The sequence below is a fragment of the Phyllobates terribilis genome, unplaced genomic scaffold (genome assembly GCF_046119375.1).
Source record: "Phyllobates terribilis strain yellow unplaced genomic scaffold, ASM4611937v1 Scaffold_238__1_contigs__length_3037890, whole genome shotgun sequence".
NCBI classification, from domain to species: domain Eukaryota; kingdom Metazoa; phylum Chordata; class Amphibia; order Anura; family Dendrobatidae; genus Phyllobates; species Phyllobates terribilis.
Window position 1 is genome coordinate 557,937 of NW_027362998.1, and position 72,089 is coordinate 630,025.

The window sequence follows — 72,089 nt, forward strand, 5'->3', positions numbered from 1 at the left end:
ACACATATTTTGTAAAATCTAGTTTTTGCACCGCCATATTTTGGCCGACAGAGTCATGTGACGGCTTGTTTTTGCGGGACAAGTTGACGTTTTTATTGGTGCCATTTTCAGGCATGTGACATTTTTTGATCGCTTTCTATTCCAGCTTTTGGGAGGCAGTATAAACAAAAACCAACAATTCAGGAATTGTGTTTTTTTTTACATTTTTTTATTCTACTCCGCGTGTGGTAAAATTGATGAGGTAGCTTTATTCTTTGGGTCTGTATGTTTACAGCGGTACCACATTTATATAGTTTTTTATGTTTTGGCGCTTTTACACAATAAAAGCTATTTTATAGAAAAAAATATTTTTTTGCATCGCTTTATTCTGAGAGCTATAACTTTGATTTTTCGGATGATGGAGCTGTATGGCAGCTTGTTTTTTGCGGGACGAGATGACGTTTTCAGCAGTACCATTTTTATTTATATTCATCTTTTTAATCGCGTGTTATTCCATTTTTTGTTTGGCGGCATGATGATAAAGCATTGTTTTTTGCTTTTTTTTTTTTACCGTGTTCACTAAAGGGGTTAACTAGTGGAACAGTTTTATAGGCCAGGTCGTTATGGACGCGGCGATACCAAATATGTGTACTTTTATTGTTTGTTTGGCTTTTTTTCATAATAATATTTATTGATGGGTACATTATATTTTTATTTTTAGTGGATTATTTTTATTTTTTAAATATTTTTACAATTTATTTTTTTATTTTTGTTTTTCACTTTCTGGGAGTTTTTTTACTTTGTCCCACTATGGGACTTTCACTTTTTTTTATTCTGATCGCCTGCATGGCACAGGAATGGAGCACCATCCCTGTGCCATGCAGGCAGTCAGCGTGGACAGGGAGAAGATAGTTTGGAGATGCACTGCGCATGTCCAAACAATCTTCCTGCTGTCTGGTGACCCGGATGTTGTCATGACGACATCGAGTCGACATGGCAACACCCGGGAAGCCCCGGCAGACAGCGCTGGAGGCCGGAAGAGGTGAGTATACCGATCACCTCCCCTTGCCACCGCAATGCTGCGATAGACTTCGATCGCAGCATTGCGGGGGTTAATGTGCTGGGAGCGGTGCGGGACCGCTCCCTGCACATAGCACCGGGTGTCAGCTGTGACAATCAGCTAACACCCGGCGGCGATCGCGCCCGCACAGCCTGTGAGCGCGCGCGATCGTGATGACGTACTAATACGGGTCAGGCTCTTAAAGCCCAGGGCACAGACGCGTATTAGTACGTCATGTGCTTTAAAGTGGTTAAACCAAAGTGTGTATCGACTTACTTTAGAGTGCACCTTCTCCCCTAACTCATCTAATCATCAGGCGTATCTGACGTTTCCTTTTGTCGGATATGCCATTCAGCTCCCACACTAGAAGCTCTCCTTTGGTAATCATCACGAGCTCTATTTGGAGCACCAGAAAAACCGCGTTCGAAAACCACTAAGCACACACTCATTATTTCTCCCCACCTACTGGTTAACATTATATTCTCTTTTTTAATAATTAATTTTCTAATATCACATAGAATTGTGGCAAATATTGTTGGATACTAACTATAAACCATTGGGATATATTGGGATATCATTTCCCCATTTTTTTCCTTTCATAGGGAACTAATTTTGCAGCTCAATTCTCATCAAACTCTTGGGTGGCATACAGCACTGTTAAACCACATTCATACTCCAATAAATCAATTGAGCACCAGTTCGCACCTCATTTAGGAATACATACATACAATTTTTTTTTTTTTTTACTCAAATGGTATGAACATTTCTTTTTCAGTTGTTTTTATTAATATACGATATTATGTTTTAATGCAATTAATATATTCAATATTTTTCTGTCTTTAATACTTCAACCGACCTCTTTTTCATGGACTTACATATGAAATTGACACATCATGTGTCCCTGTTTGGTGTTTTTTTTTCTCCAAAAAGACCGCATATAAAACAGCTCAAGTTATACATGTTACCTATTAGGTTATGTCCTGAGGAAAAAGTTGTGTATGACTTTGAAACGCGTTGACTTTTAACCTATACATTTCATTAAGAACACATTTGCGTCCTGGAATCTTCATCAGCAGCGCAGATCAAACACATTTTGCCTGGAACCACAATTGTTTCATGTGAGACTGTCCAATGCCCCTATTTGTATGCTAATTTGTGAAAGGTCTGCTGATTACGGATTGTATCAGTCCCCGGAGGTGAACTAGTCTGCATCATTTGAGAGGATGATTAAGCAGTCTAATTAAACAATTGAACAATGAGAGAACAGCCATGACTATCTCCCAACAATCATACAAGACAATGCCCTGAAATGGGTCTGAGGGTTATAAAAAGGGGCTTACTCCTGTCACCGGTGTGATTCTACAGGACTTCAGCCTGGGGACCATCTTTCCAGTTGGTGGATTACAAAACTGCTCCACTGCCCAATACTGACCTCATGAATTAGTTTAGATGACCCAGTTTGGGACAATTCGGTCTCCTAGCTTGGTTAGTTTCCTAAGCTTGCCGCTACTTCCTCTCTGTGGGTGTCTGCCAAAAGAGGGGTGCTGCTGGTTGTAGCAGTTGGCCCTGGTTGCCCCGAAATCATGGAGGTTCAAATCCACGGCAAGCCAGTCAAAGGGAAAGACTGTCACTTCCACTATTACTATGTAATATATGTTGTTAAATGTTGGTGACCCAATAAAGTCTTATCGGAGTGTGATACCCCTACCCTGTGTTGTCTGAGTAGTGTTCTGCCCATCGGGAAGGAGTACGGGCGTTCAGTGGGATGAGTTCCGGCCTGTGTAGTCTTTCAAAAAGAAATCCAGGCCAGCGGATGAAAGCACCCAATGACTCTCGTGACTCTAATAAAGTATTGTAGAATAGCAAAGTAATAAATCTTTTGTTAGTGTTTCTCTGCACCATGTGTTTTATTCACATATAGCTTCATAGCAAGAATATTTATAGGACACATACAGTACAGACCAAAAGTTTGGACACACCTTCTCATTTAAAGATTTTTCTATATTTTCATGACTATGAAAATTGTACATTCACACTGAAGGCATCAAAACTATGAATTAACACATGTGGAATTATATACTTAACAAAAAAGTGTGAAACCACTGAAAATATGTCTTATATTCTAGGTTCTTCAAAGTAGCCACCTTTTGCTTTGATGACTGCTTGGCACACTCTTGGCATTCTCTTGATGAGCTTCAAGAGGTAGTCACCGGAAATGGTCTTCCAACAATCTTGAAGGAGTTCCCAGAGATGCTTAGCACTTGTTGGCCCTTTTGCCTTCACTCTGCGGTCCAGCTCACTCCAAACCATCTCGATTGGGTTCAGGTCTGGTGACTGTGGAGGCCAGGTCATCTGGCGTAGCACCCCATCACTCTCCTTCTAGGTCAAATAGCTCTTACACAGCCTGGAGGTGTTTGGGGTCATTGTCCTGTTGAAAAATAAATTATGGTCCAACTAAACGCAAACCGGATGGAATAGTATGCCGCTGCAAGATGCTGTGGTAGCCATGCTGGTTCAGTATGCCTTCAATTTTGAATAAATTCCCAACAGTGTCACCAGCAAAGCACCCCCACACCATAACACCTCCTCCTCCATGCTTCACGGTGGGAACCAGGCATGTAGAGACCATCCGTTCATCTTTTCTGCATCGCACAAAGACACGGTGGTTGGAACCAAAGATCTCAAATTTGGACTCATCAGACCAAAGCACAGATTTCCACTGGTCTAATGTCCATTCCTTGTGTTCTTAAGCCCAAACAAGTCTCTTTTGCTTGTTGCCTGTCCTTAGCAGTGGTTTCCTAGCAGCTATTTTACCATGAAGGACTGCTGCACAAAATTTCCTCTTAAGAGTTGTTGAAGAGATGTGTCTGTTGCTAGAACTCTGTGTGGCATTGACCTGGTCTCTGATCTGAGCTGCTGTTAACCTGCGATTTCTGAGGCTGGTGACTTGGATAAACTTATCCTCAGAAGCAGAGGTGACTCTTGGTCTTCCTTTCCTGGGGCGGTCCTCATGTGACCCAGTTTCTTTGTAGCGCTTGATGGTTTTTGCAACTGCACTTGGGGACACTTTCAAAGTTTTCCCAATTTTTCAGACTGACTGACCTTCATTTCTTAAAGTAATAATGGCCATTCGTTTTTCTTTACTTAGCTGCTTTTTTCTTGCCATAATACAAATTCTAACAGTCTATTCAGTAGGACTATCAGCTGTGTATCCACCAGACTTCTGCACAACACAACTGATGGTCCCAAACCCATTTATAAGGCAAGAAATCCCACTTATTAAACCTGATAGGGCACACCTGTGAAGTGAAAACCATTTCCGGTGACTACCTCTTGAAGCTCAATTTGCTTGAATAATTAGCGGACGCCATGTTGCCGTGTTTTTTTTTTTCATTTTTACTAATCAATTTGTGAAGCACCTAGGGGTTCCAAGTGCTCACTATGCATCTAGATAGGTGCCTTGGGGGCTCTAGTTTCCAAAATGGGGTCACTTGTGGGGGAGCTCCAACGTTTGGGCACACAGGGACTCTCCAAATGCAACATGGTATCCGCTAACAAATTGTCGGCTCAAATTGTTAGCGGACACCATGTTGTGTTTGGAGAGCCCCTGTGTGCCCAAACATTGGAGCTCCCCCACAAGTGACCCCATTTTGGAAACTAGACCCCCTAAGGCACCTATCTAGATGCATAGTGAGCACTTGGAACCCCCAGGTGCTTCACAAATTGATTTGTAAAAATGAAAAAGTGAAAAAAAAACACTTTTTCATTTTTATGAATCAATTTGTGTCGCGTTTGGAGAGCCCGTGATGTGCCTAAACAGTGGAGCTCCCCCACAAGTGACCCCATTTTGGAAACTATACCCCTCAAGGATTTTATTAAGGTGTATAGTGAACATTTTGAACCCAGAGGTACGACACAGAATTTGATAACATTAGGTCATCATATTGAATAAGTTGTCATTAGTCTTGAGCGCAAGTGCTCGCTACTTGAGTTTGCATCGGGTACTCAGGTATGCACCATGTACAGCGTGTGCTCGAGTGACATGCTAGAGTCCCTGCTCCGCATGTTTCACGGTTATTAGACACCCAAAAAAAAAACATGCGGGGATCGCTCGTGCATGGCAGGCAATCCCCGTAAAGTTTTTTTGGCCTCAGAGCATATGGGGCGGAGACTCGAGCATGTCACTCAAATACCCACGATACTCAATGCATACTAGAGCACCCGATGCAAACTCAAGTAGCGAGCACTTGCGCTCAACACTAGTCGCCATATCGTCATCTTTTTTTCTTACTTTTGAAAAAAATCCCAACCCCATCACAACCCTAACCCCAAACCCAGCCCTAACCCTAGCCCAACCCTAACCCGAGAGTTTATTTTTGACGCCGTTCCTCGTGCGGTATAAGTGATTAGACGACTTTATTCTTCGGGTCGGTGTGATTACAGCAATACCAGAATCTTATGGGGTTTTTATGACTGACAGCTGTCACACACTAAAAGACGCATTTTTTGTAAAATCTAGTTTTTGCATCGCCATATTTTGAGAGCTATAATTATTCCTGATATTGGCAGACAGTCATGTGACGGCTCGTTTTTTGCGGGATGAGTTGACATTGTTATTGGTGCCATTTTCAGGCACATGACATTTTTTGATCGCTTTCTATTCCGATTTTTGGGAGGCAGAATAAACAAAAACCAACAATTCAGGAATTGTTTTTTTTTTTTTTAAATTCTGTTCTGCGTGTGGTAAAATTGATAAGGCAGCTTTATTCTTCGGGTCAGTACGTTTACAGCGGTACCACATTTATATAGTTTTTCTATGTTTTGCACTTTTACATAATAAAAGCATTTTTATAGAAAAAATTATTTTTTAGCATAGCTTTATTCTGAGAGCTATAACTTTTTTATTTTTCGGCTGATGGAGCTGTATGTCGGTTTGTTTTTTTGCGGGACGAGATGACGTTTTCAGCAGTACTATTTTTATTTATAGTTGTCTTTTTGATCGCGTGTTATTCCATTTTTTGTTTGGCGGTATGGTGATAAAGCATTGTTTTTTGCTTCGTTTTTTTAAATTTTTTTTTACCGTGTTCACTGAAGGGGTTAACTAGTGGGACTAGTAGGTCAGGTTGTTCCATACGCGGCGATACCAAATATGTGTACTTTTATTGTTTTTTTTATAATAATATTTATTGATGGGTACATTATATTTTTATTTTTGGTGGATTATTATTATTTTTTTTTTTTTTTTTTCACTTTCTGAAAGTTTATATACTTTATTACTTTGTCCCACTATGGGACTTTCACTTTTTTTCTCTGATCGCCTGCATGGCACAGGAATGCAGCACCATCCCTGTGCCATGCAGGCTGTCAGCGCTGGACAGGGAGAAGATTGTTTGGAGATGCACTGCGCATGTCCAAACAATCTTCCTGCTTGTCTGGTGACCCGGATGTTGTCATGACGACATCGGGTCATCATGGCAACACCCGGGAAGCCGCGTCAGACAGCGCTGGAGGCCGGAAGAGGAGGTGAGTATCTGCGATCACCTCCCCTTGCCCCCGCAATGCTGCGATCGACTTCGATCGCAGCATCGCGGGGGTTAATGTGCTGGGAGCGGTGCAGGATCGCTCCCTGCACATAGTATCGGGTGTCAGCTGTGACAATCAGCTGACACCCGGCGGCGATCGCGCCCGAACAGCCTGTGTGCGCGCGCGATCGCCATGACGTACTAATACGGGTCTGGCTCTTAAGTCCCAGGGCACAGACGCGTATTAGTACGTCATATGTTGTTAAGGGGTTAAGGTCTGAAACCTTGGTCAAAGTTATCTAAGCACACAAATCTCAAAGGATGCCTAAAAACTTTTGCACCGTCCCATTTTCCTTTTTGTAATTTTTAAAATGTAAAAAATGACAATATATTTTTTTCTTTTGTCTAAAATACAAAGGAAATGTGTCATATTTAACTTTAGGCATTTCAGAGATCATTTACTCTTCAACTCGCTTAACTGTTCTCAATGACAGTAATTTTGACCAGGGGTTCCCAAACTTTTACATGCCACTGTATGAACACATATATATACAGCTTTACTAAATATGCACATTTGCATACACATACACTGTATATACATGACCCCATTTTGTAGTTCCTTCAAGGTCATGTGATTGATTCCATGATCTGAAAGGTCTTTGAGCTATTCGGGTGGAAGGTTCTTCAGCTGCTCACACAGAACGTGCAGCCTCTGTGCAGGTCCCGGTGGCTTCCTTTCCTGCTCAGCACCAATCAGTTAGAAAAGTGTGGAGCTGCAGGAGAGAGAGCAGTTCTTTCAGTGATCAGGAAGGACACTGTCATATTATTCTCCTCTGTCACAGGAATCTGACTCCAGTCTACAAGACGCACTCACTTATTAGCAAGATTATTTTCTTGCTAAAAGTGTGTGTCTTATAGTCCAAAAATACAGTCAGTTTTAAATATACAACTGTCTGCTATCTGTTTTTGTACAGTTTGTCAATAACATATATAGTTTCTCTCCCATCGGAGTTGTTTTGGATGGTCAACAAAATAGGATTTTCCAGAAAATCACTTTTCACACTCTAGGTATGATAATGACTAATCTCTATGTGGGATTTTTTGATGTTTAAATGGGTTCTCCACTACTTTCACAACCCCTTCTCATTCCTAATGTTTGATCCTGCTAAAATAAAAACAAATTACACAAACTTCCCAATCCAGCGCTGTCAGCATTTGCATTTCCGAGGCTCAAGTGAGGTTGTTGAGAGCCTTGCACCCAATCAGTGCTGGTGTAACTGTCCCCACCTTCGAACAAATTGAACATTAAGAGGAAGTCGGAGAGCAGCTGCAGCCCTGGCTTCCTGTTGGTGTTCAACAAATCCGAAAGCGGCGACAGTGAAGCTGATTGAAGGCAGGGCTTGTGTGATTTAACGACCTCACATGAGCCCCGGGAATGCGAATCTCAACACTACTAGAATGGTGCTGACATGGAAAGTTATTATGAGTGTTTTTATTTTAACGAGGTCAAACATGAGGAATGACGAGAGACTGTCCTAGTAATGGACAACTCCTTTAAGATACAATTTTCAGTTAAAACAATTCCAACATTCTGAACATGAAAGGGGCTTCACCCCTGTGTGACTTCTCTGATGTTTATTATGAGTTGATTTCTGTGTAAAACATTTCACACCTTAAGAACATGAAAAAGGCTTCTCCCCTGTGTGAATTCTTTGGTGATTAAAAAGAGATGATTTCTTCAAAAAACATTTTCCACATTCTGAACAGGAAAAAGGCCTCACCCCTGTGTCAGTTCTATGGTGCTTAACCAAATCTGATTTGTGACTAAAACATTTCCCACATTCTGAACAGAAAAAAGGCTTCTCTCCTGTGTGGGTTCTCTGGTGAATTACAAAATTTGATTTCTGGCTAAAACATTTCCCACATTCTAAACATGAATAAGGCTTCTCCCCTGTGTGAGTTCGCTGATGCTTAACAAAATCTGATTTACCGTTAAAACATTTCCCACATTCTGAACAGGAAAAAGGCTGCTGCCCTGTGTGAGTTCTCTGGTGCTTAACCAAATCTGATTTCTGGTTAAAACATTTTCCACATTCTGAACACGAAAAAGGCTTCTGCCCTGTGTGAGTTCGCTGGTGCTTAACAAGACCTGATTGATCGTAAAAACATTTCTCACATTCTGAACATGGAAAAGGCTTCTGCCCTGTGTGAGTTCGCTGGTGCTTAACAAGACCTGATTGATCGTAAAAACATTTCCTCACATTCTGAACATGGAAAAGGCTTCTGCCCTGTGTGAGTTCACTGGTGCTTAACAAAATATGATTTATTGTACAAACATTTCCCACATTCTGAACATGAAAAAGGCTTCTGCCCTGTGTGAGTTCGCTGGTGCTTAACAAAATATGATTTATCGTTAAAACATTTCCCACATTCTGAACAGAAAAAAGGCTTCTCCCCTGTGTGAGTTCTCAGGTGCTTAGCAAAATCTGATTTGCGGTTAAAACATTTTCCACATTCTGAACAGGAAAAAGGCTTCTCCCCTGTGTGAGTTCGCTGGTGCTTAACCAAATCTGATTTCTGGTTAAAACATTTTCCACATTCTGAACACGAAAAAGGCTTCTCCCCTGTGTGAGTTCGCTGGTGCTTAACAAGACCTGATTGATCGTAAAAACATTTCTCACATTCTGAACATGGAAAAGGCTTCTGCCCTGTGTGAGTTCGCTGGTGCTTAACAAGACCTGATTGATCGTAAAAACATTTCTCACATTCTGAACATGGAAAAGGCTTCTCCCCTGTGTGAGTTCGCTGGTGCTTAACAAGACCTGATTGATCGTAAAAACATTTCTCACATTCTGAACATGGAAAAGGCTTCTGCCCTGTGTGAGTTCGCTGGTGCTTAACAAAATATGATTTATCGTAAAAACATTTCCCACATTCTGAACATGAAAAAGGCTTCTGCCCTGTGTGAGTTCGCTGGTGCTTAACAAAATATGATTTATCGTTAAAACATTTCCCACATTCTGAACAGAAAAAAGGCTTCTCCCCTGTGTGAGTTCTCAGGTGCTTAGCAAAATCTGATTTGCGGTTAAAACATTTCCCACATTCTGAACATGAAAAAGGCTTCTGCCCTGTGTGAGTTCTCTGGTGCTTAACCAAATCTGATTTCTGGTTAAAACATTTTCCACATTCTGAACACGAAAAAGGCTTCTCCCCTGTGTGAGTTCGCTGGTGCTTAACAAGACCTGATTGATCGTAAAAACATTTCTCACATTCTGAACATGGAAAAGGCTTCTGCCCTGTGTGAGTTCGCTGGTGCTTAACAAGACCTGATTGATCGTAAAAACATTTCTCACATTCTGAACATGGAAAAGGCTTCTGCCCTGTGTGAGTTCGCTGGTGCTTAACAAGACCTGATTGATCGTAAAAACATTTCTCACATTCTGAACATGGAAAAGGCTTCTGCCCTGTGTGAGTTCGCTGGTGCTTAACAAAATATGATTTATCGTAAAAACATTTCCCACATTCTGAACATGAAAAAGGCTTCTCCCCTGTGTGAGTTCTCAGGTGCTTAGCAAAATCTGATTTGCGGTTAAAACATTTTCCACATTCTGAACAGGAAAAAGGCTTCTCCCCTGTGTGAGTTCGCTGGTGCTTAACCAAATCTGATTTCTGGTTAAAACATTTTCCACATTCTGAACACGAAAAAGGCTTCTCCCCTGTGTGAGTTCGCTGGTGCTTAACAAGACCTGATTGATCGTAAAAACATTTCTCACATTCTGAACATGGAAAAGGCTTCTGCCCTGTGTGAGTTCGCTGGTGCTTAACAAGACCTGATTGATCGTAAAAACATTTCTCACATTCTGAACATGGAAAAGGCTTCTCCCCTGTGTGAGTTCGCTGGTGCTTAACAAGACCTGATTGATCGTAAAAACATTTCTCACATTCTGAACATGGAAAAGGCTTCTGCCCTGTGTGAGTTCGCTGGTGCTTAACAAAATATGATTTATCGTAAAAACATTTCCCACATTCTGAACATGAAAAAGGCTTCTGCCCTGTGTGAGTTCGCTGGTGCTTAACAAAATATGATTTATCGTTAAAACATTTCCCACATTCTGAACAGAAAAAAGGCTTCTCCCCTGTGTGAGTTCTCAGGTGCTTAGCAAAATCTGATTTGCGGTTAAAACATTTCCCACATTCTGAACATGAAAAAGGCTTCTGCCCTGTGTGAGTTCTCTGGTGCTTAACCAAATCTGATTTCTGGTTAAAACATTTTCCACATTCTGAACACGAAAAAGGCTTCTCCCCTGTGTGAGTTCGCTGGTGCTTAACAAGACCTGATTGATCGTAAAAACATTTCTCACATTCTGAACATGGAAAAGGCTTCTGCCCTGTGTGAGTTCGCTGGTGCTTAACAAGACCTGATTGATCGTAAAAACATTTCTCACATTCTGAACATGGAAAAGGCTTCTGCCCTGTGTGAGTTCGCTGGTGCTTAACAAGACCTGATTGATCGTAAAAACATTTCTCACATTCTGAACATGGAAAAGGCTTCTGCCCTGTGTGAGTTCGCTGGTGCTTAACAAAATATGATTTATCGTAAAAACATTTCCCACATTCTGAACATGAAAAAGGCTTCTGCCCTGTGTGAGTTCGCTGGTGCTTAACAAAATATGATTTATCGTTAAAACATTTCCCACATTCTGAACAGAAAAAAGGCTTCTCCCCTGTGTGAGTTCTCAGGTGCTTAGCAAAATCTGATTTGTGGTTAAAACATTTCCCACATTCTGAACATGAAAAAGGCTTCTGCCCTGTGTGAGTTCGCTGGTGCTTAACAAAATATGCTTTATCGTTAAAACGTTTCCCACATTCTGAACATGAATAAGGCTTCTCACCTGTGTGAATACTCTCATGCCTAACAAAATCTGATTTCTGGCTAAAACATTTTTCACATTCTGAACATGAATAAGGCTTCTCACCTGTGTGAATACTCTCATGCCTAAAAAGATTTGATTTCTGGCTAAAACATTTCCCACATTCTGAACAGGAAAAAGGCTGCTGCCCTGTGTGAGTTATTTGGTGCTTAACAAAATTTGATTTGTGGCTAAAACACTTCCCACATTCTGAACATGAATAAGGCTTCTCACCTGTGTGAATACTCTCATGCCTAATTAGATCTGATATCTGTTTAAAACATTTCCCACATTTGCAGCAAGAAAATCCTTTTTTTGCTTTATGAATTTTTTGATGTTTAAGAAAACACTTTTCCAGGGGAAAATTATTCCCATGTTCTGAATGTGAAAATGGCTTCTTTGCTTTACGAGCAATTTGATTTTTAATGCCTTTTTGTGACTTTGATTTTCCTTAGTAGTTGGTAATGAATCAGAAGATAGGACCCGTTTCAAAGGACCAGATGACAGATCTTTGCTGTGAGGGGATGATGGTATATCTGGAGTAATGGCATTCACTTCAATTGTATCCTGTGGGATCTCAAAAACATCTGATTGAAAAATTGAAGATACCAGCTGTCCCTCTGATCTCCTGGTACAGTCATCTGCCAAGAATAAAACGAATTATTATTTTTGAACAAAATATATCCTTGAATTTTATATTTTTTGAACATTTCTACTTAAACTCGCTGTAAAAATAGCAAGTTATGTAAAAATATGGAATTATTCACCAAGACAATGACAGTTCACTGTCTAATAAGAAACTGTGAAGACCCGGGCATAATACTACTCAGAGAACGCAGGGTGAGAGTAAACAGTGTGGCAATACTTTATTGAACCACCAAACGGACAATAAACACATAGAACTACTACTACAACTACTACTACTACTACTACTACTACTACTACTACTACTACTACTACTACTACTAGAACTACTAGAACTACAACTACTACTACTAGAACTACTACTACGTCTGGCAGTCAAAAACTGTGACTATAGACAATAACACATTTACTGAAATGATCAAACTCAACAGTCTTCATTAGTGATGGGCAAGCACTAAAATGCTCGGTTGCTCGGGTTGAGCACATTGGAATACTCGGATGCTCGACCCGAGCGATGAGTCCAATGTAAGTCTATGGGAAACTCGAGCATTTTTCAGGCGGCTCCCCCGACTGTCAAAAGAGGGCCTAAGAATTGCTCAAATCGATGGGAAAAGTGCTCAAATGACATGGGAACAGCATGGGGAAGACCCCTGGAAGCATTTCTGACTCCCAGGTTACTTCTGTCAACAACGTTGTCAGAGGTATTAAGCCACTTTTACAGACTCACAATAAAACATACAAAAACAAAATGGATTTTCCTGGGAAATATGTTAGGGAACATCCTTTCCAGGGTAATGACTTGTATATAAAGCAAGATAAATAACCAAAAACAAAAATACTTCAAATATTTGGGCATCGCTACCTGCAATCTCCACTTGCCCCGCTTCAAGTGGACCGGGCGAGAGGCCCGAATCTATAAATGGAAAAGTGAACCGCTCTTCGGAGTGTCCAAATGTGGGATCAGTTGTCTCCGGGCACTCGGCATGGTGGGAGGAAGGAGGATCAGTGTGAGGAATATGCGGTCCAGACTCACGGCTACTGAGTCTTGACCATGTGGAAGACAGCGTGGTGGTGGTGGCTAAGTGACTGGAAGCATTATCCGCTATCCAACCAACAACCTTTTGACACTGCTCTGGGTTCAATAGTGGTGTGCTGCGGTCCCCTAGGAATTGGGACAGGAAGGTCTGGTAACAAGATGTGGGTGTTTGTTGTGGCACAATTTCAGCTTGCCCACGGCCTTGGCCTCTGCATGCACCATCACCCTTACGTCCAGTTCCCCGTCCCTTGCCACGCGCCTTGTCCATTTTAAATGGAGGACAATATCTTCCACGCTCACTACATATGGCTGAATTTGGAGCGAAGTTATATGTAATCCGTGTGACAGAGAAAACACAGTTTTAAATACCTGGCCTGTAGGTAACTATTTTGAACAGCAAACCGGTGTCAAAAACTTTGCTGACACACTGAAAAAAAAATTTGAATGGAGGCCAAAAATGGCAGTATTTTCAGCGCAATTATATGTGATACGTGTCACAGACAAACCACAGTTTTAAATAGCTGGATTTTTAGCACTGTAATATGGAAAGGATTTGGCTGTATTCTGCAGTGCCAACAAGCAAACGGCGCAGAAAAATGGATTAAGATCCCCCCCAAAAAATTATTCCTGGCCCCTGAGACCTGGGTCTATTTCTAGAAATATCTAATAGCAGCAGAAGTCAGAACTGGAATGGAGCCTCTTGTGCTATAAGCACTGCAGTCTGCTATATACACTGCCTGCCTGATATCTCTGCAGATGGATTAGTCCTCAGAAGGACTGTTTGTTAAGATGGATATGTGTAATGTACTTTTTTTCTCCCTACACTACACTACACTGATATAGACCTGATGACGCCGTACAGCCAGCTAATCAGTGTAATGCCACAACCAACATGGCTGCGGCATTACAGTGAGTGGCAGGCAATGCCTGCATGTTGTTTCGCGCTCTAAAGAGCACCAAACATGCAGGGAGGGGACCCAAGCATCCGCCCGAGCATCTCGCAAGTACTCGGCGAGCTCTGAGCATCTCGAGTACTGAGATGCTCGGGCGAGTACTGAGTACTTGCGAATATGCTCGCTCATCACTAGTCTTCATCGGTAAAAAATAAGTAATTAGTGGTGAAACCTCTCTGGAAAGAGTAGAGGGCTCGGTGGAACTTGGTAATCTAAACTATCATAAGGGACAATATTCTATCAGATGAGTTTCAAGAAGAAATATTAGACATTTAAAGAGAACTTTTTATAATAGTGCAGAGCTGAGGAGTCTTAAATTTAGCTTAGAGATATATCATGGCACAGGTGTAATGTTTTTTGCATAGTTAATCGTGATCCTGTTTGAAGTTAGTTGGATTTAAAAGAAATTGAAAACTCAGGATAAAGGGAAACTCTGCTGTTATTATACAGAAATTCACACTTGGCCCTCACGGAAAGACTGGACCTGGTCTTGTAGGGGCCATATGAGGACATTCAGCAGCACAGAAGGGAGAGAAGGTAGATTCATCCTATAAGATATCAGGATTCTAGAAAGCCAACAGCATCATTACCCTTCACTTTCTCTGAAAAGCCCATCATAATTTTTCTTCAAGTGATTTTCTAACTTTTGTCAGCACATTCTACATACGCTGTCATTTGGCTTTGTAAATTACAGATCTGGGCGGGTAACGGTCAGTGTCTTCTGATCCCAGAGTGCAGGTGGATCTTCCAGGTTGTAAGTTCTATAGAAAAGGGCTTTCAATACCAAAAGTCATTTGAAAATTTTTGGGTGGAAGAGAATGTTGTGGTCCAGAGGTAAAATGGTGAACAGACGATTGTGATACAGCCGGACTACACCACCGATAAAGCAGCCACAGCCGGTGACTGAGAATAATCGGTGACTTCTCTACATTTAGTGGTCACTACTCACCTGGGTGGTCATATGTAGGAATCTCGTCTTTACACCGCTCCTCACCCCTCACATATGTCTCTGTAGTATTAATAAGGGTCAGATCTTCACCCTGAAACAAATATTGTAAAAGTCACAGACAGATGGAGAAGTCCCATCTATGATCAGCTCTAATCCTGCCATCTCCACCGTTCTCATTACACAAGTATAAAACATATAATACTGGTGGATAAAACAAGACTGAGCACAAGACCTTCACAGCCGTCTACACATCATAGTGGAGATCTCATGACACCACCTCTTCATCTACCTGAAGATCCTGAGGAACATTGGGATCTTCTTGTTTACAGTCCTGTGGAAGAAGAGGACGGGGACATCTCTCTGGTGTTGTCCTCTTACTGGATAGATCTGGAGGAAACACATACAGGGACTGAATTCATTCTTTACATACAGATAATTATAGGCCATGTGTATTTAGTCCTGTCTATTACCTGGTGATGTGAGGGGCTGGGGAACCTCCATCATGACGTCCTTGTACAGATCTTTGTGTCCTTCTAAATACTCCCACTCCTCCATGGAGAAATAGACAGCGACATCCTGACACCTCATAGGAACCTGACACATACAATGATACAGTCATCCCCCTGATCCTTTCATAGCGTTACTGTATAATGTCCCAGTATTCCCAGCAGTGTCACCTCTCCAGTCAGCAGCTCAATCATCTTGTAGGCGAGTTCTAGGATCTTCTGGTCATTGATGTCCTCATGTATCAGGGGGTGAGGTGGCGGCCCCGTGATTGGGCTCAGGGGTCTTCCCCATCCCTCAGACACAGGGTCCTGACAGCGCTCACTAGAGGTCTTCTTCACGACTGTGTAATCCTGGTTATGGAGAGACACATTAATAAATCTCCCTCCAGACATTTCCAGAGTCCTCACCTCTCCAGTTCTGTCCATCTGTTATTCCCATAGATAAGAATGATGTAATGTGACGTCATCAGAATCTCTCACCTCTCCAGTAAGCTGGAAGAGGATCTCTAGGGTGAGGTGGAATATCCTCTCCGCCATCTTGTCTCTGTCCATATCCATAGTTGATGGGTAAATCAGGAAAATTCTTTTATCCAGAAGATCTTCACTGAGAGGATCCGATATTGTAGAGACCTGAATGAGAAGAAGATGAGAAGATGTAACATCATAAAAATCCTGTGTAATAATACAATTACTGGAGACAATGAGGAGATTTATTATTTTACAGTATTTAGTTTCCTTCTTTACATCTAGTAATAAAACCTATATATTTTAGGCCACAGACAACAAGCAGTTTCTTCCTTGGAGTCTGTAGCTGAACACGTTTCTCATAGACTCGTCTTCCATTACACTGGTATCCACTATAATCGGCATTAGTAATACTGCAGGATATATTCATTACACATGACTTGAGAAATAACTACTTCATGATGAGGACGACATCTTTAACCCCTTTACAGCCTGTGACGTATTAGTATGCACCAGGCTGTCACCCCCTGTTCAGCTGACCTGTGCCTGCAACAGCCGCGGGTGGAATCGCGATCCACCCGCGGCTGTTAACATGTTAAATGCCGCTGTCAATCTCTGACAGCGGCATTTAACATCACCGCGCCGGAAGCGCATCACTTACCCCGCCCATCGGTGACCCCGTCACGTGATCGCGGGTCACCGATGCGTGGGCATGACAACCCTGGGTCTGCAGCAGACCCCAGTGGTTGTCATATGCTGATCGCTATGAGCGCCACTTAGTGGTCGGCGCTCATAGCACAGGACCATTTCTGTTACATAGAGGTGATCTGTTCATCACCTCTGTGTAGCAGAGGCGATCAGACAAGTGCTGCTTCTAGTCTCCTATGGAGACTATAGAAGGAAGCAAAAAGTGAAAAAGAAAAAAAAATAGAGTTTAAATCACCCCCCTTTCGCCCCATTCAAAATAAAATAATAATAATAAAAAAAAACACATACACATATTTGGTATCACCACGTTCACAATCGCCCGATCTATCAATATAAAAAAAGAATTAATCCGATCGGTAAACGGCATAACGAGAAAAAATTTCAAAACGCCAGAATTAAGTTTTTTGGTTGCCGCAACATTGCAATAAAATGCAATAACGGACGATCAAAACATCGGATCTACCCCAAAATGGTATCAATAAAAACTTCAGCTCGGCACGCAAAAATAAGCCCTCACCCGGCCCCAGATCCCAAAAAATGGATATGCTACAGGTCTTAGAATATGGCGCCATTTTTTTTTTTTTTTTTAGCAAACTTTGGAATTTTTTTCACGACTTAAATAAAAAAGAACCTATATATGTTTGATGTCAACGAACTCGTAATGACCTGGAGAATAAGAATGGCCGGTCCGTTTTAGCATTCAGTGAACGTGGTAAAAAAAAACAACAAAAAAAAAAAATCTGTGGTATTGCACTTTTCACAATTTGCAATTTCACTGCACAATTTTTTTCCCGTTTTCCCGTACACGATATGGTAAAACCAGTAATGTCGTTCAAAAGTACAACTCGTCCCACAAAAAATAAGCCCTCACACAGCCATATTGACCAAAAAGTAAAAACGCTATGGCTCTGGGAACAAGGGGAGCAAAAAAGGAAAATGCAAAAATGGAAAATCCCAGGGTTGCGAAGGGGTTAACTTTGGTTCTAGAAACATATTTGGCCAGAGTCCGTCACTGACTACATCACCACCGGTCGTCTATATGAATGTTTCCCGTCTTCCCCAGACTGTAATCTTCTATCAAGTTAGATCTCATGTCTGATTCACACAAAGAAGTTTGAGGCTTTTATAAAAGCTTTTTTGTTTGCACAAACACCACAGGCAGAAATTATTTGACCCCAAAGTATCCATTTACATTGTTTTATAGGGTTTATTTATGGCCTTAGAAGAAAAACACCAGAAAAAAAGAAGAAATTAAGATGTTTCAAAAGAAAACTGGCACTAAAATAATTGCAAAAAGAAAAAAAAGCATAAGACACATTTTCTTATTTTTAAAACAATTTTAAACATTTGTTTTAAGAGAAATTGGGCACAGAACATAGATGACACGGCAGGGATGGCACAGGTGCGGCTGCAACAAGAAAAACCCTGCCAGTTTAACCACTTGTTGCCGTCAAAAGCAAACATGGCATCTCAGAAGGCTTGATAGAGTTCGGCTAAATGCCCCATTTCCCCGAAATACTTGATATTATGGGGCTGCCTAGTTATTCTGATACTTAAATGCCTAATAATGGTGTCTGGGCCTGCAATGTACGAAAGTCTATTAGGCCAGGCCAGAGGAAACATCCAACAAATTACCTTTTAACATCCCCATACACATTATGGGGATGTTAAAAGACCATTACCTCTTACTATAGACTCTCTCTTCTCTTGGCATCACAGACTTGGTCCTATCCTGGATCTCTTCATACCTAACAGACAGGACATTCAACGTCTCCCACTCACACACCACCTCCTCATCTCACCCTCTATCTGTCGGTGTCCCCCAAGGTTCAGTTCTAGGACCCCTGCTCTTCTCCATCTACACCTTTGGCCTGGGACAGCTCATAGAGTCTCACAGCTTTCAGTATCACCTCTATGCTGATGACACACAGATCTACCTCTCTGGACCCGATACCTCCTCCTTACTAACCAGAATCCCACAATGTCTGTCCGCTATTTCATCCTTCTTCTCCGCCAGATTTCTAAAGCTTAACATGGAAAAACTGAATTCATCATCTTTCCCCCACCTCACTCAACGCCCCATCTGACCTATCCATCAAAGTTAATGACTGCCCATACATCTGTGACCTAGTCTCCCGGTACTTACCTGTGCGAAACCTCTGATCCTCACAAGATCTCCTTCTCTACTCCCCTCTTATCTCCTCCTCCCACAATCATATACATGATTTCTCCCGTGCATCCCACCTACTATGGAACTCTCTACCCCAACATATCAGACTCTCGCCTACCGTGGAAACCTTCAAAAGGAACCTGACGACCCACCTCTTCCGACAAGCATACAATCTGCAGTAACCAACGCTCCACCATACCGCTGCACGACCAGCTCTACCCCCACCCCTCCCTTGTAGATTGTGAGCCCTCGCAGGCAGGGTTCGCTCTCCTCCTGTACCAGTCGCTGATTCGCTTTGTTCAAGATTATTTTAAGTGTATTTGCTATGTATACCCCTTTTCACATGCAAAGCGCCATGGAATAAATGGTGCTATAATAATAGATAATAATTAGATTAAAGTTGCATGAAAGCACTGATTTCGGGGGTTTGGTGGACTTGATAATGTATTTGGGGGCCTCCCGACAGATGATGTCAGGGCAGAGAAGAATCTGGCATCCTGAATTTCAGAGGCTAATCTGTTTGTTATTCCTGTAGATAATCCTCTGCTAGAAGAGTCTGGAGGTGGCACTCTCATATAGACCGCAGGAAAGCTGGAATAATTGTGTGTATGGGGGAGTCGGAAGAGATAACCGTCTGCCAAATGACCGTTCAGCCAACACTTATCATGTGTATGGGGCTGTTAGTATTACACTGACAGGCAGTGATAATACACGGCACTACAGTAGTACAGTGCATCATCTGAGCAATCAGAGGCTTGTATGTTGTATGATCGAACTAATAAAAATTGTTTCAAAAAGTTTAAAGAAAGGTTTAACGTGAAAAATAATATCATTGTTTTTGCAACAAGAAATATCCGTCACTATGAGGAAAACAGACTCACTGCACAATGTCAGTTAAGTCACGTCCTTAACCACTTTATTACCCTATACACAGTGGCATAGGTAGAAATCACAGGTTCCACAGCAATAGCTGTAATTGGGCCCATCAATCTGAAAAGGAAAAAAAAAAGTATGTATGTATGTATGTGTATATATATATATATATATATATATATATATATATATATATATATATTATATATATATACACACACACATACACACAACCACACTCATTTAAAGATTTTTCTGTATTTTCATGACCATAAAAATTGGACATTCACACTGAAGGCATCAAAACTATGAATTAACACATGTGGAATTATATACTTAACAAAAAAGTGTGAAACAACTGAAAATATGTCTTATATTCTAGGTTCTTCAAAGTAGCCACCTTTTGCTTTGATGACTGCTTTGCTCACTCTTGGCATTCTCTTGATGAGCTTCAAGAGGTAGTCACCGGAAATGGTTTTCACTTCACAGGTGTGCCCTGTCAGGTTTAATAAGTGGGATTTCTTGCCTTATAAATGAGGTTGGGACCATCAGTTGTGTTGTGCAGAAGTCTGGTGGATACACAGCTGATAGTCCTACTGAATAGACTGTTAGAATTTGTATTATAGCAACAAAAAAGCAGCTAAGTAAAGAAAAACAAGTGGCCATCATTACTTTAAGAAATTAAGGTCAGTCAGTGCAAAAAATTGGGCAAACTTTGAAAGTGTCCCCAAGTGCAGTTGCAAAAACCATCAAGCGCTACAAAGAAACTGGCTCACATGAGGACCGCCCCAGGAAAGGAAGACCAAGAGTCACCTCTGCTTCTGAGGATAAGTTTATCCGAGTCACCAGCCTCAGAAATCGCAGGTTAACAGCAGCTCAGATTAGAGACCAGGTCAATGCCACACAGAGTTCTAGCAGCAGACACATCTCTTCAACAACTGTTAAGAGGAGACTTTGTGCAGCAGGCCTTCATGGTAAAATAGCTGCTGGGAAACCACTGCTAAGGACAGGCAACAAGCAGAAGAGACTTGTTTGGGCTAAAGAACACAAGGAATGGACAGTAGACCAGTGGAAATCTGTGCTTTGGTCTGATGAGTCCAAATTTGAGATCTTTGGTTCCAACCACTGTGTCTTTGTGCGATGCAGAAAAGGTGAACGGATGGACTCTACATGCCTGGTTCCCACTGTGAAGCATGGAGGAGGTGTGATGGTGCTTTGCTGGTGACACTGTTGGGGATTTATTCAAAATTGAAGGCATACTGAACCAGCATGGCTACCACAGCATCTTGCAGCAGCATGCTATTCCATCCGGTTTGCGTTTAGTTGGACCATCATTTATTTTTCAACAGGACAATGACCCCAAACACACCTCCAGGCTGTGTAAGGGCTATTTGACCAAGAAGGAGAGTGATGGGGTGCTATGCCAGATGACCTGGCCTCCACAGTCACCAGACCTGAACCCAATCGAGATGGTTTGGGGTGAGCTGGACCGCAGAGTGAAGGCAAAAGGGCGAACAAGAGCTAAGCATCTCTGGGAACTCCTTCAAGATTGTTGGAAGACCATTTCCGGTGACTACCTCTTGAAGCTCATCAAGAGAATGCCAAAAGCAGTCATCAAAGCAAAAGGGGCTACTTTGAAGAACATAGAATATAAGATATATTTTCAGTTGTTTCAGACTTTTTTGTTAAGTATATACTTCCACTTACTGGTGGCTGTCCCTCGAAAGCCCTAGTTAACCCTGATATATAGATATAAAAATACACTGATACATTAAATAGGACCAGATATGCCTCATGGTATATACACGTGCTTCTCACTAAATTAGAATATCATCAAAAAGTTAATTTAATTCAGTTTTTCAATACAAAAAGTGAAACTCATACAGTGGGTACGGAAAGTATTTAGACCCCTTTAAATTTTTCACTCTTCGTTTCATTGCAGCCATTTGGTAAATTCTAAAAAGTTCATTTTTTTTCTCATTAAAGTACACTCTGCACCCCATCTTGACTGAAAAAAAAACAGAAATGTAGAAATTTTTACAAATTTATTAAAAAAGAAAAACTGAAATATTACATGGTCATAACTATTCAGACCCTTTGCTCAGACACTCCTATTTAAGCCACATGCTGTCCATTTCCTTGTGATCCTCCTTCAGATGGTTCTACTCCTTCACTGGAGTCAAGCTGTGTTTAATTAAACTGATAGGACTTGATTTGGAAAGGCGCACACCTGTCTATATAAGACCCCACAGCTAACAGTGCATGTTAGACCAAATGAGAATCATGAGCTCAAAAGGAACTGTCCAAGGAGCTCAGAGACAGAATTGTGACAAGGCACAGATCTGGCCAAGGTTACAAAAGAATTTCTGCATTACTCAAGGTTCCTAAGAGCACAGTGGCCTCTGTAATCCTTAAATGGAAGAAGTTTGGGACCACCAGAAGTCTTCCTAGACCTGGCCGTCCAGCCAAACTGAGCAATCGTGGGAGAAGAGCCTTGGTGAGAGAGGTAAAGAAGAACCCCAAGATCACTGTGGCTGAGCTCCAGAGATGCAGTAGGGAGATGGGAGAAAGTTCCACAAAGTTAACTATCACTGCAGCCCTCCACCAGTAAGGGCTTTATGGCAGAGTGGCCCAACGGAAGCCTCTCCTCAGTGCAAGACACATGAAAGCCCTTATAGAGTTTGCTCAAAAACATATGAAGGACTCCCAGACTATGAGAAATAAGATTCTCTGGTCTGATAAGACAAAGATAGAACTTTTTGGTGATAATTCTAAGCGGTATGTGTGGAGAAAACCAGACACTGCTCATCACCTGCCCAATACAATCCCAACAATGAAACATGGTGGTGGCAGCATCATGCTATGGGGATATTTTTCAGCTGCAGGGACAGGACGACTGGTTGCAATTGAAGGAAACATGAATGCGGCCAAGTACAGAGATATCTTGGATGAAAACCTCTTCCAGAGTGCTCTGGACCTCAGACTTGGCCGAAGGTTCACCTTCCAACAAGACAATGACCCTAAGCACACAGCTAAAATAACAAAGGAGTGGCCTAAGAACATTTTGACTGGCCCAGTCAGAGCCCTGACCTAAACCCAATTGAGCATCTCTGGAGAGACCTGAAAATGGCTGTCCACCAATGTTCACCATCCAACCTGACGGAACTGGAGAGGATCTGCAAGGAAGAATGGCAGAGGATCCCCAAATCCAGGTGTGAAAAACTTGTTGCATCATTCCCAAGAAGACTCATGGCTGTACTAGCTTAAAAGAGTGCTTCTACTCAATACTGAGCAAAGGGTCTGAATACTTATGACCATGTGATATTTCAGTTTTTCTTTTTTAATAAATTTGCAAAAATTTCTACATTTGTTTTTTTTTCAGTCAAGATGGGGTGCAGAGTGGACTTTAATGAGAAAAAAAATGAACTTTTTAGAATTTACCAAATAGCTGCAATGAAACAAAGAGTGAAAAATTTAAAGGGGTCTGAATACTTTCCGTACCCACTGTATATTATATAGAGTTATTACAAACGGAGTGATCTATTTCAAGTGTTTATTTCTGTTAATGTTGCTGATTATGGATTACAGCCAACGAAAACACAAAAGTCATTATCTCAGTAAATTAAAATAATTAACAAAAAACACCTGCAAAGGCTTCCTAAGTGTTTAAAAAGGTCCCTTAGTCTATTTCATTAGGCCCCACAATCATGGGCAAGACTGCTGACGTGACAGATGTCCAGAAGGCAGACATTGACACACTCCACAAGTAGGGTAAGCCACAAAAGAAAAGGTCATTCCTAAAGAAGCTGGCTGTTCACAGAGTGCTGTATCCAAGCATATTAATGGAAAGTTGAGTTGAAGGAAAGAGTGTGGTCTAAAAAGGTGCACAAGCGACCGGGATAACCGCAGCCTTGAAAGGATTGTTGATAAAAGGCCATTCAAAAATTTGGGAGAGATTCACAAGGAGTGGACTGCTGCTGGAGTCTTTGCTTCAAGAGCCACCACATACAGATGTATCCAGGACATGGGCTACAAGTGTCGCATTCCTTGTGTCAAGACACTCATTTCCAATAGACAACGCCAGAAGCGTCTTACCTGGGCCAAGGAGAAAAAGACCTGGACTGTTACTCAGTGGTCCGAGGTGTTGTTTTCAGATGAAAGTAAATTTTGCATTTCATTTGGAAATCAAGGTCCCCGAGTCTGGAGGAAGAGTGGATAGGCCACAATCCAAGCTGCTTGAGGACTAGTGCGAAGTTTCCACAATCAGTGATGGTTTGGGGAGCCATGTCATCTGCTGGTGGAGGTCCACTGTGTTTTATCAAGACCAAAGTCAGCGCAGCCGTCTACCAGGAAATTTTAGAGCACTTCACGCTTCCCTCTGCTGACAAGCTTTTTGGAGATGGAAATTTCACTCTCCAGCAGGACTTGGCCCCTGTCCACACTGCCAAAAGTACCAATACCTGGTTTACACACAACAGTATCACTGTGCTTGATTGGCCATCAAACTTGCCTGACCTTAACCCCATAGAGAATCTATGGAGTATTGTCAAGAGGAAGATGAGACACCAGACCCAACAATGCTGTCGAGCTGAAGGCTGCTATCAAAGCAACCTGGGCTTCCATAACACCTCAGCAGTGCCACAGGCTGATCGCCTCCATGCCACGCCGCATTGATGCAGTAATTGATGCAAAAGGAGCCCGACCAAGTATTGAGGGCATTTACTGAACATACATTTCAGGAGGCCAATATTTCGGATTTTAAAATCATTTTTCAAGCTGGTGTTATAAAGTATTCTAATTTACTGAGATAATGACTTTTTGATGGTATTTTAATTTAGTAAGAAGCACTTGTACCGTGGGGAAAATAAGTATTCGATACACTGCCGATTTTACAAGTTTTCCCACCTACAAAGAATGGAGAGGTCTGTAATTTTTATCATAGCTACACTTCAACTGTAAGAGACAGAATCTAAAAATAAAAAACAGAAAATCCCATTGTATAATTTTTAAATTGCATTTTATTGCATGAAATAAGTATCTGATCACCTACCAACCACCAAGAATTCGGACTCTCACAGACCTGTTAGTTTTTCTTTAACCCCTTAAGGACCCTGGGATTTTCCATTTTCGTTTTTTTGCTCTCCTTGTTCCCAGAGGTATAGCATTTTTATTGTTTGGTCAATATGGTCGTGTGAGAGCTTATTTTTTGTGGTATGAGTTGTACTTTTGAACGACATCACTGGTTTTACCATATCGTGTACGGGAAAACAGGAAAAAATTTCCAAGTGGGGTGACATTGCAAAAAAAGTGCAATACCACAGATGTTTGGTTTTTTTTTTTAATTTTTTTTACCACGTTCACTGAATGCAAAAACTGACCGGCCATTCTTATTCTTCAGGTCATTACAAGTTCGTAGACACCAAACATGTATAGGTTCTTTTTTATTTAAGTGGTGCAAAAAAATTCCAAAGTTTGGTAAAAAAAGTTTTTAAAAAAATGGCGCCATATTCCAAGACGCCTCCATTTTTCGAGATCTGGGGCCGGGTCAGGGCATACTTTTTGCGCGCTGAGCTGAAGCTTTTATTGATACCATTTTGGAGTAAATCTGATGTTTTGATCGCCCATTATTGCATTTTATTGCAATGTTGAGGAGACCAAAAAACATAATACTGGCGTTTAGATTTTTTTTTCTCGCTACGCCGTTTACCGTTCGGATTAATTCTTATTTTATATTGATAGATCGGGCGATTCTGAACGCGGAGATACCAAATATGTGTATGTGGGTTTTTTTTTAATTATTTTATTTTGAATGGGGCGAAAGGGGGGTGATTTAAACTTTTATATTTTTTTTAAAAACATTTTTTTTCACTTTTTGCTTGCGTCTATAGTCTCCATAGGAGACTAGAAGCAGCAACTGTCTGATCGCCTCTGCTACATAGAGGTGATGAACAGATCACCTCCATGTAGCAGAAATGGTCCTGTGCTATGAGCGCCGACCACTAGGTGGCGCTCATAGCGATCAGCACATGACAACCACTGTCTGCTGCAGACCCAGGGTTGTCATGCCCACGCATCGGTGACCCGCGATCACGTGACGGGGTCACCGATGGGCGGGGTAAGTGAAGCGCTTCCGGCGAGGCAATGTTAAATGCCGCTGTCAGAGATTGACAGCGGCATTTAACTAGTTAACAGCCACGGGTGTAAGAATCAGCTGACATGTGCCCAGTTCAGTGCGGGCTCAGCGCCGGAGCCCGCGCTGAACAGGGGGTGACAGCCTGGTGCATACTAATATGTCCCAGGCTGTAAAGTGGTTAAGAAGCCCTCCTGCTCTGCACTCATTACCTGTATTAATTGCACCTGTTTGAACTCGTTACCTGTATAAAAGACAAATGTCTACATAAGCAATCAATCACACTCCAACCTCTCCAACATGGTCAAGACCAAAGAGCTAAGGGACAAAATTGTAGACCTGCCCAAGGCTGGGATGGTCTACTGGACAATAGGCAAACAGCCTAGTGAGAAGGCAACAACTGTTGGCACAATTATTAGAAAATGGAATAAACACAAGATGGCTGTCAATCTTCCTCGGTCTGGGGCTCCATGCAAGATCTCGCCTCATGGGGTAAGGACGATTTTGAGAAAGGTCAGGAATCATCTCATAACTACATGGGAGGACCTGGTCATTGACCTGAATAGAGCTGGGACCACAAACATTACTGTTAGTAACACACTATGTCATCATAGATTAAAACCCTGCAGGGCACGCAAGGTCCTCCTGCTCACGCCAGCACATGTCCAGGCCAGTTTGAAGTTTGTCAATGACCATCTGCATGAATCAGAGGAGGCATGGGAGGTCAGGTGGTCAGATGAGACCAAAATAGAACTTTTTGGTATAAACTACACTCGCAGTGTTTGGAGGAAGTTGAAGGATGACTACAACTCCAAGAACACCAACCCAACTGTGAAGCAGGGTGAGAGAAACATCATACTTTTAGGGTGCTTTTTCTGCAAAGGGTACAGGACGACGGCACCATATAGAAGGGAGGGTGGACAGGATCATATATCGAGAGATTTTGGCCAACAACTTCCTTCCCTCAGTAAGAGAATTGATGACGGGTCGTGGCTGGGTCTTCCAGCATGACAATGAGTCGAAGCACACAGCTAAGGAAACTAAGAAGTGGCTCTGTACGCATTTCAAGGTCCTGGAGTGTTCTAGCCAGTCTCCAGACCTGAATCCAATAGAAAATCTTTGGAGGGAGCTGAAACTTCATGTTACCAAGCGACAGCCCCGAAACCTGAAAGATCTGGAGAAGATCTGTATGGAGGAGGGGGCCAAAATCCCTGCTGCAGTGTGTGCAAACTTGGTCAAGAACTACAGGAAACGTCTGACCTCTAATTGCAAACAAAGGTTTCTGTGCCAAATATTAAGTTCTGTTTTTCTATTGTATTAAATCCGTATTGCATGCAATAAAATGCAAATTAACTATGTAAAAATCATAATGTGATTTTCTGGATTTTTTTTTTTTAGATTCTGTCTCACAGTTGAAGTGTACCTACGCTAAAAATTGCAGACCTCTCAATTCTTTGTAGGTGGGAAAACTTGCAAAATCGGCAGTGTATAAAATATTTATTTAGACAGAAGACCCAGGTGCCTTCTGTCACCACTGCCATTTGGGGACACCGCATGGTTTCACATCTTGCTGGGAACCCCGCAGGCAGCCTCCTGTGGTCATTTCACCTTTTCAGATTGGGGGAATATCTCTCCCTTCAGGGAGATCTGGATGGCTCATGTGGACATCGACTCTCTGACCCAGGTATATCTCTGGGTCATAATATGGAATGCCCTCTAGTGGCCGGGCATATACTTGCGCTCTTTTGTCGACAATTTATTTCAGGTCTTCAGAGCAACCTTTAAAAAACAACATGATACTCGCTTACCATGTTGCCCATACAGCCTGATTAGTCGTCCAGGTCATAGTTGGCGCAAAAACTTTTCTTTTTGTAAAGAGGCATAATTTGCTTTTCGCTGAGGGTCTAACTGCTGGTGTCGCTGTTCCATTGGACAGAACCTGGCAGAGGTCATATTACATATTATACAGAGCAGTAAAAATGCTCCTCTTACAAATTTTGAGGATTATTTTTAGCCAAGGAAAAGGACATAATTTGCAGTAACTCAAATCTAGAGTACATGGATATAAGTTGTGGTAAGATGATTCACTCGGCCACTTTCGGAAGTAGACTGGGGAACAGATTTCTCTCTGCAGGCTTTATTGTATGGCATAAAGCCCTGCAGCTCCAGCAAAAGAAACACAGCCTTACTGGCAAAGCTACAAAACAAAAGATAAATGATAGGACAGGTTCGCCCACACAGGTTGTAGCCCAGCCTTTAGCTCCTTCCTGAGCTATGGCATTTCAGTCTGGAGACCTTGCCTCTCCAAACTCAACAACAGAAAAAAAAATAGTGACTGAGCATTTAAGCTTGATCAGCAACACCCTGAGGGGAGGTAGGGTGAATGACTTCTCACCCTCTTTGCCATTCACATAAAACCACACCCTTTAGGGGAGTTAACCCCCAACATATAACATGCTGGAGGAAAGTTTGCAGGTTTCAGTTCACACAGGTTAGCAGCCGAAGTGACAACCTCCCCTCGCATATAACACCAGTGACTGTGTCACATGTTCGCCCCCTCTGCCCAAAGCTGGGGGTTTGGGCACCTTCAGACACCAGTCAGGGAATTCTAGACAGGGCATCATCGTTCCCATGCAACTTACCAGGCCTATGCTCCACATGAAAATTAAAGTCTGGAAGACCTAAGAACCATCTAGTTACCCTACCATTTTTACCCCTCTTTTCCCTCAACCATCTCAAAGGGGCATGGTCTGACACTAATTTAAACTTCTGGCCTAGTAGGTAATATCACAGTGTATCTAAGGCCAATTTTATGGCTAAACACTTTTTCTACTATTGCGTAGTTGTTCTCGCAGGACAAGAGCTTCTGGCTCAGACAGAGAATGGGATGTTCTTCTCCATTTATCTCTTGAGAGAGTACGGCTCCTAGACCAACCTCTGAAGCGTCTGTCTGGGCCACAAATTCTTTCTTAAAGTCTGGTGCGACCAGGACCGGCTGCTTACACAGTGCTAGCTTCAACTGTTGAAACGCGATCTCTGTTTCCTCCGTCCACTTCACCATGGTTGATCTGGTGCCTTTTAAGAGGTATGTAAGTGGCGCGGCCATCATGGCAAAGCTTGGGATAAACCGCCGGTAATATCCCACCATTCCCAGGAACAATCTCACTTGATTCTTGGAGAGCGGTTGCTGACAGGTCTGGATTGCCTCCACTTTATTGACTTGTGGGTTTATTTCGCCTCTCTAGATGACATAGCTCAAGTACTTGGCTTCCTCTTTTCCAATGGCACATTTGCTCGGATTTTAGTAAATCCCGCCTTCCTCAGAGCATCCAGAATGGCCTGTAGTTTAGGTAAATGACTAGCCCAGTGTGGGCTAAAGACTACAGTGTCATCAAGGTAGACTGCGGCATACTCCTTATGTGGGGCTATGATCTGATCCATAGCCCTCTGGAAGGTGTCTGGGGCCCCATGTAGTCCGAACGGCATACGAGTGTATTGAAAGCACCCATGAGGTGTCGAGAAAGCTGTCTTCTCCTTGGCCGTCTGGGACATAAGGATCTTCCAATAGCACTTTGTTTGGTTGAGGGTGGTAATATACCTCGCTGGTCCCAGCCTCTCGATGAGCTCGTCGACGTGGGGCATCACACTTGGACACCTCATTCAGCCGGTGGTAGTCGTCACAAAACCTCCACTCTCCGTTGGGTTTTGGCACGAGGACGATGGGGCTCAACCATCCACTTTGACTCCTCTATCACTCCGAGGTCTAACATCCTCTTCACCTTGGCCGAAATCACCTCCTGGCGTGCTTCAGGAATCCTTTACGGCTTCAGGTTCACCATTACATGCGGCTCATTTAACATATTATGTTCTACCACCTGGGTATACCCCAGCAAGTCAGAGAACAGGTCCCGATTCTGCTGGAGAAGTTCTCGACACTTTGCTTCTGGGCTGGCAAAAGGGTCTTCGCTATCGTGACATCTTCGACCGGACCTTCGGGAGTGGCTCCCAGGCAAGGAGTTCTAACGGGTTCCCAATGCGCCACGACTTGAGCAGGTTTACATGGTACACCTGGTGTGGTTTTCTTCAGCCAGGCTGATGGACTCTGTAGTTCACTTCACTGAGTTTCTCCACCACCTCATAAGGTCCTTGCCACTTGGCCAGGAGCTTACTTTCAACGGTGGGAATGAGAACCAAAACGCGATCCAGAGGCTGGAACTGTCTCAGTCTTGCCGACCAGTTAAAGACCCTCGCGTGGGCTTCCTGCTCCTGAAGGAGATGCTCCTTCCCGATGGGCATCATCTTCGCCATTCTCCCCTGTAACTGGACTACATGTTCAATGATTCTCCGGTGGGGTGTGACCTCGGCCTCCCAGGTTTCCTTGGCAATGTCAAGGAGACCTCCTGGATGCCGTCCATACAGGAGCTCAACTGGAGAGAAGCCAGTGGAGGCTTGAGGAACTTATATGATGGAGAAAAGTAGAAATCGGAGCAGGTCTGTCAAAATCTCTTTTGGCAGACCTGTCCGAGCAAAAATATGGACCAGCTCTTGGTCTATACTTTTACTGGATGAGTTCCTTAGGGGTACCGGGTCGCATAGTCCATGACCACCAGGATATATTGGTGGCCCTAGGCCAATTTAACTAAGGGACCCACGAGGTCCATGGCAATCCTCTCAAATGGGACCTCTATCATAGGTAGTAGAACTAAGGGACTGCGGAAGAGGGAGGTTGGCACGGTTATCTGGCAGGTGGGGCAGGACCTACAAATAGTTTAAGATTTCCCAGTAACATTCTGGCCAATAGAACCTCCTCATTATTCTCTCCTGGGTTTTCTCAACTGTTGCTGTCCCGCCAGGATATGTGAGTTGGCCATGTCTAATACCCTCCGACGGTATGACCCTGGAACTAACAGCTGTTCCACTACCTCTTCACCATTTAGTTAGTCACCCAGTATAAAAGCTCCCCCTGAACTGGAAAGTGTGGGTACCTGGTGTCCGCCCCCGGCACTTGAGCAACACCATTACAAACAGTAAAATTGTTTCACGCCCCTTTCAAGGTCACTTCCCGAACTTGAGCTGACCCAAAGTTCTCTCCGGGCACCTCCAATTCAGAGAGGTCGGCCACCTTGGTCACAGTCTGGTCCTCGTCGCCGGCAAGGAGACACAGTGGGAACTCATCCACTTCCGATGTCGACCGGGGTATTTCTCTCGGGTCCTGGCTTTTGTCCACGTAACTCAGTCTAGATCCCTTCCCCCACAAGTCCCAGAACAAGAGAAAATCACGCTCCAATATGACGAGATGTATCAGGTCCTTGACCACCCCGACCTCGTGGGACTGGGCGCCACAGTCTGTTCCAACTGTCACTCTGGCCACCGGGTAGTTCTTGGCGTCCCCATGTATGCAGCAGACGCCCACAGATTTGGTGGGGATCCAGACTCCCATAGTCCAACAACCCCAGGACCATCACCCCATTAACAGAAATGGCACACGCCTGCAGCCCCTCGCTGGGTTGACAGTCCACACTGCAGGCTGGGTAAGCATAATATGAACCTTGTCTGCCTAGGCTGCAGTCCATTGACTCAACAGATGTATGACACTGGGCGGCTACGTGTCCTGGATTGTGACACGGCCAACAGATTACATCCTTAACAGTCCTTGCGGCACCTTCAGTGGAAGTGGGGCGCCCCCCAGTTGTGGCTCTGAACCCCTTCCGTAGTAAACCCACCCCCTTTTGGGCACTCCAGAACAGGGAGGGATTTTTCGACCATTTGGTACCTCTCTACCAGACCCACAAGGTCGTCGGTGTTCCGAGGGTTGCCCTGGGCAACCCAGGTCTGCACCGGCCTGGGTAGGGAATGGATGAACCTGTTCATCACCACACGCTCAACCATCTGGGCAGGAGAGGAAGACTGTGGCTGCAACCACATCTGGACTAGATGTAGCAAGTCAAACATCTGTGAGCGTGGAGGTTTGTCGCCAGCATACGCCCAGTGGTGGACCCTTTGCGCTTTGACAGTCACTCCTGAGCGCACCAATATCTCGGTTTTCAATTTGGCGTATTCCTTTGCGTCTTGTAAAGTCAGATCATAATAGGCCTTCTGCGGCTCCTCGGTCAAATATGGCGCCAAAACCTCCACCCACTGCTCCAGTGGCAATCTCTCCCATTCCGCCACCCTCTCAAAAACAGTCAGGAAGGCCTCAACATCATCCCCCGGGGTCATCTTCTATAATGCTCTCCTTACTCTCTCCAGTAGGTAACTAATTAAAAATGGTTACCTACAGGCCAGCTATTTAAAACTGTGGTTTTCCGTCACACGTATCACAGCGGTTCAAATCCAGCCATTTGTACTGAACGTGGAAAATATTGTCCTCCATTTAAAATGGGCAAGGCGCGTGGAAAGGGACGGGAAAGTGGATGTGATGGTGACGATGGTGCATGCAGAGGACGAGGACAAAGACGAGGACAAGGCCGAGGCCGTGGGCTAGCTGAAATTGTGCCACAACACCCACATCTTCTCGCTCGACCTTCCTGTCCCAATTAATAGAGGACCGCAGAACAGCACTATCGAACAAAGAACAGTGTGAAAAGGTTATTGGTTGGATAGCAGATTCCATGCTTCCAGTCACTTAGCCACCACCACCCTGTCTTCCACACGGTCAAGTCTCAGTGACCGTGAGTCTGGACCGTATATTCCTCACCCTGATCCTCCTTCCTCCCACCATTCCGAGTGCCTGGAGACAACTGATCCCACACTTGGACAGTCTGAAGAGATGTTCACTATTCCATTTATAGATTCGGGCCTCTCGCCCGGTCCACTTGAAACGGGGCAAGAGGAGATCGCATGTAACAATGCCCAAATATTTGAGCAGCCATGGTCACAAGAAGGCGACGGTGGGAAACTGTCACAAGAGGTGGACGATGATGAGACACAATTGTCAGAAAGTCAGCAGGAGGACCAGGGTGCGGAATTGGAAGACGAGGTGGTGGATGATATAGTAACTGACCCAACCTGGCAAGGGAACATACAGAGAGAGGACAGCAGCACACGGAGGAGGGAGGCGTAGCACCACAACAGGCAGGAAGAAACAGTGTGGTGGCCGCAGACAGAAGGCGGGCAACCGTTCCCCGTAACATCAACAAGACGGATGTTGCCAGTATAACTGTTGGGTCTTCCCGAGTCTGGTTGTTTTTTAAAGACTCTGCCGATAACCCCAAAAAGGCCATTTGCACCACCTGCCAGGCCAGCATCAGCAGGGGTAGCAAAACTAGCAGCCTGACCACCACCAGCATGATCAGGCAGATGGCAGCAAAGCACCTGACTAAGTGGCCCGAACCCAAGGGTCCATGAACAGTGTCTGCGGGTGGCATCACTGCTTCTTCCGCTGTTGTGCGTGCAAGCCAATCCCCTGTCCATGGCGCATGCGAAGATGCCTCCTGCCTTACACCGGTCGTTGCACACTCTCAACTAGCACCATCAGCAAGCATGTCCACGTCCTTGTCCCAGCGTAGTGTTCAGTTGTCCCTACCCCAGTCCTTGGAAAGCAAGCGCAAATACGCAGCCAACGTCTCACAGGCCACACTACTAAATTCACACATTTTGCGACGGCTTGCGCTCGAAATGTTGCCCTTTAGGCTCGTGGAGACGGAAGCTTTCTGCAACCTGATGAAGGCAGCCGTTCCTCGGTACTCGGTCCCCAGCCGCCACTATTTCTCCCCGTGTGCCGTCCCCGCATTACGCAAGCATGTGTCCCACAACAATGTAGTTACTGGGAAAGTCCACCTAACCACGGACACGTGGACAAGTGCTTCTGGGCAGGGACGGTACATCTCGCTGATGGCACACTGGGTTAATATAGTGGAATCTTGGACACAGTCGGACCTTGGGATGGAACACGTCCAAACAATTTTTTTGCTTTAGGAGCAGTTCGTTTTTTAATGCTTATTTTGGGACTTTGATTTTCCTTATTAGTCAGTAATGAATGAAAAGACAGGACCTGTTTCAAAGGATCTTTGCTGTGAAGGGATGATGGTATATCTGGAGTAATGGCATTCACTTCAGTTGTATCCTGTGGGATCTCAAGATCATCTGATTTAAAAATTGCAGATGTCAGCTGTCCCTCTGATCTCCTGGTACAGTCATCTGCAAAGAAGAAAATATTATATTTTGAATAAAATATCCTTGAATTTTATATTTTTGAACATTTCTACTTAACGTGATTGTAGAAATGGCAAGTTATGTAAAAACATTAAATTATTCTCCAAGACAATGACAGTTCACAGTCTAATAGAAAATCTCCTACCATGAACCAGTGGAGCGTGGTGTCCAACTGTTGGGCAATAAAATGGTCTATTTGCAATTTTCACTCTCCAACATCCACCTTTCGCCCCATTCAAACTAAATCAATAATAAAAAAAATTCATTCTTTACATACAGATAATTATAGGCTGTGTGTATTCAGTCCTGTCTATTACCTGGTGATGTGAGGGGCTGGGGAACCTCCATCATGACGTCCTTGTACAGATCTTTGTGTCCTTCTAAATACTCCCACTCCTCCATGGAGAAATAGACGGCGACATCCCGACACCTTATAGGAACCTGACACATACAATGATACCATCATCCCCCCGATCCCTTCATAGCGTTACTGTATAATGTCCCAGCATTCCCAGCAGTGTCACCTCTCCAGTCAGCAGCTCAATCATCTTGTAGGTGAGTTCTAGGATCTTCTGGTCATTGATGTCCTCATGTATCAGGGGGTGAGGTGGAGGTCCTGTGATTGGGCTCAGGGGTCTTTCCCATCCCTCAGACACAGGGTCCTGATAGCGCTCACTAGAGGTCTTCTTAACTACTGTATAATCCTGGTTATGGAGAGACACATTAATAAATCTCCCTCCAGACATTTCCAGAGTCCTCACCTCTCCAGTTCTGTCCATCTGTTATTCCCATAGATAATAATGATGTAATGAGACGTCATCAGAATCTCTCACCTCTCCAGTAAGCCGGAAGAGGATCTCTAGGGTGAGGTGGAATATCCTCTCCGCTATCTTCTTTCTGTCCATATCCATCCTTGATGGGTAAATCAGAAAAATTCTCTTATATAGAAGATCTCCACTGAGAGGATCCGATATTGTAGAGACCTGAATGAGAAGATGTAACAAGTAGATGTAAAAAAGATAAATACTGTAAATTAAATACCTATAATCGCAATCGTAAGGCTCATATTCATCATATCAACAACAACCCAAATTTAGAAAAAATGCAAGCCAAAATATATTAAAAACATCTGATTTATTTAGAATATATAACAAGTAGAACAAAAAATAACATAGGATAATAATAAGACAACACAGGTAGGAAAAAGGGGGCACACCCAGTATACAAACAGGTGCATCTCACTAAATTAGAATATCATCAAAAAGTTAATTTATTTCAGCTCTTCAGTGCAAAAAGTGAAACTCCTATATTATATAGAGTCATTACACACAGAGGGATCTATTATATAGAGTCATTACACACAGAGGGATCTATTATATACAGTCATTACACACAGAGGGATCTATTATATACAGTCATTAGACACAGAGGGATCTATTATATAGAGTCATTAGACACAGAGGGATCTATTATATAGAGTCATTAGACACAGAGGGATCTATTATATAGAGTCATTACACGCAGAGGGATCTATTATATAGAGTCATTACACGCAGAGGGATCTATTACATAGAGTCATTACACGCAGAGGGATCTATTACATAGAGTCATTACACGCAGAGGGATCTATTACATAGAGTCATTACACGCAGAGGGATCTATTACATAGAGTCATTACACGCAGAGTGATCTATTACATAGAGTCATTACACGCAGAGTGATCTATTATATAGAGTCATTACACGCAGAGGGATCTATTATATAGTCATTACACGCAGAGGGATCTATTATATAGAGTCATTACACGCAGAGGGATCTATTATATAGAGTCATTACACGCAGAGGGATCTATTATATAGAGTCATTACACGCAGAGGGATCTATTATATAGAGTCATTACACGCAGAGGGATCTATTATATAGAGTCATTACACGCAGAGGGATCTATTATATAGAGTCATTACACGCAGAGGGATCTATTATATAGAGTCATTACACGCAGAGGGATCTATTATATAGAGTCATTACACGCAGAGGGATCTATTATATAGAGTCATTACACGCAGAGGGATCTATTATATAGAGTCATTACACGCAGAGGGATCTATTATATAGAGTCATTACACGCAGAGGGATCTATTATATAGAGTCATTACACGCAGAGGGATCTATTATATAGTCATTACACGCAGAGGGATCTATTATATAGAGTCATTACACGCAGAGGGATCTATTATATAGAGTCATTACACGCAGAGGGATCTATTATATAGAGTCATTACACGCAGTGGGATCTATTATATAGAGTCATTACACGCAGTGGGATCTATTATATAGAGTCATTACACGCAGAGGGATCTATTATATAGAGTCATTACACGCAGAGGGATCTATTATATAGAGTCATTACACGCAGAGGGATCTATTATATAGAGTCATTAGACACAGAGGGATCTATTATATAGAGTCATTAGACACAGAGGGATCTATTATATAGAGTCATTAGACACAGAGGGATCTATTATATAGAGTCATTAGACACAGAGGGATCTATTATATAGAGTCATTAGACACAGAGGGATCTATTATATAGAGTCATTAGACACAGAGGGATCTATTATATAGAGTCATTAGACACAGAGGGATCTATTATATAGAGTCATTAGACACAGAGGGATCTATTATATAGAGTCATTAGACACAGAGGGATCTATTATATAGAGTCATTACACACAGAGGATCTATTATATAGAGTCATTACACACAGAGGGATCTATTATATAGAGTCATTACACACAGAGGGATCTATTATATAGAGTCATTACACAGAGGGATCTATTATATAGAGTCATTACACATAGAGGGATCTATTATATAGAGTCATTACACACAGAGGGATCTATTATATAGAGTCATTACACAGAGGGATCTATTATATAGAGTCATTACACACAGAGGGATCTATTATATAGAGTCATTACACACAGAGGGATCTATTATATAGAGTCATTACACAGAGGGATCTATTATATAGAGTCATTACACGCAGAGCGATCTATTATATAGTCATTACACACAGAGGGATCTATTATATAGAGTCATTACACACAGAGGGATCTATTATATAGAGTCATTACACGCAGAGGGATCTATTATATAGAGTCATTACACACAGAGGGATCTATTATATACAGTCATTACACAGAGTGATCTATTTCAAGTATTTCTTTCTGTTCATGTTGGTGATTATGGCTTACAGCCAATGAAAACACAAAAGTCATTATCTCAGTAAATTAGAATACTTTATAACAACAGCTTGAAAAATTATTTTAAAATCGGAAATGTCTGCTCAGTAAATGCCTCAATACTTGGTCGGGCTCCTTTTGCATCAATTTCTGCATCAATGGGGCATGGAGGCATCAGCCTGTGGCACTGCTGAGGTATTATGGAAGCCCAGGTGGCTTTGATAGCAACCTTCAGCTCCTCTGCATTGTTGGGTCTGGTGTCTCTCATCTTCCTCTTGACACAGTACTCCATAGATTCCCTATGGGGTTATGGTCAGGCGAGTTTGCTGCCAATCAAGCACAGTGATACTGTTGTTTGTAAACCAGGTATTGGTACTTTTGGCCATGTGGACAGGAGCCAAGTCCTGCTGGAGAGTGAAATTTCTATCTCCAAAAAGCTTGTCGGCAGAGGGAAGCATTAAGTGCTGTAAAATTTTCTGGTAGATGGCTGCGCTGACTTTGGTCTTGATAAAACACAGTGGACCTACACCAGCAGATGACATGGCTCTCCAAGCCATCACTGATTGTGGAAACTTCACACTAGACCTCCAGCAGCTTAGATTGTGGCCTCTTCACTCTTCCTCCAGACTCTGGGACCTTGATTTCGAAAGGAAAATTGAAACTTTGGGACCTTCCGGAGTGTGTCAATGACTGCCTTCTGGACATCTGTCAAGTCAGCAGTCTTCCCCATGATTGTGGATCCTACTGAAACAGACTAAGGGACCTTTTTAAATGCTTTGCAAGCCTTTGTAGGTGTTTTTTGTTAATTATTTTCATTTACTGAGATAATGACTTTTGTGTTTTCATTGGCTGTAAGCCATAATCATCAACATTAACAGAAATAAACACTTGAAATAGATCCCTCTGCGTGTAATGACTCTATATAATAGATCCCTCTGCGTGTAATGACTCTATATAATAGATCCCTCTGCGTGTAATGACTCTATATAATAGATCCCTCTGCGTGTAATGACTCTATATAATAGATCCCTCTGCGTGTAATGACTCTATATAATAGATCCCTCTGCGTGTAATGACTCTATATAATAGATCCCTCTGCGTGTAATGACTCTATATAATAGATCCCTCTGCGTGTAATGACTCTATATAATAGATCCCTCTGCGTGTAATGACTCTATATAATAGATCCCTCTGCGTGTAATGACTCTATATAATAGATCCCTCTGCGTGTAATGACTCTATATAATAGATCCCTCTGCGTGTAATGACTCTATATAATAGATCCCTCTGCGTGTAATGACTCTATATAATAGATCCCTCTGCGTGTAATGACTCTATATAATAGATCCCTCTGCGTGTAATGACTCTATATAATAGATCCCTCTGTGTGTAATGACTATATAATAGATCCCTCTGTGTGTAATGACTCTATATAATATAAGAGTTTCACTTTTTGTATTGAAGAACTGAAATAAATTAACTTTTTGATGATATTCTAATTTAGTGAGATGCACCTGTATATGATAAAGAGCTAAATAGAAACAGCCAGAGTATGTGCATATAGATAATCAAATATAGGTGCAGGCCCCTGAACATACACTCAGTATAGACAAGACCCCAAAAGGAGAGAAGGCAAAAGCAGAGAAGACGTTCCAAGGGGCGCACCTACTAGCTGTTTCTATTATCTTCTATTTAGCTCTTTGTCATATATCAGGGCTGTGTAAGTAGCAGCCCACAGAACGGGACAGACAGAGACCATAATGTGGGGGCCATTATACAGCGTGGGAGCTAATGTGGGGGGCCATTATACAGTGTGGGAGCTAATGCGGGGGCCATTATACAGCGTGGGAGCCAATGCCGGGGCCATTATACAGCGTGGGAGCCAATGCCGGGGCCATTATACAGCATGAGAGCTAATGTGGGGGCCATTATACAGCATGAGCGCTAATGTGGGGGCCATTATACAGCATGAGCGCTAATGTGAGGGCCATTATACAGCGTGGGAGCTAATGCGGGGGCCATTATACAGCGTGGGCGCCAATGCAGGTGCCATTATACAGCGTGGGAGCTAATGCGGGGGCCATTATACAGCATGAGAGCTAATGTGGGGGCCATTATACAGCATGAGAGCTAATGTGGGGGCCATTATACAGCATGAGAGCTAATGTGGGGGCCATTATACAGCATGAGAGCTAATGTGGGGGCCATTATACAGCATGAGAGCTAATGTGGGGGCCATTATACAGCATGAGAGCTAATGTGGGGGCCATTATACAGCATGAGAGCTAATGTGGGGGCCATTATACAGCATGAGAGCTAATGTGGGGGCCATTATACAGCATGAGCGCTAATATGGGGGCCATTATACAGCGTGGGAGCTAATGTGGGGGCCATTATACAGCATGAGCGCTAATGTGAGGGCCATTATACAGCGTGGGAGCTAATGCGGGGGCCATTATACAGCGTGGGCGCCAATGCGGGTGCCATTATACAGCGTGGGAGCCAATGCGGGGGCCATTATACAGCGTGGGAGCTAATGTGGGGGCCATTATACAGCATGAGAGCTAATGTGGGGGCCATTATACAGCATGAGCGCTAATGTGGGGGCCATTATACAGCATGAGCGCTAATGTGGGGGCCATTATACAGCATGAGCGCTAATGCGAGGGCCATTATACAGCGTGGGAGCTAATGCGGGGGCCATTATACAGCGTGGGCGCCAATGCGGGTGCCATTATACAGCGTGGGAGCCAATGCGGGGGCCATTATACAGCGTGGGAGCTAATGCGGGGGCCATTATACAGCATGAGAGCTAATGTGGGGGCCATTATACAGCATGAGAGCTAATGTGGGGGCCATTATACAGCATGAGAGCTAATGTGGGGGCCATTATACAGCATGAGAGCTAATGTGGGGGCCATTATACAGCATGAGAGCTAATGTGGGGGCCATTATACAGCATGAGAGCTAATGTGGGGGCCATTATACAGCATGAGAGCTAATGTGGGGGCCATTATACAGCATGAGAGCTAATGTGGGGGCCATTATACAGCATGAGAGCTAATGTGGGGGCCATTATACAGCATGAGAGCTAATGTGGGGGCCATTATACAGCATGAGAGCTAATGTGGGGGCCATTATACAGCATGAGAGCTAATGTGGGGGCCATTATACAGCATGAGAGCTAATGTGGGGGCCATTATACAGCATGAGAGCTAATGTGGGGGCCATTATACAGCATGAGAGCTAATGTGGGGGCCATTATACAGCATGAGAGCTAATGTGGGGCCATTATACAGCATGAGAGCTAATGTGGGGGCCATTATACAGCATGAGCGTTAATGTGGGGGCCATTAGACAGCGTGGGAGCCAATGTGGGTGCCATTAGACAGTGTGGGAGCTAATGAAGGGGCGCCAATGCGGGGGCCATTATACAGCATGAGAGCTAATGTGGGGGCCATTATACAGCATCAGATCCATTGAGGGGGCCATAATACAGTGTTGGAGCAAATGCGAGGGCCATTATACAGTTTGAAGGTTACTGGGGGACCATCATACAGTATGGGGTCCTATACACAGTGTGGGAGTTACTGTGGGGGGCTTTATGCAGTGTGGGAGCTACTGTAGGAATCATTAAAGAGTGTGGAGGCTACTGTGAAGGAACAAAGAGACATTTTACTATATAAGGGGCATAGTGGTGGCATTAGTATGTGGGGCAGTGAGAGGATCTCTGCTTTTATACCACAGCAGTAATAAGGACACATACGGCAGCCGCGGCTCAGCATTGGGGTATCGTCAGGATGCGGAGATTGTGCAGGTTGGGAATAGATGGGGACGGGGGGTGAGGAGTCAGATGTGTCTGTGCTGTAATCTCCGCAGACGAGTCCTGGCGGGAGAAATCGCAATGTCTCTCTGAGAAAGATGAAAAAGTGAACGACTCCCATCAGAAACAAAGTCAGCTGTGATTATCTGTAACTGTACTGTGCCTTCTGTGTGTCCTGCAGTACTGGGATCTACCACTAGATATGGCGGGAATAGTGTTGGGTTTTGTGGAGATTTTTCTTTTAGTTACAGCGCGGTCATCAGCTGAGGTTCTCCTATACCCACTAATAGGCCACGGCCCCACTATCAGTATTCGGTCAGTATTTTTTCTCAGGAGTGGGAGCTCCCACTCCTGAGAAAAAATACTGACCGAATACTGATAGTGGGGCTGTGGCCTAAGGCTGCGCCAGCATAGCTGGAATCAGGGTTACCAGTAAGGGCCCACTAAGATACTGTGCCCCCCGGAGCTAAACACCTAGATATGCCTCTGCAAGTGTTACGTAAAGGGCATAATGGGGGCATTACACTGTGGGGGGGGCATCATACATCCTGCATAAGGGGCATTACACTGTGGGGGGCATCATACATCCTGCATAAGGGGCATAATGGAGGCATTACACTGTGTGGGGGCATCATACATCCTGCATAAGGGGCATAATGGGGGCATTACACTGTGTGGGGGCATCATACATACTGCATAAGGGGCATAATGGAGGCATTACACTGTGTGGGGGCATCATACATCCTGCATAAGGGGCATAATGGGGGCATTACACTGTGTGGGGGCATCATACATACTGCATAAGGGGCATAATGGGGGCATTACACTGTGTGGGGGCATCATACATCCTGCATAAGGGGCATAATGGGGGCATTACACTGTGTGGGGGCATCATACATCCTGCATAAGGGGCATAATGGAGGCATTACACTGTGTGGGGGCATCATACATCCTGCATAAGGGGCATAATGGGGACATTACACTGAGGGGGGGCATCATACATACTGCATAAGGGGCATAATGGGGGCATTACACTGTGTGGGGGCATCATACATCCTGCATAAGGGGTATAATGGGGGCATTACACTGTGTGGGGGCATCATACATCCTGCATAAGGGGCATAATGGGGGCATTACACTGTGTGGGGGCATCATACATCCTGCATAAGGGGCATAATGGGGGCATTACACTGTGTGGGGGCATCATACATCCTGCATAAGGGGCATAATGGGGGCATTACACTGTGTGGGGGCATCATACATCCTGCATAAGGGGCATAATGGGGACATTACACTGAGGGGGGGCATCATACATCCTGCATAAGGGGCATAATGGGGGCATTACACTGTGTGGGGGCATCATACATGCTGCATAAGGGGCATAATGGGGACATTACACTGAGGGGGGGCATCATACATCCTGCATAAGGGGCATAACGGGGGCATTACACTGTGTGGGGGCATCATACATCCTGCATAAGGGGCATAATGGGGACATTACACTGTGTGGGGGCATCATACATACTGCATAAGGGGCATAATGGGGACATTACACTGAGGGGGGGCATCATACATCCTGCATAAGGGGCATAATGGGGGCATTACACTGTGTGGGGGCATCATACATCCTGCATAAGGGGCATAATGGGGACATTACACTGAGGGGGGGCATCATACATCCTGCATAAGGGGCATAACGGGGGCATTACACTGTGTGGGGGCATCATACATCCTGCATAAGGGGCATAATGGAGGCATTACACTGTGTGGGGGCATCATACATCCTGCATAAGGGGCATAATGGGGGCATTACACTGTGTGGGGGCATCATACATCCTGCATAAGGGACATAATGGGGGCATTACACTGTGTGGGGGCATCATACATCCTGCATAAGGGGCATAATGGGGGCATTACACTGTGGGGGCATCATACATCCTGCATAAGGGGCATAATGGGGGCATTACACTGTGGGGGGCATCATACATCCTGCATAAGGGGCATAATGGGGGCATTACACTGTGGGGGCATCATACATCCTGCATAAGGGGCATAATGGAGGCATTACACTGTGTGGGGCATCATACATCCTGCATAAGGGGCATAATGGGGGCATTACACTGTGGGGGGCATCATACATCCTGCATAAGGGGCATAATGGGGGCATTACACTGTGTGGGGCATCATACATCCTGCATAAGGGGCATAATGGGGGCATTACACTGTGGGGCCAGTAAAGGGGTCCTGTACTATGAGAACAATACGTTTCCTCCCTTCCTGTCTCCATAGTTGGGTCGTATGTATCTATTACAGGAAACAGAACAAAAACCTTATGATTCTTATAAAGGGGCAACACAAGACCCCAAAAGAGTCTCCGTGCTGAAGTGGTTAATGCCCCCTGCGCCCAGTAATGGGGTCTCCACATACCTCCACCTGCAGAGCCGCCACCACATATATGGCTGCTCTGTGCGCACAGGAGCTGTGATGAGGTCACAGGAGGGGAGGAGTCAGGGGTCACATGATCAGGGGCCTCAGTGGATGCAGGAGTGACAGCAGCGTTACACTTATACATCACAGTCAGACAGGACGGGGGGGGATGAGGCTGCAGTTTGGGGTAATAGATGGAGGATTTCTGCCTCCTAGTAATCTTTGTTGTTGCTGTGTACAGTGGGGGCAGAAAGGAGCTGTGGAGAGATCTAGGTACAGAGTATAATAAGCCCACCCTGAGGGTCACACGTGGCCAAACCAGGAATATATATACAGTATAAAGAATAGCAATAAATAAAATAAACAAACAAACATGTATACATAACATTCCAATAATTTTGGAGTCGGATGTCAATTGGACATCCTAACCAAAACATCAGTACTGATGTTAATTCAAAAATAAAGAAAATTATATGTAACCCCCAAAAACATATAGATACACATGGTCACTACCATTCTACACTGTGTTCCAAATTATTATGCAAATAATATTTTCTCAGATTTTCCCAAATTACCTATATGAATTGCAGTCATTGTAATTTTCCAGTCAAATAACTATTAGAGTACAATTGAAAGGTTTTTGTACAAACTGCCTATGATAACAGTATATTTTTAAAAAAATAAAAAACTCAAACTGCACTCAAAATGCATGTTCCAAATTATTATGCACAGCAGAGTTTTCAACCTTTTCATTTTAATAAAGAACAAAAAAATGGTCATTTTTGAAATTATAAGCATTAGCAGGTTATTACAAACTGAAATCAAACAGTTTTCAACTCAAAACTTTATTCTAGGTGATGTTACATTTGCACATAGGACCGCTTGTTCGAAAGGAGCTTCTGAACTCTCTCGTCCATTGAATTTGTCAGGTTTTGGATGGTTTCTGCTTCAATTGTTTTGCATGAGGACAGAATACCCTCCCAGAGCTGTTGCTTAGATGTGAACTGCCTCCCGCCATCATAGACACTCCTTTTGATGATGCTCCAGAGGTTCTCAATGGGGTTGAGGTCAGGGGAGCATGAGTGCCACACCATAAGTTTGTCCCCATTTATGCCCATAGCAGCCAAAGATGCAGATGTGTTATGTGCAGCATGAGACGGGGCATTATCATGCATGAAATGATCTCGATGGTCCAGATGGATGGAGTGGAGGATGGCTGGTTGATGGACACCCCATGCAAACACGGCTACGGCGCTAACAAGGAGGAGGTGGAGTAATGTTTTGGGCTGGAATCATGGGGAGAGAGATTGTCGGCCCTTTTAGGATCCCTGAAGGGGTAAAGATGAACTCCATAATGTATGTTGAGTTTCTCAAACAGCACTTCCTTCCATGGTTCAAGAAGAAGAACCGTGTATTCCGCAGCAAGATCATTTTCATGCATGATAATGCCCCGTCTCATGCTGCACATAACACATCTGCATCTCTGGCTGCTATGGGCATAAAAGGGGACAAACTTATGGTGTGGCCCCCATGCTCCCCTGACCTCAACCCCATTGAGAACCTCTGGAGCATCATCAAAAGGAGTGTCTATGATGGCGGGAGGCAGTTCACATCTAAGCAACAGCTCTGGGAGGGTATTCTGTCCTCATGCAAAACAATTGAAGCAGAAACCATCCAAAACCTGAAAAATTCAATGGACAAGAGAGTTCAGAAGCTCCTTTCGAACAAGCGGTCCTATGTGCAGTTCCTCTCACCGCAGCGGTCCAGGTCCGGCGTCCTCCCGCTCCCCTTCTGCTGTGGTACGCTCTGCGCGCAGCTTCCCGGGCTCTGTGCTTAGGACGCGCGCACTCCCTCCCTCTTAAAGGGGCCGCGTGCGCCGTCCTATAGAGTCCCCGGCCAATGGCTGGAGGACTTCCCGTATATTAGGCACCTCCTCCAATATGGAGGTGCCTGTGCAAGGTTGTTGTTCCGTGTGCTAAACACTTGCTCCAGCCCTCAGGTCCTGCTGCCTGTAAATCATGCCTGCCAGTATTCTGTCAGTCCTGCCTGCCTGCCTGTCTAACAGTTCTGTTCTCCAGTCTGTCTACAGTTGTGCCCGCCAGCCTGCTTGCCTGGAGCACCAGTCTGTAACCTGCCATGCCCGCTAGCCTGCTTCCTGGAGCACCTGCCTGTTACCTGTCGTGCCCGCCAGCCAGCCTACCCGGATCACCCGTCTGGCTTTCTGCCGAACCAGCCTGCTTATCTACCCGGTCCACCCATCAGCCTTCCTGCCGTGCTCATCCGCTGTACCGGTCAGTTCCTGCCATCTGACCCATGGGAGTCACCTGCTCTCACACAAGGTCGGTCCAAGAGTGGCACCTGGTCCACCTGCCCAATCCCTCCCTGGTTCACGGAGTCGATTGAGCCACCGTGTGACCTTGGTCAGGCCATGTAGGCATTTAGTCACGCCCCTCTGGTCCCTCCTTGCACCGAAGCACAGAGGTTCCACCACCATGTCCCGTAACAAAAGGTATAAGTTGAGGGCACAAATGGACAAACAGAACAATTTCCGCATGCATGTGATCCTTTTAATGTTTTGCCTCTGTTCAATTTAGTTGTTGACCGTACAAAATGACTCCTTACCAAATTGTCTTTAAATGTTTCTTGCCCGCCTCGCCGTAAGTAGTGGCCTAGTAGATATTATATGCTTTAATTTGAGCTCAGACATCAAAATAGACCAATTCTTATGAAGTATAGATTGAAGATCCTCCCACTGATTATTAAAATCGGATAGAAGTTGTTACAAGTCCGGGTGGTGGAACCTCTGTGCTTCGGTGCAAGGAGGGACCAGAGGGGCGTGACTAAGTGCCTACTCGGCCTGACCAATTTTGCACGGCGGCTCAATCGACTCCGTGAACCAGGGAGGGACCGAGCAGGGGGACCAGGTGCCACTCTGGGACTGACCTAGTGTGAGAGCAGGTGACTCCCACGTGTCTGATGGCAGGAACTGACCAGTACAGCGGATGGGCACGGCAGGAAGGCTGACGGGTGGTCCGGGTAGATAAGCAGGCTGGTTCGTCAGATAGCCAGCCGGGTGCTTCGGGTAGGCAAGCTGGCGGGCACGACAGATAACCGGTAGGTGCTCCAGGTAGGCTGAATGGCGAGCACGACAGGTAACTGGCAGGTGCTCCAGGTAGGTAGGCTGGCGGGCACTACAGGTAACAGACAGGTGCTTCCAGGTAAGCAGGCTGGCGGGCACTACAGGTAACAGACAGGTGCTTCCAGGTAACCAGGCTGGTGGGCAGAACTATAGCCAGACTTGCCGCCTGGACTGTAGACAGACTGAGGAGCAGGACTGACAGGCAGCGGGACCTGAGGGCTGAAGCAAGTGTTAGCACACAGAACAACAACCTTGCACAGGCACCTCCATTTTGGAGGCGGTGCCTTATATAGGGGCAGTCCTCCGGCCATTGGCCGGCGACTCTATAGGACTCTATAGAGGGAGGGAGCACGCGCGCCCTAAGCAGAGAACCCGGGAAGCTGCACACAGTGCGCGCCACAGCAGAAGGGGAGCGGGAGGACGCCGGACCTGGACCGCGGTGGTGAGGGGAACGGCGTCTCTGCCCGGCAGTAGGCAGAGACGCCGATGCTACAGAAGAGTCCTCCCTCTTGGGTTTAGGTTGTAAAAGATCAATCCTATCAAGTTCTCTGACCCTCTTCAATGTGCCGGTGAGGACCTTTTTCAGGTATCCTCTAGCTCTCAGGCGCAAGGTCAAGTCGTCAGCTTGTGAAGCAAAATCAACAGTGTTACTACAGTTCCGTTTTGTCCTAATGCATTGACTGAAGGGAATACCATTTTTTTGATGTAATGGATGAAAACTACTGTAGTGTAGTAAATTGTTAGTCGAAGTAGTCTTATGGTATATATTCGTACGAATACTCTGATTCTCCAATGTAAGTTGTACGTCCAAAAAAGTAACCAAACTGGATGAAATTTGATGGGTAAGATGTACATTGAATCACAATACGTGCAAGGCGGAAATAAACTCAAGACACAATTCTTTTGGACCCGTTCAGAAAAACAAAATGTCGTCAGTGTACCTATGCCATTTGACAACATACTTCTGGTATAACTCCAACGGGTACACGTGAGCCCCCTCCCACCAACCAAGGAAAAGGTTGGCATTGGAGGGGGCGCAATGTGCACCCATCGCAGTGCCAGAGACCTGCCTGTAGTAAGTAAAATCAAATATGAAATAATTCTGTCTCAAAATGTAGGACAGAAGCTCCAAGAGAAAGGACCAATGGACCAAGTCAGCCGACTCCAACTCATGCAAGAATGAATCAGCCGCTGTAAACCTAGTTTGTGTGGTATATTGGTGTAGAGGGACTCCAAGGACACCAAGAGGGTGCCAACTAGGACAGGGAGCCCCTCCAAACCACTCAACAGGTGCATGATGTCTCGAATATAGGACTGGAGTTCAAGTACATGTGGCTGTAAATAAAAGTCAACATATTCACAAGGTCTCTCACTCAAACCCCCAATGCCCACCACAATAGGTCTCCCAGGGGGCACTGATAAAGATTTATGGACCTTTGGCAGAACTCAAAAAGTTGGAGTAACTGGTTTTGGGGTGATTAAAAAATCACGTTCACCCTTATCTATAACTCTCCGCCTGAAGGCCCCTTCCAAAAGGGAATCAAATTTCTTTTTAAATATTTGTGTGGGATCCGAAGGAAGGACTGTGTTAAAATCCCTATTACTCAGCTGTCTCTTGGCCTCAATAAGGTATTGTTCAACAGGCCACAGATCTATATTGCCACCCTTGTCCGCCTCATTGATGACGAACAAGGGATTCTACTTAAGGGTGGCAATAGCTTGTTTTTGTTAACGATAAATTATTGTCCCGAGTCAAGCCTATCAACATCAAGGGTTACAGATCTGAAGAATGTCTGGATAGCTGGTAATGTGCCTATTGAGGGTGTCACTCTGGAAGGGAGACGTGAATTAAATTTTCTCCTACCTAGTGGTTCTTCACTTTCTCTCAATAGGTCCAAAAGATCACAGAAGACTTGACGTTCGTCAGGCGAAAGATCACGCAAAACAGAAGGTTGTTGATTAGTGTTGAGCATTCCGATACTGAAATATCGGGTATCGGCCAATATTCCCGGTATCGGAATTCCGATACTTAATTCCGATACTTTTACAATATCGAATACCGGAATCGGAAGTTCCCATAATGCCTGCGCTCTGCGGTGTCTCTGAAGGATGACAAGCTGGATGGCAGCGCGATCCAGCCTGTCATCAGAATGCCATCCCAGCGTGGGAGAATTCTCCTGATTGTTTAAAAGCCGGCGGGCGGTAAAAAGCCGCCGGCTTTTAAACAATCACACAGCCCCATACTGCTTCCCCGCAGCCTCCCACCCCGATCCTCCGCTCCCCCATCCTGATCGTAAGTTAGGACCGGGCGGGGAGCCCAGCACCGAGGAGCGGGGAGCGAAGGACCCGGGCGGGGAAGCCGGCAGTGAAAAGACTTCACCGCCGGCTTTCCCGTTCTGTGCTGCGCTTTCCCGCCGGTTATTTCAAATGAACAGCTGAGGTATCAGGTGATGCTAATCAGCTGTTCATTTGAAGTCGCCGCGGTGCCCTCGGAGGGTTCATGTGAGTTCATGCTTGACTGCATGAACTCACATGAACTTTCCCACGGCCGCACAGGTCAGCCTCACCTCCCAGACCATCAGCACGTCATGATTGGTGTGTGCGGGGTGTCTGTGCGATGTCTGCCGGTGTGTGCGATGTCTGCGGGTGTGCGCGGTGTCTGTGCGATGTCTGCGAGTGTGTGCGTGCAGGCAGACATAGGCCGATGTGACACTACTACTCCCATCGGCCTATGTCTGTCCCCCGTCCACTCGTGCCAGCAGGATCAGCTCGATGGGAGCAGTAGTTCCCATCAGCCTGATCCTGCTATTTAAATTGCCCTACTGTGTCCCCAATAAATGTTAAATACATGTCATTGGTGGCCAGTGGTTACCTACAATAAATTAGTTTATACATTACCTGTCCCCGCCGATCGCCACCTAAAATAAAGTAAAAAATAAAAAACTACACCTATACTCACCTAGACACCTAATTCCCCGAAGCCATCGATGTCCTGTAATAAAATATAAAATAATAAACCACAACCTTATCCTTACCCCTCCGTAGTAGTCCACGAGTGTCCCACGAAGATCTCCAGTTTAGAGCAGCCACATAGAATGTGACCGCTCTGAACCGCTGCCGCCGCTAGAATGACGGGGCCGTAAAGCAGCCCCATCATTGCATAAGCGGGTTCACCGGAGTTCAGGCAGCACTGCTCCGGTTAGCTCCTTTACGGCCCTGCTGTATCGTGAGAAATTCCCACGGTACAGCAGTGCCGTAAAGGAGGTCTCCGGAGCTGCGCTGCCTGAATGCACTACGGTGACCTCAGTCCGGGGCTCCCGCTGCCGGGAGCGGACGTGTTCCCGGCAGTGTGAGCTTACAGCAGCAATGACAGCTGTCACCATCTCCAGATGTGACAGCTGTGCATGGGAGATCAGCGCAGGAACGTGGACAGGTAACTATTTTTTTTTAGTAAACTAAGAATTAAATAAAATTATGTGTTTTATTTCAAATAAATTATTTTTTTCTGGGTGTAGTGTGTGTTTTTTCTTTTTAACACTTTGTAGGTTAGTAATGGGGGTGTCTTATAGCAGCAGGGCCGTAAAGGAGCTAACCGGAGCAGCGCTGCCTGAACTCCGGCGAACCCGCTTATGCAATGACGGGGCTGCTTTACGGCCCCGTCATTCTAGCGGCGGCAGCGGTTTAGAGCGGTCACATTTTATGTGGCTGCTCTAAACTGGAGATCTTCGTGGGACACTCGTGGACTAATACGGAGGGGTAAGGATAAGGTTGTGGTTTATTATTTTATATTTTATTACAGGAGATCGATGGCTTCGGGGAATTAGGTGTCTAGGTGAGTATAGGTGAAGTTTTTTATTTTTTACTTTATTTTAGGTGGCGATCGGCGGGGACAGGTAATGTATGAACTAATTTATTTTAGGTAACCACTGGCCACCAATGAAAAATGGATTTAAATTTTATTGGGGACTAAAAACAAAAAAAAATTATGGGGGCCTAAAAAAATAAAAGATGTATAGGGGCAAAAATAACATATGGGGCAGTTTAAATAGCAGGATCAGGCTGATGGGAACTACTGCTCCCATCGAGCTGATCCTGCTGGCACGAGTGGACGGGAGACAGACATAGGCCGATGGGAGTAGTAGTGTCACATCGGCCTATGTCTGCCTGCACGCAGACACCGCAGACATCGCGCACACACCCACACACATCGCACAGACACCCGCGCACACACCAATCATGATGGGTCTGATGGTCTGGGAGGTGAGGCTGACCTGTGCGGCCGTGGGAAAGTTTATGTGAGTTCATGCAATGCAGTGAAGCATGAACTCACATGAACCCTCTGAGGGCACCGCGGCTGCTTCAAATAAACAGCTGATCAGCATCACCTGATACCTCAGCTGTTCATTTGAAATAACCGGCGGGAGAGCGCAGCACAGAACGGGAAAGTCGGTGGTGAAGTCTTTTCCCTGCCGGCTTCCCCGCCCGGGTCCTTCGCTCCCTGCTCCTTGGTGCTGCGCTCCCTGCCCAGTCCTAACTTACGATCGGGATGTGAGGTGGCGGGGGGAGCGCAGGATCGGGGTGGGAGGCTGCGGGGAAGCAGTATGGGGCTGTGTGATTGTTTAAAAGGCGCGGCTTTTTACCGCCCGCCGGCTTTTAAACAATCAGGAGAATTCTCTCACGCTGGGATGGCATTCCGATATTAGTGTCCCATTGACTTGCATTGGTTTCCGGTATCGGAATCGGCGATATCCGATACTTTTTGGGTATCGGTCTGATCCAATCCGATCCGATATTTCCCGATATCGGAAGGTATCGCTCAACACTAAGTAATACATAAGAATAATATGTACTATGTCTGACCACTACAAACACTCATCTGAACTGGCCCAAGTGCTGTCAGTTTTTTTCACGGGCAACACTTAGACAATACGGTCGTGTGAATATAGGCTTATGATGCATCTGGTAATAAACATGTTAAGGATGGGCCGCTACTCATGGGCCACTGCTGTGTGCTTGCCCTCCAGGCTAAAATGTGCCAGCCAGCCCCTTCTGCACCGGGTGCCAGAAAACCTAGATACACCTTTGGAACAGGTATCTTGCAAAGTAAGGATGGGGTTTGGTGTTTTTAAGTGATTTTATTGACTCTGTGCATTTATATTTTGTATCAACAATATGATATGGTTATATATATCTTCTGGATATCAGGAGGGCTTATCCCTGTGCATTGACTCTCTCCTTCTCCTTCGATGTCCTGTATAGGCCAAAAAAAACTACGCGATTCGAGGACTCACAGTTCCTCTTCGTCAGCTTCTCGCTGGTAGTCAAACTGGTAACCTAATAAAGTCCAAACGCCCCCCACAAAGATAATACAACCAAAGAAATGGAGGAAGATCCAATACTATCAAGACGGTGCAAAAGGACATATGGAGGTGCAATAGAACTAAGATAGAATTCCAATAAGAATAGACTGTGTGTGAAAAAAATAATAATAAAAAAGACTTTGTTCAAACTTTCACAATTAGTTAAAAATGAATAAAAATTATATACTTATATTTCTGATGGCTATAAAAAACAGTCTGTTAATCAGTGTATATTACCAGGATAGTATAAATTCGGCACTTAGTACCATCAAGAGATAAAAAGCAAAAAATGAAGGAGAAAAATAAAAACATTATATTGTATCTTCAATAGGGGTATCAATGTATAGAAACAAATACATATATAAAATAGGTGGATTCAAAGGAATATATCCAAAAGACATATTATATTGATAAAATATAAGGAGGTTCATAAAAGTGCAATGTAAATGTTCAATTGGTACTGGGATAAAAAATACATACAGTATATACCGCTGCGAGTTGAAGGCATACAGCTGACTCTCGTGATTAAGGCCCTTCAGAGCCAAGCTATTTAATGTGAAGATCCATTTGGATTCCATCCGCGACATTAATCTCAGGTAATCACCTCCCCTCCATTTTCTGGGGACTAATCGGATCCCACAAAACTTAGTGTCCTTATAAGATTGGTTGTGGAACTTCCGGTAGTGCCGGGACAGTGGATGCCCTTCAAAACCTTCATTCATGTTGATAAAGTGTTCCTTCAGCCTTTTGATAACTTGCGCTTTGTACAGACATCTCCTCCTGCCAAGGTATAAAAAGGGCGTGGCTTGGGGTGTGGATAGGGGCGTGGTCAGACTACGCGTGCCGCATGGTTTCGCCCTCTTTCTAGTCCTCATAGGTTGGCGGTATGCTTGTACTGAGGAGATCTGGGATATCAGTGATTAGGTCCCATATTGTGCACTGTAAGGTCTGGAAAAGCTCCTTCTATCGGTCTCTGTAGCACCAGAGGAAGAACAGAGGGGAAAAGACAGGATTTTCTACATGTCGCGTTATGTAGATGTTCTGCAGATTTATCACAACCGTCCACAAGAATAAACTGCCATCACAGAGCCGCCTTTAGCTGTTGGAAAAGTTTAAACTTAGTTTTGAATAGTTGCTATAGGCAACAGGGACCGTTTCTGTTTACGCTGGGTCACATGATGCTGGTGCTGGGTGATGTCATGTGACGGAATGTTGTGGGTGATGATGTCACAGAGGGCGTTGTGATGTCACCCTTGGGGTATATAAGAGGGCTCCATCCACCTGGATCTCATATCTCATTGGCCATATCTTGGTGCTGAGATACCCCCTGGAGACAATGAGGATCGCCATATTGTTTCTGTGCTGTACCCTGTTCTACCCTGTGAATTACCATAGGCTGCCGGTGAGTACCTGTCTATTATTACATATGGAGGACGTTTAGAATCAGCTGCGGCAGGGGAAGGGGATGGGGAGGGGGGTCCTGTAAGAATTTACCTGCGGGAATAAGAGGTTATGGCAGGGAAAGGAGCTTAGGAAGTGACAGTCAGAGGGGATATAAGTGTGGGGTGACCCCTCTCACTCCCACATTCCTGCCGTGTCCTTGTAGTGATTAATGACTTTGGTGTTGTCCCTTATATATCACTTTGCAGTCACCAGTGATCGCTCCGCACTGTGATCCTAAACTACAGTCTCATTTACCTTTTTGCAAACGCCCAGAAGGGGAGGAGTGACATCACACCCATGTGAGCAGATCCCGCCCACTTTTACTGCAGTCGTAATGCGAGCTAGCTGTATTCTGTTTTCATGGAAATGTCAGCAGCTGCTCCCCCTAGTGTTTACAAGATGAAAACATCAAAAGAGTTAAAATATTTTTTCAGATTTTATACCATTAAAACCTTTTTAAATATATATGTGTATTTATATATAAATATAAATACTTTACAATTTTACAATTGTAAAAAAATTGCTGACACTTTCCCTTTAAAAGATCTAAAGACGTTCTGCTTCATGTGCCATTGTGACCAATCACAGCACAGATTATATTTTTTAAACTTTTCTTGAAAAACTGAAGCTGCTCCGTGATTGGAAATCATGTGGAAGGGTTCTCTTTTAGACATTTAGTTAGGTCCAAAGTATCAGTGACATGATGGATAGAACTGTGCAATGATGTCACAGAGGGCTTTGTGATGTCACCCCTGGGTATATTAGAAGCCTCGGCCCATCTGCAGCTTGTATCTCATTGACCATACCTTGGTGCTGAGAGACCTCTGGAGATGATGAGTATCATCCTATCATTTCTGTGCTTTACGTTGCTCTACCCCCCACATTACAGTACACTGAGGGCGAGTATGTTCTCATCAATATGGAGGTCACAAGGATCAGCTAATGAGAATATCGCCTCTTGCAGGACTTCTCATACTGGACACGTGACCGTCCGTCATATGAAAGTCCAACTGTAAATAATATTCCATGGACCCTGGAGGTGAATCCCAAACTTCTTCCTGATCTTCTCAATGGGATATTTCTGAAAGTTGCTTGATAATGTATCCATCACTGTATAATAACAAGGGCTCTCTGTTTGACTGGATTGGGTATAAATATACAGGACTTTATTATGTTTTTTTTCTTTATTATAGGATGACCCACTACCCGTGGATCTCAGGAGAAGCACCTATCAAGCTTCCATCAATCTTCCTCTTTGGCTCTTCCGTGACGCAGTTTTTGTTGCGGTGATGACACTACTGACAATACTAGAGTATTTGGCCTTAAGTCTTGTCCTGAGCAAGTGGGCAATGTCTGAACCTGGTGAAACCATCAGAAAACTCTTGAGAACAAAACCATTCTGAAGGAACAAAGTGCTTGTAAGGAGCCGATTTGCATCCCTCAGATTCAGGAGCAAGACTCCAGGAGGACACCTGTCCTGCCCAATGGCAATGTTCTACTCCATCCATGGCTCCTGCACCGCAGGATGCGAAAAAGGTTCCTAGTTGCAACTATAAAGTGGCGTTCAGTGATATTGTCTGGGTCAGAACGATCCCTCACAACAATATAGGAAGAAGAGCTCGAAGTTCCACGGAGCATAAAGAGAGGTTACTGATTTTTCAGAGAAGCCAACAACCCAGAATTCCAGAGCCAAGAGCACCAGAACCTAGAACACCAGAACCTACCATGTCAGAACCTAGTATTTCAGAACCTAGAATGCCAGAGCCTGAAATGCCTACAACACCTCCACCCAAAATCAAGAGGAGAAGATGTTTCCTTAGATGTCTTAGAGGCGAGGAAGATTGAGAAGGCAACTGCTTGAACTTTCCCATTGCTCGTGTCTTCATCACAGGTTAGTCCTATACATGCTGTCTGATGGGCACCATCTTACTACATACAATGCAGCATTGCACCTGAAATCGAATGGATATTTTGTCACACACTTGCACTTTAGCACCTTATCATATGGCGCATATATCTATGAACGCTTTGCTAAGTATCACTGTCTAGTATGTGCTTCTGATGAATCTATTTTAGGAAAACGTGTCGAGGTTTGGCATACTATGTACTTGAGTTTGGCGTACTATGTGCTTGTTGGTAAATTCTATTGCCATCTGTAATCTACTAGATATTATAATGTCTCTGGTGGGATGCCCCATGCCGAATTGTTGATAACTGACTATGAGCATTGTCCTCTATTTCTTATCTAATAGGGTTACAGGTTGATGTGAAGAGAGCTGTGCCATTGGTAGCGATTTTTCTACTGATTTGTCAATTATATTTATGTTAGTTTAGCAAATTTCTGCTTGTAGGGTCTAATGTTTTAGCATAGTGTATGTTCTGTGAGCTAAATTGTCATACTTATGCACTAGATAGATTATAAATTGTGATGCTTATGTACTAGATAGATTATTAGCTTAATCGGTGATTTTTTAAATATTTTTTCACATCTTACAGAAGACAAGAAGCCTAAATGCCGAAGGGTGATGACCTGTTGATGGCCCACAGCTGGAGGGTCATTACCTCTTGATGGCACAAAACTGGACAGAAGATAAAAACATTTGATGGCACACAGCCGGAGGGTGATGGCCATAGCCAGAGGGTCATTACCTGTTGATGGCACACAGCGGGACAGAGGATCATTACCTGTTGATGGCACACAGCCGGATGGTCATTACCTGTTCATGGCACACTGCCGGATGGTCATTACCTGTTGATGGCACACAGCCGGAGGGTGATGACCTATTGATGGCACACAGCCGGATGGTCATTACCTGTTCATGGAGCACTGCCGGATGGTCATTACCTGTTCATGGCACACAGCCGGAGGGTGATGACCTATTGATGGCCATAGCCAGAGGGTCATTACCTGTTGATGGCACACAGCTGGAGGGTAATGACCAGTTGATGTCGCACTGCCGGATGGTCATTACCTGTTGATGGCACACAGCTGGACAGAGGATCATTACCTGTTGATGGCACACAGCCGGTCAGAGGATAAGATCTTTTGATTGCATACACCGGGTCCCTCCCTGATAACAAGGAACCCTGGGGAATACTGGTCATCTTGATCCCCCACTGACTATATACTTGCTCCACCTCAGCCTACACCATCATGGAGGACACTTCCACCTGTGTCCACTGTAAGGCTGGACTTTCTTTTATAATTACAGCAGATTAATAAACATCACAAAGCTGTAAAACTATCGAGTAATTTATTATAAATTATTATAAAGAAATATAAAGTATAATAGATAGCTATAGAGGGCACATAAGACGACTAACTATAGAAAGCATGGTATCGCCTGATATATACTGTATATTCTAGATGGCGCTATTACACTAAATACATCACAACCTCCAGGGTGATATTACCGTACAATGCGAGATCACTAATAATGGCCACAGATTATGAGAAAATGACCAGCTCCATAGTCGTGGAGTTATTATAAATGTCTCTAGTGTGAGGCAGGGACTGGACGAGTGTTGGAGGGAGGTATATTTCCCCAGGACGTCCTTTAAGTATCCATGCTGTAGAATCTGCCGTATACTTCTGTTCTAGCAGTCAGACATTTCACTCTGCAGATCACAGGCTCAAAATTGTGTAAAACTACCACCGTATATAAGAGCACTCAGAATAAAAACTAGCGGCATGCCGTGCACTGCCCACGTCATGTGTACGGGATACAGGACCTGCAGGACCTGGTACGGCCATTATAGTTCATAGATTAATGATACCTGTGCAGATGAAGGGAAAAAAAATATGTGCAACAACAGGAGGAGAAAGTCTCAAAATGTAATTTGAAGAGTATAATAGAGAAATGGGAAACTTCTGGAGATGCAGATAAGTGGTACCAGGGCGAAACGCAAGTGTAGTCAGACAAGGGAAAAGTGCAAATGATATATATATATATACAGTACAGACCAAAAGTTTGGACACACCTTCTCATTTTAAGATTTTTCTGTATTTTCATGACTATGAAAATTGTACATTCACACTGAAGGCATCAAAACTATGAATTAACACATGTGGAATTATATACTTAACAAAAAAGTGTGAAACAACTGAAAATATGTCTTATATTCTAGGTTCTTCAAAGTAGCCACCTTTTTCCTTTGATGACGGCTTTGCACACTCTTGGCATTCTCTTGATGAGCTTCAAGAGGTAGTCACCGGAAATGGTCTTCACTTCACAGGTGTGCCCTGTCAGGTTTAATAAGTGGGAATTCTTGCCATTTAAATATGGTTGGGACCATCAGTTGTGCTGTGCAGAAGTCAGGTGGATACACAGCTGATAGTCCTACTGAATATACTGTTAGAATTTGTATTATGGCAAGAAAAAAGCAGCTAAGTAAAGAAAAACGAGTGGCCATCATTAGTTTAAGAAATGTAGGTCAGTCAGTCCGAAAAATTGGGCAAACTTTGAAAGTGTCCCCAAGTGCAGTTGCAAAAACCATCAAGCGCTACAAAGAAACTGGCTCACATGAGGACCGCCCCAGGAAAGGAAGACCAAGAGTCACCTCTGCTTCTGAGGATAAGTTTATCCAAGTCACCAGCTTCAGAAATCGCAGGTTAACAGCAGCTCAGATTAGAGACCAGGTCAATGCCACACAGAGTTCTAGCAGCAGACACGTCTCTTCAACAACTGTTAAGAGGAGACATTGTGCAGCAGGCCTTCATGGTAAAATAGCTGCTAGGAAACCACTGCTAAGGACAGGCAACAGCAGAAGAGACTTGTTTGGGCTAAAGAACACAAGGAATGGACATTAGACCAGTGGAAATCTGTGCTTTGGTCTGATGAGTCCAAATTTGAGATGTTTGGTTCCAACCACCGTGTCTTTGTGCGACGCAGAAAAGGTGAACGGATGGACTCTACATGCCTGGTTCCCACCGTGAAGCATGGAGGAGGAGGTGTGATGGTGTGGGGGTGCTTTGCTGGTGACACTGTTGGGGATTTATTGAAAATTGAAGGCATACTGAACCAGCATGGCTACCACAGCATCTTGCAGCGGCATGCTATTCCATCTGGTTTGCGTTTAGTTGGACCATCATTTATTTTTCAACAGGAAAATTACCACAAACACACCTCCAGTCTGTGTAAGGGCTATTTGACCAAGAAGGAGAGTGATGGGGTGCTACGCCAGATGACCTGGCCTCCACAGTCACCAGACATGAACCCAATCGAGATGGTTTGGGGTGAGCTGGACCGCAGAGTGAAGGCAAAAAGGCCAACAAGTGCTAAGCATCTCTGGGAACTCCTTCAAGATTGTTGGAAGACCATTTCCAGTGACTACCTCTTAAAGCGCATCAAGAGAATGCCAAGAGTGTGCAAAGCAGTCATCAAAGCAAAAGGTGGCTACTTTGAAGAACCTAGAATATAAGACATATTTTCAGCTGTTTCACACTTTTTTGTTAAGTATATAATTCCACATGTGTTAATTCATAGTTTTGATGCCTTCAGTGTGAATGTACAATTTTCATAGTCATGAAAATACAGTAAAATCTTTAAATGAGAAGGTGTGTCCAAACTTTTGGTCTGTACTGTATATATATATATATATATATATATATATATCCACGTGCCTGTATGACCTCCCTACAACGCCTGGGCATGCTCCTGATGAGGTTGCGGACGGTCTCCTGTGGGATCTCCTCCCAGACCTGGACTAAAGCATCTGCCAACTCCTGGACAGTCTGTGGTGCAACGTGACGTTGGCGGATGGAGCGAGACATGATGTCCCAGATGTGCTCAATCGGATTCAGGTCTGGGGAACGGGCAGGCCAGTCCATAGCTTCAATGCCTTCATCTTGCAGGAACTGCTGACACACTCCAGCCACATGAGGTCTGGCATTGTCCTGCATTAGGAGGAACCCACGGCCAACCGCACCAGCATATGGTCTTACAAGGGGTCTGAGGATCTCATCTCAGTACCTAATGGAAGCCAGGCTACCTCTGGCGAGCACATGGAGGGCTGTGTGGCCCTCCAAAGAAATGCCACCCCACACCATTACTCACCCACTGCCAAACCGGTCATGCTGAAGGATGTCGATCTCCACGGCGTCTCCAGATTCTGTCACGTCTGTCACATGTTCTCAGTGTGAACCTGCTTTCATCTGTGAAGAGCACAGGGCGCGAGAGGCGACTTTGCCAATCCTGTTGTTCTGTGGCAAATGCCAAGCGTCCTGCATGGTGTTGGGCTGTGAGCACAACCCCTATCTGTGGACGTTGGACCCTCATACCACCCTCATGGAGTCGGTATCTAACCGTTTGTGCAGACACATGCACATTTGTGGCCTGCTGGAGGTCATTTTGCAGGGCTCTGGCAGTGCTCCTCCTGTTCCTCCTTGCACAAATGCGGAGGTAGCAGTCCTGCTGCTGGGTTGTTGCCCTCCTACGGCCCCCTCCACATCTCCTGGTGTACTGGCCTGTCTCCTGGTAGCGCCTCCAGCCTCTGGACACAGCCAACCTTCTTGCCACAGCTCGCATTGATGTGCCATCCTGGATGAGCTGCACTATCTGAGCAACTTCTGTGGGTTGTAGAGTCTGTCTCATGCTACCACGAGTGTGAAAGCACAACCAACATTCAAAAGTGACCAAAACATCAGCCAGAAAGCATTGGTACTGAGATGTGGTCTGTGGTCCCCACCTGCAGAACCACTCCTTTATTGAGGGTGTCTTGATAAATGCCAATAATTTCCATCTATCGTCTATTCCATTTGCACATCAGCATGTGAAATTGATTGTCAATCAGTGTTGCTTCCTAAGTGGACAGTTTGATTTCACAGAAGTTTGATTTACTTGGAGTTATATTCTGTTGTTTTAAGTGTTCCCTTTATTTTTGGAGCAGTGTATATAGATACATACAGTGAGTATGGAAAGTATTCAGACTCCTTTAAATTTTTCACTCTTTGTTTCATTGCAACCATTTGATAAATTCTAAAAAGTTCATTTTTTTTCTCATTAAAGTACACTCTGTACCCCATCTTGACTGAAAAAAACAGCAATGTAGAATTTTTTTGCAAATTTATTAAAAAAGAAAAACTGAAATATCACATGGTCATAAGTATTCAGATCCTTTGCTGAGACACTCATATTTAAGTCACATGCTGTCCATTTCCTTGTGATCCTCCTTGAGATGGTTCTACTCCTTCAATGGAGTCCAAATGTGTTTAATTAAACTGATAGGACTTGATTTGGAAAGGCACACACCTGTCTATATAAGACCCCACAGCTCATAGTGCATGTCAGACCAAATGAGAATCATGAGCTCAAAGGAACTGCCCAAGGAGCTCAGAGACCGAATTGTGGCAAGGCACAGATCTAGCCAAGGTTATAAAAGAATTTCTGCATTACTCAAGGTTCATAAGAGCACAGTGGCCTCCATAATCCTTAAATGGAAGAAATTTTGGAACACCAGAAGTCTTCCTAGACCTGGCCGTCCAGCCAAACTGAGCAATCGTGGGAGAAGAGCCTTGGTGAGAGAGGTAAAGAAGAACCCCAAGATCACTGTGGCTGAGCTCCAGAGATGCAGTAGGGAGATGGGAGAAAGTTCCACAAAGTCAACTATCACTGCAGCCCTCCACCAGTTGGGCCTTTATGGCAGAGTGGCCAGACGGAAGCCTCTCCTCATATGAAAGCCCACATAGAGTTTGCTCAAAAACACATGAAGGACTCCCAGACTATGAGAAATAAGATTCTCTGGTCTGATGAGACAAAGATAGAACTTTTTGGTGATAATTCTAAGTGGTATGTGTGGAGAAAACCAGGCACTGCTCATCACCTGCCTAATACAATCCCAACAGTGAAACATGGTGGTGGCAGTTGTTAAAACCCTCCTGTTAGGTCACGTGACCTTCTGCCTATTTACTCCAGCTCCGCCCTTCAGGCTTTGCTGGACTTCAGTGTTACTTTGACTCTTAATCTAGCCAGGTGCTTTGTACCTACTGTATCTCTCTAGTTTGTTTGGTCCTTGGACCACTAAGTACTTTTGTCTGTTTGTCTTCTTCTGCTACTACTTCTGCCAGGAGGTGTCCAATTTTGTCCCAGTCCTTAGTTCTTTTAGGGACCCCTCCCTTTAATCTATAGGTCTGCGTTCAGACTAGCCGCGGACGAAGGCAGGTCTGTTCACAAGGAACAGGTTGCCTGCTGCATCGTAGGGAATCAGCTTAGTCCTATTGTATGGACAGATTTCCTCTCTTTCCTTAGTTCTTGTAGCAGATCATAACAGCAGTATCATGCTATGGGTGTGTTTTTCAGCTGAAGGGACAGGACGACTGGTTGCAATTGAAGGAAACATGAATGCGGCCAAGTACAGAGATATCCTGGATGAAAACCTCTTCCAGAGTGCTCTGCACCTCAGACTTGGCCAAAGGTTCACCTTCCAACAAGACAATGACCCTAAGCACACACACAGCTAAAATAACAAAGGAGTGGCTTCAGAACAACTATGTGACCATTCTTGACTGGCCCAGCCAGAGCCCTGACCTAAACCCAATTGAGCATCTTTGGAGAGACCTGAAAATGGCTGTCCACCAACGTTTACCATTCATCCTGACGGAACTGGAGAGGATCTGCAAGGAGGAATGGCAGAGGATCCCAAAATGCAGGTGTGAAAAACTTGTTGCATCATTTCCAAGAAGACTCATGGCTGTACTAGCCCAAAAGGGTGCTTCTACTCAATATTGAGCAAAGGGTCTGAATACTTATGCCTGTTTGATATTTCAGTTTTTCTTTTTTATTAAATTTGCAAAAATTTCTACATTTCTGTTTTCTTTCAGACAAGATGGGGTGCAGAGTGGAGTTTAATGAGAAAAAAATGAACTTTTTAGAATTTACCAAATGGCTGCAATGAAACAAAGAGTGAAAAATGTAAAGGGGTCTGAATACTTTCCGTACCCAGTGTACATGCATGGAAATAAATGCAGAATTATATTTCTTAATACTGCAGTATCAGATCCTGTCTTGAATTTAACCCCTGTGGTATCCAATGTGAAAATCCACAGGGACTCCCGGTTCAGAAGTTTGCACTTATGATCCCCCCCTCGTGTGGATCTATATACCTTCTCTATCTCCATATATTTAAAGAATGAGGTGTCACCTTTATGAACTCTCGCAAAATGCCTCGATACTGCTGATGTATTTATGGCTTCCAAATGAATCGCATCAGAAAGATGTCTTCTGATACGGACTTTCAGCGCACCTGTGGTACCACCCACATAGTGGACCTTACACAAGGTGCATTCTATAAGGTATATAACCCCTGATGAATTACAATGGAGGAAATCATGAATTTTATATTCTCTATCATTTCTTAAGGACATAAAACTATCTGTTTTAACCGCGTGTAGACACGCTTTGCACCGATTGGCTCCACATCTGAAGAAACCTTTTGTGCTGAGCCAATTTGGTTGTACAGTATTAGTCTCACTGGTGTATAAGCTAGGAGAAAGGATGGTTCCCAGAGCGGGAGCTTTCCTGGCTACAAAGTGGATGTCATTAGAAAGTAGGTTTTTTAGTATCTTGTTCTGATATATAATAGGGTTATACTTTTTAATTCTAGATGTAATTTTATTATACTGAGGACTATAGGTGGTAGAAAACGTTACCCTAGTATCCAATGTGTTAATGTTATTTTTCTGTTTATTTCGGAGTATATCTTTCCGATTTATATTGGAGACAATTCTACTCGCTTTTCTTAAAGACCACTCGGGATAGCACCTATTGGATAGTCTGTTACAATTTTTTTCTGATTCCTTCTGAAAAGTGATGTTATCTGAACAATTTCGTATTGTTCGTATTAGCTCACCGTAAGGGATATTTCTCTTAATATGTGGCGGATGACAACATTTAGCTGATAGAATAGAATTTGAGGCTGTAGATTTTCTGTGGGGATTAATTTTGACCAATTCTTTCTCCTTGGTAGCCTCAAGTTCGAGATCCAAAAAAGTAATTTTGGATGAATGGTAGAACTAAGTGAATTTAAGATTAAAATGATTGCAGTTGATGTACTGTACAAATTGTACCACCTCCTCCTGTGTGCCCCCCACACCAGGAGGAGGTCATCAATAAATCTACCGTACCACACAATGTGTCCACTATATGTGTTATCATTATGGTAAATGAAAATCTCCCCCCACCTACACATCACTATGTTCGCTAGCGAAGGAGAAAATTTACTGCCCATGCGGACTCCTCTTTTCTGAAAAAAAAAAATAATTACGTTCTAAGAGGAACTGTACCAGATCTACCCTCACCTACTGTATCCTCACCCATCCGTCGTAGATTGTGAGCCCTCACGGGCAGGGTCCTCGCTCCTCCTGTACCAGTCGCTGTCACATTGTGTTCAAGATTATTGTAATTGTTCTTGTATTATACCCCTTTTTCACATATAAAGCGGCACATTAACCCCCGCAATGCTGCGATCGAAGTCGATCACAGCATTGCGGAGGTAAGTACTGCATACTCACCTCTTCCCCGCCGTCGCGCGCTGTCTGAGGCTGGGTTCCGTGGTTGTCATGGTAACCCAGATGTCGTCATGACAACATCCGGGTCACCAGACAGCAGAAAGATACTTTCATCATGCACAGTACATGACCAAAGTATCTTCTGCATCTACAGTGCTGACAGCCTGTATAGCATAGGGATGGTGCTCCATCCCTATGCTATACAGGCGATCAGAGTATAAAAAGTGAAAGTCCCATAGTGGGACAAAGTATAAAAGTAAAAAAAAGTGGTAAAAAAATGTAAAAAAAAAATAATCCACCAAAAATAAAAATATAATGTACCCATCAATAAATATTATAATGAAAAAAAACAAACAAAACAATAAAAGTACACATATTTGGTATCGCCACGTCCAGAACGACCTGACCTATAAAACTGTCTCACAAGTTAACTCCTTTAGTGAACACGGTAAAAAATTAAAATAAAAAACAAAGCAAAAAACGATGCTTTATCATCATACCGCCAAACAAAAAATGGAATTAAACGCGATCAAAAAGATGAATATAAATAAAAATGGTATCACTGAAAACGTCATCTTGTTCCACAAAAACAAGCCGCCATACAGCTCCATCAGCTCAAAAATAAAAAAGTTATAGCTCTCAGAATAAAGTGATGCAAAAAATAATTTTTTCTAGAAAATAGCTTTTATTGTGTAGAAGCGCCAAAACATAAAAAAAGATATAAATGTGGTACCGCTGTAAACGTACACACCCAAAGAATAAAGCTGCCTCATCAATTTTACCACACGCGGAACAGCATAAAAAAATAAAAAAAAACAAATCCTGAATTGTTGGTTTTTGCTTATTCTGCTTCCCAAAAATCGGAATTGAAAGCGATCAAAAAATGTCACGTGCCTGAAAATGGTGCCAATAAAAACGTCAACTCATCCCGCAAAAAACAAGTTGTCAAATGATTCTGTCGGCCAAAATATGGAAAAATTATAGCTCTCAAAATATGGCAATGCAAAAACTAGATTTTGCAAAAAAATGCGTCTTTTAGTGTGAGACAGCTGTCAATCATAAAAATCCGATAGGATTCTGGTATCGCTGTAATCGCACCGACCCAAAGAATAAAGTCGTCTAATCACTTATACTGCATAAGGAACGGTGTGAAAAATAAACTCTAGGGTTAGGGTTGTGCTAGGGTTGGGATTTTTTCAAAAGCAAAAAAAAAAAAAGATGACGATATGGCGACTAGTGTTGAGCACAAGTGCTCGCTACTTGAGTTTGCATCGGGTGCTCGGGTATGCATTGAGTATCGCGGGTGCTCGAGTCTCTGCCCCATATGCTTCACAGTCAAAAAAAACGTGCGGGGATTGCCTGCCATGCACCAGCAATCCCTGCACGTTTGTTTTGGGTGTCTAATAACCGTGAAACATGTGGGCAGGACTCGAGCATGTCACTCGAGCACGTGCGATACATGGTGCATACCCGAGTACCTGATGCAAACTCAAGTAGCGAGCACTTGTGCTCAAGACTAATGGCAACTTATTCAATATGATGACCTAATGTTATCAAATAATGTGTCGTACCGGGTTCAAAATGTTCATTATACCCCTTGATAAAATCCTTGAGGGGTGTAGTTTCCAAAATGGGGTCACTTGTGAGGGGTTTCAACTATTTAGGCACATCAGGGGCTCTTCAAACGTGACATGGCGTCCGCCCTCAATTCCAGCCAATTTTGCGTTCAAAAAGTCACACAGTGCTCCTTCCCTTCTGAACTCTGCCGTGCACCCAAACACTGTATTTTCCCCACATATAGGGTATTGGCGTACTCAGGAGAAATTGCAAAAAGTTTCTGGGGTCCATTTTCTCCTCTTACCCTTGTGAAAATAAAAAAATTGGGGCTGAAACATAATTTTTGTGGAAAAAGTTTGATTATTTATTTTCATGGCTCCATGTTTAAACTTCTGTAAAGGTTCTCTGAGGGGTCTAGTTTCCAAAATGGTGTCACTTGTGGGGGGTTTCCACTGTTTAGGCACATCAGGGGCTCCTCAAACACAACATGGCGTCCGCTAATTATTCAAGCAAATTTTACTTTCAAAAAGTAAAAAGAACCCTGCCGTACGCCTAAACAGTGTTTTTTCCCCACATATGGGGTATCTGTGTGGTCAAGGGAAATTGAACAACAAATTTTGGGGTCCATTTTTTCCTGTTAACCCTGTGAAAATAAAAAAAATTGGGTCTAAAGTAACATTTTTGTGAAAAAAGTTAAATGTTAACTTTTTTCTTCCATATTCCAAAAATTTCTGTGAAGCACTTGAAGGGTTAATACATTTTTTTAATGTGGTTTTGAGCACCTTGGGGGTGCAGATTTTAGAGTGGTTTTACTTTTGGGTATTTTCTGTCATAAAGACCCCTGAAAGTGACTTCAAATGTGATGTGGTCCCTAAAAAAATGGTTTTGTAAATTTTGTTGGAAAAATGAGAAATCTCTGGTCAACTTTTAACCCTTATAGCTCTCTAATAGAAAAAAAATTTGGTTCCAAAATTGTGCTGATGTAAAGTAGACATGTGGTAAATGTTATTTATTAACTATTTTGTGTGACATACAGTACAGACCAAAAGTTTGGACACACCTTGTCATTTAAAGATTTTTCTGTATTTTCTTGACTATGAAAATTGTACATTCACACTGAAGGCATCAAAACTATGAATTAACACATGTGGAATTATATACTTAACAAAAAAGTGTGAAACAACTGAAAATATGTCTTATATTCTAGGTTCTTCAAAGTAGCTACCTTTTGCTTTGATGACTGCTTACCACACTCTTGGCATCCTCTTGATGAGCTTCAAGAGGTAGTCACCGGAAATGGTCTTCCAACAATCTTGAAGGAGTTCCCAGAGATGCTTAGCACTTGTTGGCCCTTTTGCCTTCACTCTGCGGTCCAGCTCACCCCAAACCATCTCGATTGGGTTCAGGTCTCGTGACTGTGCAGGCCAGGTCATCTGGCGTAGCACCCCATCACTCTCCTTCTTGGTCAAATAGCCCTTACAAAGCCTGGAGGTGTGTTTGGGGTCATTGTCCTGTTGAAAAATAAATGATGGCCAAACTAAACGAAAACCGGATGGAATAGCATTCCGCTGCAAGATGCTTTGGTAGCCATGCTGGTTCAATATGCCTTCAATTTTGAATAAATCCCCAAAAGTGTCACCAGTAAAGCACCCCCACACCATCACACCTCCTCCTCCATGCTTCACGGTGGGAACCAGGCATGTAGAGTCCATCCGTTCACCTTTTCTGCGTCGCACAAAGACCCGATGGTTGGAACCAAAGATATCAAATTTGGACTCATCCGACCAAAGCACAGATTTTCACTGGTCTAATGTCCATTCCTTGTGTTCTTTAGCCCAAACAAGTCTCTTCTGCTTGTTGCCTGTCCTTAGCAGTGGTTTCCTAGCAGCTATTTTACCATGAAGGCCTGCTGCACAAAGTCCCCTCTTAACAGTTGTTGAAGAGATGAGTCTGCTGCTAGAACTGTGTGTGGCATTAACCTGGTCTCTAATATGAGCTGCTGTTAATCTGCGATTTCTGAGGCTGGTGACTCGGATAAACTTATCCTCAGAATCAGAGGTGACTCTTGGTCTTCCTTTCCTGGGGCGGTCCTCATGTGAGCCAGTTTCTTTGTAGCGCTTGATGGTTTTTGCAACTGCACTTGGGGACACTTTCAAAGTTTTCCCAATTTTTCAGACTGACTGACCTTCATTTCTTAAAGTAATGATGGCCACTCATTTTTCTTTACTTAGCTGCTTTTTTCTTGCCATAATGCAAATTATAACAGTCTATTCAGTAGGACTATCAGCTGTGTATCCACCAGACTTCTGCACAACACAACTGATGGCCCCAACCCCATTTATAAGGCAAGAAATCCCACTTAGTAAACCTGACATGGCACACCTGTGCAGTGAAAACCATTTCCAGTGACTACCTCTTGAAGCTCATCAAGAGAATGTCAAGAGTGTGCAAAGCAGTCATCAAAGCAAAAGGTGGCTACTTTGAAGAACCTAGAATATAAGACATATATTCAGTTATTTCATACTTTTTTGTTAAGTATATAATTCCACATGTGTTAATTCATAGATTTGATGCCTTCAGTGTGAATGTACAATTTTCATAGTCATGAAAATATAGAAAAATCTTTAAATGAGAAGGTGTGTCCAAACTTTTGGTCTGTACTGTATCTCTCTGATTTAAGGGCATAAAAATTCAAATTTTGAAAATTGCTAAATTTTCAAAAATTTTCGCAAAATTTCAGTTTTTGTCACAAATTAATGCAAGTGATATCGGAGAAATTTTACCACAATCATGAAGTACGATATGTCACGAAAAAAACAATCTCAGAATCAGGGGGATCCGTTGAAGCGTTCCAGAGTAATTACCTCATAAAGTGACAGTGGTCAGAATTGTAAAAATTGGCCTGGTCATTAATGTGCAAACCACCTTGGGTAGTAAAGGGGTTAAAGGTGGTGGAAAAATATTTTTATGTATTTTTGGAGGCGAATGGTAAACTGGAACAATTGGGTGATCTACGTATAAATATTCCATTAATTTTTTTTTTAGGGCCCCTCAGTGCAAACCTTCGTTTAATAGATTATACATAGCAGCATTAAACTCAACAGTAGGATCTCTAGCTAACTCCAAATAAACATCCCTATTTTCTAAATCCATCAAATTCAATTTTTTATACAATCCTGCATTCAGTACTATAGTGCCACCTTTATCCCCTGAGCGGACTAGTATGTCTGAATTATCCTTTAATTTTTTCAGAGCGTCTTTTTCTCTATATGTCAGATTAGAGTCCAAATGATTAGTAGAAGATAATTCATTCTTTAATTCCACTAGTTCTTTTTCAATTAAGTCCTGGAACTGATCCAGAACCAATGGTCTGGACTGAAGTGGGTAAAAGAAAGGATTACCAGCCCGAAAGTCGTCATTTAAATTTACATTTGGAATTAAAGATTCCGTCTCGAATTGTTTCATTTGTAATAAAGACTGTTGTTCTGTGAATAATAACATGGAATCCTGGCTTGTCCTAGGAGAAACTTCTTCTGAAGCTGTATTCTGTGGATTTTTCATGTCCATAAAATGACATCGGATGGTGAGGTTACGTGCTAGTTTGTTAACATCCAGAATTGTTCTGAAAATGTCGAATTCGTTAGAGGGTGAAAAGCTCAGGCCTTTAGCCAGGAGAGAAATTTGACTCTCAGATAAGATGTAGCTAGAGAGATTCCAAACAGGTGACTCTAATAATGGCGTTTTTTGCTCTGTGTTGGGTACTTGTTTGCATTTACGCTTACGTCCCGTCCTTGTGTGACCCGCCACTAGCTGTTTCAGTAGCGGCTAGCCCTCCCTGGGAAAGGGTGTACTCGGACGGCGGGCCCAGTTGGTAGAATGGGGATGCAATCGCGACCTCGGCCCGGTCCGTGCCCAGGGCGCACACATTAAAAATAGGGGCCAGTTGATGAGTGGCAATTATGAGTGGATAAACGACTACGCCACCTGTGGTGTCTGGTGATGCGCCACCAGCGCTGCTGCAGTCCTCTGAGGAGGAATGTTGTGACAGCCGATGGTAGTACTACTCCCCACAGGCGGAGCAGGGCCTCAGGGCAGAGGAAAAAGGAGGATGAGGGGAGTCGTAGTAGGTGCAGTGGTGCGGTGTGGTGTCGCGCTGCAATAATGGACCGGAGGCAATGGATGTAGTCTTCCAAGCTTTACTCCTGTTGTTAGAGGTCAGCTGCAAGGCTTCTCCTTGCTCCTCATGGCGTGCTGTGGTCACCAGAGAAGGGGGTTCGGCACACCCCGGTAGTTCAGGTGCATCTATCAGGACCCCCAGCATCAGCCTGTTATCTCCCCATTGGGCCTCTCCTGTCCGTGTACAGTGCGTGTTGCAAGGCTGGGTCTCCCTCTGGCTATACACAGAACAAGGGCACGGGTGGCGACTCCGCTCCGTCCGTTACCCGGTGGGAACCACTTAGCCTCCGGGCTTTTCCGACTGAGACGTGAAGTAACAAAGTCAGATATCGGGGGCCGGTACCCCTCTTGCAGCAGGAGTCCCTCTGACTAGGCCAGAATGGAGAGTACAAGTGGCGTATGCCGATCCGTCCGTATTCCCTGGGACCCTTTTGCCTGCGGAGCTCTCCTCCTCAGCTCCCCTCCAGGCCTTCTTAAGCAGGGACCTTGACCGGGTAGAGACCTCCGTTAACTCTATCCTGCTCCACGTCTCAAGGCCAGAGCACGAGGACCGTGCATCTCCAGCACGCTGCAGGCTCCTACACAAGGCCACTGAATGCTGTGAAGACCACAATCAAACAACCTTGAACTTAAGATGGCTGGCTATTAAATATGTAAATACAAGTTTAACCTAAAAGTGCATCCTCCACCCTCACCCACTACATGGTTCCCCCTATCTTTGGTTCCCCCATCTCCATTATCCTGCTGGGGCAGCACCCTAGTGCATACTAGCCCCCCATAGGACAGGAGTGTGTAGTGTAGAGTGATGAGGTGGGGTCCTGACAGGTGCTCCATCCTAACCTGGGAGAGGAGATACCACACCTCTTTCACAAGATGCAGTACCCCCCTGTGGCGACCGAACCCTCAGGGGCGCCATACCCTCTTCCTCCGTTTTTTGTAATCGTTCCACCAGCACTAGATAATTTATTTTTGACAAACTACAATTGTTGCATTTCTCCCATTGAACTCATAGATGAATCTGAGTAATCATCAGAGGTGGCAGCAAAAGAATTATCAACATCATCATGCTCCTTAAAACTCCCTCTTCCAGATCTCTGAAAACGTTTGTGGGAGCGTTTTTTTTAAGATGGATGGTAATTGTTTATTCCAACTATAAATCTTGTTCTGTGCATAGTCCTCACTGTCCCTTTTGAACTTGGATCTTTTTATATCCATAATGGTGTTCTCCAACTTGGCCAAATTAGATTTCAGTTTGTCATTACAAATATTAAATTCTTTTAGTTGCACATATTTCCCCAAAGACGATTGTATATTTTTAATATCCAATTTAATTTAAGTCAGTTCCAGTTCCTCATGTTTGATTATGAGGTGCATAAGATTCAGTGAACACTGACTAAGAATCGCATTCTGATCTTCTTGAAAACCATCATTGTATATAGTGGTGGCGACTTTTTTTAAACGCAGACCTCTAGGGATCATTTCCTTTTTTATGTATGTGTCCAAGGTTGTGAGATCCCACCAAACTTTAAGTTCTCTGGTCATTTTGTTTTCCATCTGGAACATGAGATCTTTAAATTCATCCGGTTCTGTTGTCACCACTGACGGTTTATTATCAAAAATAGATGCTAGTTTGTTCAGTCTAGCCGAACAATCCTCTGTGTCACTGAAATTCATTATGTCAAATTGATGGGATGTGAAAATCCACAGGGACTCCCGGTTCAGAAATGTGCACTTGCAGTCAGACAAGCCAATGGCCTGGTAACAGGGGCCAAGCAGAGCCGGGTAAGTGGTAATACAAGTGGGCAGTGGAATGAGTCGAGGTTTTGGTAATCATGGTGTAACAGATCGGGCAGACTGACTGGGCAGGAGAGAATTTCATGTTTTCTTGATTATAGCATCATGCGGAGAATTCCTGCTCCTTAATATTAAAAGGGGTTGTCCGGGACTTTTTTTTTTTTTTACCATGGACCTAAGAACTAACAGGCAAGTATTTGCTAACTATATGCCTGTTGTGCCAGGCGCCGATATCTGCTGGTTCAGAGTGGTCACGGAGCGCTCCTGACAGTGATTTTTCAGCTCCCGCTCTGATCTGTTGATGGGGTGTGACTGCCGGTGTCATGCTGATTGACAGCTGGCTCCCTGCTGCCTAACTGCAGGGAGCTGTCTGTCAATCAGCATAAAGTTGGCAGTCACGCCTCTTTGACAGAGCAGTCGGGAAGAGGAAGAGCTGTTCTGTTGACGTGAAGCAGCAGAATCGCTGTTAGGAGCGGTCCAGGAGCAATCTGAGCCACCACAGGGTAGAACAAGCACGTAATAAGCAATTACCTGCCTGATAGTCTTTAGGCTCATTGCATT

General features: G+C 43.9%; 1 protein-coding gene across 1 annotated transcript; it reads right to left on the minus strand.

Annotated features, from left to right (window-relative positions):
• Positions 1 to 11,592: 11,592 nt before the first annotated feature.
• On the minus strand, positions 11,593 to 43,616 carry LOC141217360 (uncharacterized). Its single transcript, XM_073665787.1, has 11 exons — positions 43,556 to 43,616; positions 34,894 to 35,043; positions 34,585 to 34,764; positions 34,378 to 34,501; positions 33,900 to 34,045; positions 16,041 to 16,190; positions 15,732 to 15,911; positions 15,525 to 15,648; positions 15,344 to 15,441; positions 15,055 to 15,145; positions 11,593 to 12,112 (listed from the first exon to the last, which is right to left on the minus strand). Exons 2-11 carry the CDS (start codon positions 34,969 to 34,971, stop codon positions 11,730 to 11,732), a joined length of 1,554 nt encoding a protein of 517 aa, XP_073521888.1. The 5' UTR covers positions 34,972 to 35,043; positions 43,556 to 43,616; the 3' UTR covers positions 11,593 to 11,729.
• Positions 43,617 to 72,089: the final 28,473 nt, after the last annotated feature.

What these genes read in the sequence shown, in the direction of transcription:
- LOC141217360 (XM_073665787.1), bottom strand. Translation starts at nt 34,971, where the DNA reads ATGGATATGGACAGAAAGAAGATAGCGGAGAGGATATTCCACCTCACC. An exon ending in TCTTCCGGCTTACTGGAGAG is followed by an intron (nt 34,765 to 34,893) that starts GTGAGAGATTCT and finishes CTCCATAACCAG; the next exon opens with GATTATACAGTAGTTAAGAA. An exon ending in TCCTACATATGACCACCCAG is followed by an intron (nt 12,113 to 15,054) that starts GTGAGTAGTGAC and finishes TATTCTTGGCAG; the next exon opens with ATGACTGTACCAGGAGATCA.